General features: G+C 42.2%; 4 protein-coding genes and 1 non-coding gene across 8 annotated transcripts; 3 read left to right on the forward strand and 2 right to left on the reverse strand.

Annotated features, from left to right (window-relative positions):
* Positions 1-21917: 21917 nt before the first annotated feature.
* Positions 21918-26275, reverse strand: creld2 (cysteine-rich with EGF-like domains 2). The gene is made up of 10 exons (XM_061029406.1): positions 25921-26275; positions 25674-25756; positions 25418-25528; positions 25180-25271; positions 24835-25011; positions 24623-24721; positions 24337-24420; positions 23419-23514; positions 22370-22510; positions 21918-22282 (listed from the first exon to the last, which is right to left on the reverse strand). The coding sequence occupies exons 1-10, from the start codon at positions 26062-26064 to the stop codon at positions 22224-22226; spliced, it is 1086 nt and encodes a 361-aa protein (XP_060885389.1). The 5' UTR covers positions 26065-26275; the 3' UTR covers positions 21918-22223.
* Positions 26276-26554: 279 nt separating this feature from the next.
* On the forward strand, positions 26555-30177 carry alg12 (ALG12 alpha-1,6-mannosyltransferase). The gene is made up of 9 exons (XM_061030377.1): positions 26555-26750; positions 27525-27657; positions 27789-27962; positions 28084-28278; positions 28367-28469; positions 28574-28798; positions 28882-29051; positions 29345-29420; positions 29507-30177. The coding sequence occupies exons 1-9, from the start codon at positions 26592-26594 to the stop codon at positions 29757-29759; spliced, it is 1488 nt and encodes a 495-aa protein (XP_060886360.1). The 5' UTR covers positions 26555-26591; the 3' UTR covers positions 29760-30177.
* A 104-nt stretch (positions 30178-30281) lies between these two features.
* On the reverse strand, positions 30282-37396 carry zbed4 (zinc finger, BED-type containing 4). Its single transcript, XM_061030376.1, has 2 exons — positions 37199-37396; positions 30282-35095 (listed from the first exon to the last, which is right to left on the reverse strand). Exon 2 carries the CDS (start codon positions 34902-34904, stop codon positions 31098-31100), a length of 3807 nt encoding a protein of 1268 aa, XP_060886359.1. The 5' UTR covers positions 34905-35095; positions 37199-37396; the 3' UTR covers positions 30282-31097.
* A 1229-nt stretch (positions 37397-38625) lies between these two features.
* Positions 38626-53513, forward strand: brd1a (bromodomain containing 1a). Of its 4 annotated transcripts, none has more exons than XM_061029271.1 (13): positions 38631-39151; positions 39984-41406; positions 41543-41711; positions 41985-42116; positions 43105-43233; positions 44335-44647; positions 44761-45087; positions 46197-46781; positions 47008-47149; positions 47331-47464; positions 49451-49560; positions 50061-50215; positions 51241-53513. In XM_061029271.1, the coding sequence occupies exons 2-13, from the start codon at positions 40001-40003 to the stop codon at positions 51422-51424; spliced, it is 3786 nt and encodes a 1261-aa protein (XP_060885254.1). In that variant the 5' UTR covers positions 38631-39151; positions 39984-40000; the 3' UTR covers positions 51425-53513. The 4 variants fall into 4 exon arrangements, with proteins under 4 accessions (XP_060885256.1, XP_060885254.1, XP_060885253.1 ...); XM_061029270.1 differs by having other exon boundaries at positions 38633-39151; positions 46194-46781; XM_061029272.1 differs by having other exon boundaries at positions 38633-39151; positions 41543-41699; positions 46194-46781.
* On the forward strand, positions 43915-43987 carry trnak-cuu (transfer RNA lysine (anticodon CUU)). The gene has a single exon. It is a non-coding gene; the product is annotated as a tRNA-Lys (tRNA).
* Positions 53514-70943: the final 17430 nt, after the last annotated feature.

Here is a 70943-nt window from a genome sequence, read left to right on the forward strand (position 1 = left end):
AAACACTGGTCAGCAACTTTAATACACTGACCCAAGAAATCTATATATATTTAAAATCTATGTGTACTCTATCTACACTGCCAAGCCAGCCAATCCTGGCCTGCCTGGCTGCTTCCAAAGGACGCTTTCCCAGCAGGCTTTGAGGGTTCAGCGTTGGGCCAGATCATAAATGCAGCTCACAAAAAGCTTGAGGGGAAAGGATATCTACTTTGGTCATATATGCACAGTTCAACATGCATATGCATATGCAGATTATCTTTACAATGGAGCTATTAGAGAATCTTTTATGGTTTAATGTGTTTCTTGGAATATTGTGCACCTATGCGGGAATAGAGCCTTGTGATATAGGCAGTGATACTTAATGGAAAGGACAGGATTTAAAGTGCATAGTAAGGTTAAGGTGAATGAGGGAATTCACTGAATATGGAAAAGGCTTTTTTTCTGGCACAATAGTGTCCTGCTGTGAGCATTTAGTAGCCTTCATTTAGGACAATATATGTGGTGGAGGTGATTTTCACTTTTTTGCCCCTAATGGTTAAACATATAAGTCTCTTTTGCAGCATTTAAGTTCCCTCACTTGTGCCTTTTACTTTGCCCCTTGCATGGAGGGATGCAAAGAAATCACGCAAGACAGAGAAAAAATGTTAAAATAGCATGTCAGTTCTGCTGCATATAAATATGGACGGTGTCTCAGTGATTTTGTCCATTGGTTACTGCAGGGGGCTTTTGAAGCCTACATTGAAAGCGTTCACCATTGGACACCCAGTCTCAACCTATAGCTGTCGCTCAACCTCACATCAGCCAAAGAGCTGGAGCTGAGGCGGGTCTTAAGCCTCCTGACAAACCGCTAAACAACGAGCCCTTCTGTCAGTCAGGTAAGCCAAGAGCCTTATAATGAATCACTCTTATCTTCTGTAAAATCAACAAATGGGTTGTAAAAAAAATCCTGCCCCTCAATATTCAGACCTTTTTTTTTTTTTTTTTTTTTTCTCACAAGGTGTAAACATTTTTATTCTTCCTTTAAAAACGGGCTTTTTTGAATGGGTGTGTATGTGACTCACGGGGCTTCTACAGCCAGCCTCAAGTGGACACTTGAGGAACTGCATGGTATCTGCACTTCCGCATTTGCGTCATTCTTTACCGCTTGGTCAGTTCCCCTGGAAAAAATCACATGAAGAAGTATGTTGCTGCACATCTGGATCTACTGTGCGAGTCTACACACACACGTGAACTGTACTTGTACTCATTAAACGTGTGTTTTCTCTCTGTAGCCTCTTACTATTAACACACACCTGCACATGAAGAGCAACCTGCACTCTGTACTTACATAATGTGCTTCGCCTGCTGAGAGGAACAGGATTCATTGTTTCTGGGAGTGTGCCTTTATATTATTAATCATTCATCATGTGAGTCTGTATCTATTGATATGTGAATACAATTTTTATGAACCCACAATATTGTTATGACGTCATATGACGAGTAAAGATCTATTTATCATGTTTCCATGCAAATCAACATTATGTACCATGAATCAAATCTGAGAGAAAATGAATGATCACCCTCATATGTGACTAAAGAGAAATAACCATAAAAATGTTTAAACTGTTAAGTGTGCATGTCCAAATATGATGCATGAGAGATTAGAAGCATGTCTACCAGACAAAAACAAGATGACGTCCCCATGCGTGTATGTATATGGAAGCATCAATACGTCAGCATGTTTCCCTGCGTGCCTGGCTATAAGCTCCGCCTCTTGTGTTTTACTGAGTCATGGCCAGCGAGCGTTGGCTCATGCTGACTAAAATTAGAGTTTTGGTTATCTGCTCAGTGAACTGCTCAGTAGTGCTTAATTATTCAAGACCTGGAAAAAGGCTGAGGACTGCCATTTCCTCCCCTTTCTCTCTCTCTCTCTCTCCCTCCATCTCTCTCTCTCTCTCTCTCTCTTACTCGCTCGCTCTCGCTGTGTTTTCGTTTCCAGGACATGATGTGGAAGACGGATGAAAGCTCCTGCGTCACTGCTGAGTGCGTGTCACTGTGTCATTCAATGGTTGCTGGATGATAATAATATCTTCAAGGCTTTTCCCCTCATCCCGCTCTGTGTGCACGTCCACGTCCATGTTGTTGGAGAATAACATCCGACGTCACAGGAGCAGGAGGTGAACAGTCACATGCTCACTCACAGGAACATAAACACACACACACACACATAGTTATTCTGTTATTTCCCTCTTTAATTATTTAAATTGACTCTGACGTATGACTCTTGCTCTTCACTAAGCATTAGTTTAATCATATTTCTGATCCTATCTTGAAGTCACTGGTATTAAAACATGCATATGGGGAAGATATCCTTCATCTAGTGGCATTTTGTTATTTTTTTCTAAGTCCAGATTTCTTTAAATATACAAATGAAAAATAATGGTAACAATATTCCAGATTGTAGGCCTATGTATTGTTATACAACAGGCTAATGCCAGACTGTATATAAAAAAATGGACGACATGACAGCTCGCCCTCAAGTAAAGCCAAAATATTTCCCCATTCTGACAGGAATGCAGTATAGTCCATAAAATCTGCCTCCTCCATGTTAGCAGATGGGAAACGAGGAAAGTGGAAGACATAGTAAACTAGCAACTGCATAATAGCCTTTTTTTAAATGAAATTAAAGTATACATATATTTTTGAAGTAATAAAAACGATGGTGCCAAGAAACATCAACTTTCAAACTGAATGACCTGGAACAATACTAGACGTCATCCACCCTTTGTCTTCATCCTCGGCAGCCATCGAAGTCGGAGGTCATTGTCTGACTTGACAATTGTGTGGTGTTGTTTTTATGTTTTTTTTTTCATGTTGGTGTGTGCACCTGGACGTCACATCCACCTTCCCTGTAACACCTTTTGTTCCTTTGCTGTCAGCTCTCGTATGTCAAACACTTTCCTCCATCACGACACCCCATCACGTCCTTGCTGTCCTTATCTCTCTCTTATTTCTTCCTTTCCGCTGATCTCTCTTTCAGCCAGCAGCCAGTCAGATATACAGGTCAGTCCTCTTTCCTGCACGTTTCTGAAGAAAAATGAAAGAATTGTAAGAAAATAATCACAAAGAAAATGCTTAAAATGCTTTGATAAATGAAATTCAACAAATATTTTATGTTTTTATTGTCTTTCTTTATACTCAAGCTTATGTAGTATAATGTGAGTCTGACTCCATTTTCTTATGCAGGGTTAATAATGGTTGGTGTGGCTCAGTGGTAGAGTCGGTCGTCTCTCAATCTGGGGTTGATCCCCAGCTTCTCCCACAGGACAGAGATCTCCATCACCATCGTGGAAACACCCAATAAATATATTTGCCAAGATTGGTCCTACTCCTTTAGATGAGAACCACAGAAACATTCAAACTTGAAAGTATTGAAGTTGCTCCGGGGGCTTCCTGATCGTCCAACATATTTATATACTTTGATGTCTTTTTCCTAACTGGAAACTTCATTTTAGCCTTGGGTGAAAAGTAAAAGATGATCTCTAACCTGCACCATCTTGCAAAAGGTACTAGCTATTGAAACCTCAAAGAGAAGATAAAGCAGTCCGAGCGGCCTAATTGGACATATCAAAGGACCCTGTATGGAGCTGCCACACATACAGTTGGCTGACAACTCGAATGAAAAGCACAATTCAGTGGTAGAGTTCACTCGGGTCGTTTGCTGGCATTGTCCATACAGCACGTTTTGCCCCCCAGTCACACACACAGAAATGCATGAACCCCTCTGAACCCCCCTGCCATATAAACAGGCAGGCATGTTTGGAATGCCCACGTGCATTAACAGACATGTTTTGTGCCACCGGTGGCATTTGTTTGGTTAATCGGTTTGGAGCTGGCAGCAGGGTCTTTTGTTATTGGCTGGAGCGCAGGGCGGGGCCTGCTGGCTGAAAGAACCTATGAGCATCAGCAACATACTGCTTCTTTCAGCAGGAATACAGGATGCATTCCTGTAACATGGCACCATTGTTATCTCACATAATACCACAGAGAAAAAGGAGGAAAAAGTCAAGTGACATCAAATGTTTCGACTTAGCAACTAAATCATATGAGACACATATGAGAAGTTGTCTTTATGTACTTTACTTGAAAGCAGGTGAAGAATGTAGTCTTTGTAGTTTTATTTAAATCCAACAAGAGCAAGTAGTTGGAAACAGGGGCAAGGACCCGTTTTGTATAGTCTCTTGAGGTTGATACTGTGTGTCAATGATGTGATACTGAAAGAGGAAAGAGGAGAAAGTCCTCATCAACTGCAATCACAGCATCTCTCCACAAGACCTGTGTTTGAAATTCATTCATAAAAGGTATTCAAATTCATTCATTTTTCCCATCTAAACTAAGTTTTTCGAGAGTTAGACAGATCATGAGCATGATATAATAAAATGCAATATGCATCAAGTTAACAACTTCCACTGCTCAAGTACTGGTGGGCTGATGAACAATGGTGTGGTAATGAATGAATGGGATTAGTAAATAATGATGGGCACTTTAGCAGCCTCTACAATCAGTGTGTGAATGAGTGAATGTGACATGTAGATTAAAAGCAGCTACAGGTCCTTTTACCAAAACGGTCAAATGTATCACTTCCTGTGCATATTTTCAAATGGAAAATGGATTCAAAGGCTGTCTTGGGTTATTTAGTCTGACACCGACCTGACAGCTTTAGCAGGCATTAAAAATGATTCCTAGAAATAATCACTCTTCTCACTGATGGTCTTGTTTCCTTTTGTAGGTCATATAAATCATTAAGATGAATTTCAGTCTGTTTCATAAACCAGACTGTTTAAATTATGCAGTTCCAAAAGAAAAGGGAGTGGCAGCAGCCTTTTCATTCATGCCGCTCAGTCAGTCACTGGCTTGTTCACAGCTACCGCTATGTTGGTGCCAGCTGACCTCTGAGGTCCATTTGTCTTCATGTAGGTAAACATTACGGCCTATAATACTTATTCCTTCTTCTCTGCCGATACTTTAATGATCATTCTGTTAGCTGTTGCAGCTCCTTTAAACACAAGCCTAAACCTTTGACTAGATGTATAACAATACACAATACAATGCTTTTCTATATGTTCATTAAGACATGGAGAAATAAAGTAACCTTGTAACAACTGCTCAATGTCCACTCTGATGACTTGCCATCCAGCAGACATAGTACTACAGAAGTGTGCTTGGGAAATTTGTTGTAAAGCTGCGTCTATATGTAGTGATTTTGTTTCCAAGGTTAAATTTACTTGGTGGATCTTGTCCTACAGATGCCCCAGTAACTAATCTCGATCTTTTGATTTGCATTTCCTCAGCTGGGATTAACGTGAACTTAATAGAAATCAATGAGGGATAATGACCGGTCAAGGGACAGCGAGACCCGCAGTTTAATCTTTAACATGTTTTTTTTTTTTTCCATCAGCTGACAGACTTCCTCATATATAAGTGGCTTCTGGGTATTTCACCGACTATAGACCACCTGAGTTTGACACTTTGATGTCACATGAGAGTCATTGAGGTCAGATGCCACTCATGTGAGAATCATCAGCGTTGCCAGAGCAATGCAATGTCTTTGAGGCCCAACAGGAAGTCAAGCTGCCTTTTGACTTTGGTAAATAATCTCTGTGACCTTACAGAAGAGGGATAATGGTTTTGATTGGGATTTTACTTAAACAATGGTGGAAGACGTATTGAATTACTCCACGACAAGTTGAATCAATCAGTCTATATTTGTATTGAAGTCTTCCATTTTACAGTAAAAGGAAAGTACAAGCAGTCAGATACAGTGTTGGGGTATGAGTTTAAAAAAAACCCTGATAATCAGGATGTAACAGTTCAGGGAGTTTAGGTGAACAATAGAAAAAAACAACAACACTCCAGGAGGTTCTCTTTTTGTTACCATTAAAATACATGCAAATATGGCAACTTTACAACACAAAAGAGACTCTCTCAATTGGGGGTTCCCAGTATACTTTCTGAGACTCAACAGCTTTAAGTACTTCTTCTTTCCCTTCTGTTTTCTTCTTGGCTTCAGGATGAAGACTCAATTGTATTATTTTATAAGAAACTCCAATGGTGTTGTATTGCAAACCTCTTTTTTTGTACCTCAACTTCTGTCATAATCGAGTTAGTTTCTTACAGAGTTTCCCTCTGCCATGTACAGAAGATCAAGAAAAGTGACACAAAATGAGACACTCAAGTTCCCCAAGTTTAACGTCCTTTTAGTTACATTCCATCGCTGTACTTGAAGTTTCAGTTGTAAGGCTACAAAAGGACGAGCCAGTACTCTCCCTTTGGCAGCGACCTGAATTAACCCCACAGTATCTTTTAAGCAGGCTGCTTTTAATTGAATCCAGAGAGACCAAATGTAACCCCCATGATCAGCATTTAGGGTTCTGATTCTTAACATCTAGCTCTGCGCTGCAGGGAATTATAGGCTTTATAAAGGAGCGATTGTTCTGATCACAGTTTGCATTAGGGTTGATTGTAAAACACTACGAGGAGGGGTAGGGGGTAGGGGTTTGGTGTGGGGTAAGGGAGGTGGGGAGGTGAAGAAGTAGGGGGGAAGGGGGGGGGGGGGGTTATGACAGCACAAACCTTTTTTCTTTTGAGCAATAGAGCCAACACAACAAGGCTATTGTGTTGCTGCTTGTGCGATGACGCCAGGTGGGAAAGTTTGGAGGGAGAAACAGACACAGGGAGGGGAACATCCACTCAAAACAACACCCCATCAACAACAACAACACATCTTTGTTAACTTAACAGGTGAGAGAGGGAGGGGTGTGCTACACGTAAAAAGACGGGGAAAAAAGAGAAGTTAAGGAAAAAGAAAAACACATTTAAAAGCTCTCCCTCTCAGTTTTTTCCCCCCCAGTTTAAGTTTATTCCCATGCCTCCCAGGTCTTGGTAGTTCTGGGTGAGGGGAGAGTCCCGTCCCCACCCCTCTTACAGCCCCTGTAGACCCCTCTGCAACCAAACAGAGTGGCCCTGTGTCTGACAGAGGAGCAAGGTGACGCCAGTAAGCCACACTGAGTCTGTTGTTACAACTGCATGTTGAAACTGGGGGCAGGGTGTAAGAAGTGGGGTTAACGGGTGAAACATAGTGGCATTGAGTAAGTAAATGTATGGGGGGGGGGGGCTGTGGAACAATAAAGAGAAAGGATGGAGAAAATATTGAAGACATGGTTAGAGGGGAGGACACAAGTGAGGGGAGGCAGGGATAGGAGGATTAAGAGTGTGTGCATGTTTGTGTGTGTGTGTGTGTGACTTTCTGTACGTGGCAGAAGTTACATCTGTTCTCAGTTACCCCCCTTCTCCTCCCCAGCTTGTAAATGGTAGCATTCTGCCAGCCATGTGGGGCCGTGAGGGGCAGGAGTTCTGGCTGCTTGGCGGGAGATGAGGCTAGATGCACTCGATTAACAGTCAAATCTTGTTCTCTGCAAGCATAGTTGTGTAACCGCCTCCTTGACAGGGTAAAGGCTTAAAGTCATTAGTAGTCATTGCATTGACAGTGGAGAGATTTTCTAAACAGGTTTTTTTTTTTTATATAAAGAGCTTCCTGGTTTCTGTAAAGTCAGTTTAGTTACACTTCTGTGCATGGCATAGAAAGGTAGCCTCACAGTTCTGCTAGTTCTAGCTCTATGACTGTTCATTATAACAAGTACTCTATTCAACATTGAACTCTAGTTATCATGATCAAAGTCAGTTCTCACAGGAGTGGTAAAATGCTCATGATTAAGAATCTGGCCAAATGTTGGTAGTTTAGGCCATTCATTTTATCGATCTTAATAATATTGTGTTCTCAGGGTGGCCAAATCTGGAACCAAAGAAGTTTTCAGGAGCTCATATTTGAATACGCCTACGATGCTACTCTGCTGTGCATCGCGACAGACAACTACAACCGACCAGCCGGGCAAGAGACAGACGGGAACTGAATTTCAGTTGGATGACAGCGAAGGAGAAATGGAGAGTCCATAGTGAGACTGTGCCCTCTAGTGGATGCACTTTTTAAACACGAAGGACGCATATGAAAATAGGGGTCAAGGGGCGCTGGTGGCTCAGTGGTTGGTGCGCTCGCCCCATGTATGGAGGCTGTGGTCCTCCTAGCGGGCGGCCCCCGGGTTTCGAATCCAGCCTGTGGCTTCTTTCCAGCATGTCGTTCCCCACTCTCTCTCCATGATTTCCAACTCTAGCCACTGTCCTATCTCTCCATTAAAGGCACAAAAAGCCTAAAAATAAATATAAAAAAAAAAGAGAAAGAAAATAGGGTCATATTGTGTAAAACCTCGGTGTCTATTTCCACATACATTAAGGAAGCATTAATGAGCATTATGTGGTGGGAGGAGTTTGCCCCACCTTCATGCCTTTGTGACATTTACATTAATGGTGCTGTGACAGAGGTTGAAAAGTCCTGCCTTGAACAGACAGTGTGAAGGGAGCTATAGAGAAGGTCTCCTACAATGAATCAACGTTTCAGTCTTTCTACCTCCATGACATGTTTGCCACTGTTTTTCTCTGCAATGAGGAAACCTTGCACGCATGCATTGATCCAGTAAATTGAACTAAACATTTAAAGCCATTAGAAATATGGTTATCTTACTATCAGCCCTGGCGCTGACTACCAAAAGATGCACTGATGTGAAAATCTCGCCGTTCAAGTGAAAGTTTGTAGTTTGAAACATGCCTCTGTTACGTAATGTTGCTCTGGTTGTAGCCCATCTGGGAGTACTCTACTGGCATGTTCGAACGTGTGAGAGAGTGTCAGCGTGTAGGCGAGAGCAAGATGGAAAGAGTCAAGCGAGTGGGTGTGTGTATGTGTGTGTGAGCGAGCAACGTGGGCGTGTGTGCATCCGCCATATCTGCTTTTAAATACTATTGATGAATCACATTCATTGTAGGATTTAATTCAGACATCTCTGCTTTTTTCAGAGAGTGACTGATTGACTTTCTGCCAATATTACCAGAGCTCCTGTATGCATGAGTGTTAGTGTGTCTATGTGTTTGTGTGTGTGTGTGTGTGTGTGTGTGTGTCTGTGTGTGTGTGTGTGCGTCTGTGTGTGGGGGCAGCGGCAGGCTGGTGAGTGGGCTGCTCACTGCCTTTCCATTCTCTCGGCAATCAGAGACACTTCCACACCGTTTTGCTACCAGAGCCATTCACAGCCATCGCTAAAGAGTCCCAGGAACAGGATGTAGGCCAAGCCAGAGCTGCTATTGCCTGGCCGAGGGAAAGCGACTCGGTTCCAGCATTATGTAAGCCTGCCAGATCAAGCTGTGCAGTCATTTGGTCACACGCTTAATTTATATTCTCAAGCAATGGAATGGAACGCCGGAAGCCAACTTCTTTTCTCTTGTCTTTTCTTCTTCAACTTCAGCAGGTTAGGAAAGGGGGAATAAACGCCTGCAAAAAAAGCCTTCCGGTGTCTGTTATGCCACCATGATTTAACCTCTTACGCGTCAACTTTGAAGCAGCAGAAAAAGCTGTCACAATGCCCGAAAGTTTTTCAGAATGGGGGAAAGGAAGAAAGGCTGAAACCAGAGAGAACTGGTTGAATGGAAGAATATATTGATTTTCACTGAACACCCTCAAACCTTATAGGAAATGACTGTAGATCCGTCACTTATGGGCTGCAGGCTATTCCACACACAAAAGAAGACTGATCTTATACCTAAGATCATCACCTCGGGGTATGTTCTACCAGAGGAGATCATAACGGGGGAGACAAGATGTTGTTTAGGTAACTGCAGTGAGCAGCAATGTCTTTTACTGGAGGGTCGTAAACTCAAAGATTCAGGTCCTGAGGCGATCATGCAGGCACCAGCTCAGCACAGTGAAACACAGAAGACAGGGCCGCCTGCAGGAAAACGCTCTGCTGGATGATTGCTGTCTACAGCTGTGTCCAGCCTTCGAATTGCCTGTCCATCCAGATGTTTCTGCCTATTATCTCAGCGCATGTGTGGGCCACGGTGGGGCGACCGATTGGTTGCCTCTTACAACAAGATCGCCACCTAATGGCCAGTGGAGCGCCGACAAGGAAAAGAGATATTAGTCAAATTACATCTGACAGCGATACCTTGAGTGTTGCACTGATAATGTCAGCACAGTAATATACTAGATACATTAACTTAAACTAGATTCATGTTTAGATTGAAAAAGTTGCCTTTAATGTTAAGTTAATTTATTTCTCATTAAATGTTTATTAGGATGTAATATTGAACCCTTTCAAGATAAAGAACGGCCTGTTCCAAAAGTCAGAACTTATATGTGGAAAAAGGTGTTTAAGTATGCTTTTCAGAGGATGTTAAATGACTTGGAGGCGGACACATCTGGCAGGCGATGTTCTCCTTGATGTGTATGTGGGTGAACATTCACTATTTAAATTGTGCTGCTGCCTGTCTTGAACGAGACAGCCACCATTTGTAACTTTGTGTCTCACACATTCAGAAATCTTAACAAAGTTTAAAAACTAAGGGATTAAAAACAGAAGAAAAAATGTGTAAACCATTTTGTCCTTCAGAATTTCATCCATTCAACAACTTCTACTTATGCCATGATTCCTGTTTAGTTTAATATTTTGTTAATTTCAGTGTGAGGAATTAATTTCCTGTTTTTCTTTTTTACCGTGTGTATTGTCTGTTCTTATTCCTGGTTGGAGTTTCTAGTGTGTTCTGTTTTATTTTGTTAATTCTATCCTTGTGTTTCTCTGTTTCCTGTTGATAATCCTGAGTTTAGTTTTCTGTGTTTCCAGTTCTAGTTTGTAGTTTTTTCCCCCCTCTGCCTCACCTGTGTCTTGTTGGTCTCACCTGTGTTTGATTATATAGTCTCTGTGTTTCTTCCCTTCATTGTCAGATCTTCCCCCGTGGTCCTGTGTATTCTGCTGTTCTCTTTGTGGCGCCCCGATGTTTGTGGATTTTGTTAAATAAATGATTTGCGGTTTCTGCACGTGGGTCTTCCAAAGTTTTTCTCATATACGCGACCAAATAGGCTGCATCCCTATTATGTTTCTTCCAAGTTGGTATACCTTTATAGTGTATAACTTGGAGCCACGTAAAGAATCATTTTCAACATTGTCTTAAGTTTCAGTGTTGTGTTTCTTTGTTATTTAATCGCTTAAACTCTGAGGATACGATATAGAAATCTGTGCATTTCTAGAATCGGTCAAGGTGGTGTTAAACCTGAAATAGTACAACACACACACACACAGCTTGAATATGTGGTCACAGTTCAGAGCTTTTTGTCAAAGTGAAAAGTTATAACGGGATGTAGGAAGTAAAGAGGCTTTTTTTTTTTTTTTTTCCGCAGAGCAGGCTTCAGTGAGGAATGAGCAGCATGTCAGCGGGCCCAGCAGCTCGACATGGCAGATATATGTCCAAAAGTGCTGAGCTGACAGAGGGGTGACAGGCAAGGCTTAGCTGACCCAGCAGTGCTGCTCCCCCCCCCCCATCTCTCTCTCTCTCTCTCTTTCTCTCTCTCTCCCCCTCACTCTGTCTGACTGCACACTCATCAGCACCAGACTTCAGCACAAAATGCACTCTCTTCCCCCCCAAGAAACCTCGCCGTCAAATCCACATTTGCAATTAAAAAAAAAAGCAGGTGTGATTGGCGTTCATTTCCACCAAACCTTCAAGCTGAAGTACGCGCCATTTCAAAACCTTCTGTCAGGAGGAAAAAGGGTTTTGTTTTTAACCCTCAGGTCGTTGAAGTGAACGTGAATCACCCCTCCTGCTCTGACCTAAAGTAGCCGTGTCAGTTGCATAACCGCAATCAGAGGGGTGGTCAGCACGGCTAAGCTGCTGAGCCCTCCTGTGATTGCCGCTCTCTCTTTTCTAGGGTTCCCGTCCAGAAAAAACAAAGCCATATGAACTGATAACAGGCAGGAAATGAGTTCCATAGAGAGAATGACACTGAAGCCCCGGCCTGTTTCATATCCAGGCCGATTATAATATGGGGGGAAAATGGAATTGATGCCTGTTGTTGATGTTGTTGCAGGCCGCTCTCGGCTTTCATGTGGCCGCGAGGCTTTGAAGGTTCATAAGGGACTCATGTCCTCTCTTATTACGTTGCAATGAAACACATCCACTAAACTACCCAATAAAACGGGGATCAGACCGAGTCACGTTGAGGAAGCCGAACCAAGATGTGGGATTGTTTTGATGACCCAGCAGCAAAGAGGTTGTGTTTTGACTGTGCAGCTGACAAATTTGAGATGGAACGAATGACCACACTGCCATATAAGGTCGGATTATGTTGCACAATGAGCACATTTGAAGAAATGAAAACAAGTGTGACCGGTAGGAGTTGAAGAGTGAGGCTATATATTCACATATGTACTTGTTTGCGGCCCACTCACCGGCTACGAGACAGTTCTTTTTCACTTCAGCCTCCAGAGCAGCCTGCGAGTCTGACACAGTCTACAACGAGGACACGGGGCTGAAGTCTTACAAACACCCGGCTCCTTTCAGTCCTTCAAAGACTTTGGATGTGTCCGAAATCACACACTATTCTGCACCGACGTCCACAATTTGAGAGATCATTGACATGTCACTGTATTGTATCTCTCAATGCATTGTGAAAACTAGCGATGGTCACTTTTCAAGCCGTATATACCGTCATGCATTGCAGTTCAAGCTTTTTCTGAGTGGAAAGCTGCGTTTGACTGATCTCAGACAGACGAGAGGATCGACCAGTTTGAACACAGAACCCAAAAACATAAATAAGTTCATATTTGGGGGGCATTTGTGCTTAAATCGAGAAGCTGATTAGTATTTTATAATAATGCACTAGATCTAGATAAGGGCATTAGCATAATTGCTTGACAGTAGCAGTACACACAGAATCAAACATGCAACCTTCCCTCCTCTAAACACTTACCCCCCCCTTGCTGCAGTAACTGTGTTATATGTGTGAGCCTGTGTGACCTCCTCTTTGCCCCTCACACCAGCACCTTGTTCCATCTCCTCAAGTCTATTTACACCCTCCAGTGTCAACACCACCTGAGCGCCATGGCAACACACACACACCGCCACATTGAGAAGCGAACATGGGCCTCTTCCTTCACCGGGGTTTAACAGCTGGTTTTTCAAAAAAAAAAAAAGTCTCAGGAAAATATTCTGAGGTTGTGTCCAACAGTAAGAGAGAAATATGCCTTTGATGTGGGGAGCTAGTTCACGTTTTATGTTACCGCAGGTGTTAACAATTCAAAATACTGCCTGTTCACGCCAACAATACTGTTTAACAACCTCAGTGTGAAGTAGGTCAAACTATCACCTACACCATAGGACTGATAAAACTTGTATTTACAATGGAACTCTGTAATGTAGTCCATAAACACATGTAGGTTTTTGGGTCATAGCATCTTTAGACGAATCTTCTGGGACTTTTATCTGAACATCAAACTTTATGCTCCTGCAAAAAAAAAAAAACAGATTCAATTTCAGCGTCGACATCTGGCTGGTTAGCGAGGATGTGACAGGGTGGAGATGGTCATGCATCTGAAAGACCACAAAGCTCTTGCTCCATGCTGCGAACGTGCAGCTGGAAATTCAGTGCAAATGGATTCAAATGTGGCATGCTCACACAGAAATTTGGATTACTTAAAGGCAACCGAAAATAGCTGAAAGGGACCAGCAAAGACGGCAGCTGCTGCGGCAGTTCATCAGCTGCATGTGATATGTTACGTTTTGATTTTTCAGTTCATTGAAATGTGCAGAAAGTGGGGATCTATTACAAAGAACTTGCTCTGGGAGATTTGCACCTAGCTCTCATGTGTTACAATTTTTGAAGTCCATGTGAATGTTCCTATAATGTAATGCATAGAAAGTGAGAAACAGCAAAGCTTGCTGCTATAGGATGCTATGGTGCAGTAAAGCTTTTGGTCTTAATGCTTTGAAAATTAGCAAAATTCCAAAAGTGAGTCCAATGGGAATGTCATTACTTTTGCAGGTACTTGGTCTTTGGGACATGGAGGAAGATATAGATGTATGTACCAAATGTCATGGCCATCCAACCAATAGTTATGAAACCAATCTACCAAACCATGAAGGATAGATAGATAGATAGATAGATAGATACTTTATTGATCCCGAGGGAAATTCAATGTTATACAGAATAAGGGACGACTATGTCCTGCGGGTGGCACTCCAGAAAAACGTTGGTATCACTTGGGTCAGCATGCTACATTTTCATGGGGCCATGAACATCTGTACCATGTTACATCAAGGCATTTTACTTAAATCCTGAATTTCCACATAATGATCACTATAGAGTCATTAGAATGCCATAAATGCCTGAGTGCACACTGCAGACTTCGGAACTGCTGAACGTTTGGTGTCGATCCATCAAGTAAAATTGAAAGCAGGATAAGGGGAAATTGTGACCTTGCCGGTTGCGATTACAGAAAAAGCTGGTATCACTGAGGTCTGTATGCTCTGTCCTATGGGGACCATGAACATCTGTACCAAATTATATGGCAATCCATTCCACAAATGTTGAGCTCTTTCATTGAAAAACCGTGAATCCCAACACAATGGTGATACAAATGGTAGAGTCAGGTTATGGTACAACATCTGGGAAGCATGAATGCCTGTACTTTGTATCGTATCAGTCCATCAATAACATGTTGAAAATGTGTTATTGATGAGTAAAACTTTGAAGTGGTAAATGGACTTGAGCTTGTATTCTTGTCTTCTGGCCACTCAAAGCACTTTTACATCGCATCTCACACTTTCCATTAACAGCCATTCACACACTGATGGTCGAGGCTGCTGTGTAAAGTGACCAACAGAAGTAACTAATCCCATTCATGCACATGAATGAATGAACTCATATGCGGGTGGCCAAGAAGCGGGAGAAACTTGGGGTTAAGTGTCTTGCCCAAGGACACATCGGACATGTTGCTGCAGGAGCTGGGGATCGAACCCCCGACCTTCCGGTTGAGAGAAGACCGAACGCTACCGCGTGCTGGTGGCCTGTTGGAAAAAGGTGGATCACAGAAACGATATTTTCAGTTGTAAGAGGAAGCTAAAACTATATTCAAAAACCACTAATTTGTTGTGTCATTTAAAAAAACAATAATAAAGCTATCATCGCACACAGGAGATTCATTCCGGTGCTGTTTCTCTTTTGACTTCACCCAACTGAGTATCTAAAGAGCTTAAAAAGACTGCTGCATCTCTTCAAGGCAGAGATCAAAGTCGCCCCTCTCTGTCTCCTCTCATTCCTGATGGGTGTGAGAGACCAAAGGCCAGACGATGCAGTCGCACTGTAGAGCTGCACACATACGCAAACACACACACATGCCAGATCTCATCATACTGTCATGCGGGCATGCACACACAGATTCTTTCACATGCAGACAGACAGACACACACACACACACACACACACACAGACACAGACATGAGCGCTGGCTTCAAGATCAAACAAAGGTGGGTAACATCAATCTGTCCTACCTGTCTGAGAAATCTCTGTGCAGCAGAAAGCATGCCGGCAAGCACTACACCACTCCCAGTCTCCAAACCCAACCTCCTCTTCTTCCTGTTCCCCTGAGAAATACAACCTGCAAAATAATTTTCTCTGTGCATTGTTCCATGGGATCAGAGCAAACGTGGACTTGCCTGAAAATAGAAAAGTCCTATATACACCAATTCTGAGTGTATATGGCAGATTTCAAGAAAGCGTGCTCCCGATATCAGCCTTTCATTTGGGAACTCATGAGGAAAAGAAATGTGAAATACTAAGGCAGATATTGTCTATTCAGCTTTTCATTTCCAGCACAATAAACCAACAGGGCCACATCACATGCTAAATTATTAAAAATGTTTGGATTGGTTTCATGCTCTCATCGAACAGAATAGTCCCGGGTAGAATATCAATTTTACACATGAGAGGAAAACACCGCTGTTATTGAATGTTTTCCTAACGATGTAATTTCTGCACTGCTTCAGGCGCAGCCACACCTCGACCACAGCGTTGTGCAGAAATACATCAGGGTGTAAATAATTCAGATTCATGAAGTCATTCTGTGTTTTTTTTCATTGTGTATCCCAGTTCACTTCTATCACACAACAATTCTAATTCTATTCTATTTTACAGACAGACATGGTCATGAATCAAAAAAAAAATTCTCAGTAAATGCAGACTGTGCAATCTGCCTAAAGTGAACTAACTGTTATCTACTTTAATATTGATGATGTTGATTATGTTCATTTAAATATGCGGTTTATTGGCACTTGACATTCATTCCTGCTGTCTAGATCCTTACTTGTGTTATTCTTTCTCTCAGATTCTGGAATATTTGCACAAAAGTGTCTGCTAAATGAAATTGTAACATTGTAACAAATGTAACCAGACTACCACTTTTAAAAATGACAACATAAAGTAGAGCTAGAGTTGATATGGTATTTTTTTAAGGCTGCGCTTAAATGGGCATATAATTCAGCAATTCCTTAAACGCTAGCAAAAACAGCTAAGCTGATATGAAAATAGATTTACACATTGATTTTGTGGAGCATTTTTTCACCTTTGTATGACACTATGGGCTGGCCTAAATTGGAGACAAGCAAAGTAAACTTAAAAAGACTACAGCCTCATATCTGAAGGATTTGAGCATTTAAAATTATAAGAGTTAGATAATTCCCTTGATGGAGACCAAAACAGGCCTAAAAGGAAAAAAAATAAACCTTCATTTGATGGGTGGCCTTAAGGTATAGAGGTGTATGTGTATGTGAATTTTTACTCTTCAGGTTGATTTAGTCCTCCCTATTAGTTTCCTCTTTTCATCCTCAGGCAGGAGGCTGCTCCTCTGTCCTCTGTCTCCTGCTTTAACTTCCTGCCAAAGTCTGAGTTTCATGAAGCATCTTTGAGTATGAGTGCTGAAGTCACAACATTCACTAATGGTCCATTCATCTTCTTCACAGTGCCCTGAAAGGATATACCCCCTGAATAGCATCTTTAGCAGCTAAGCCTTATTCAAACATGCACAAAACTCCTGAAAAATACATTTTCCCCTCTTGACTTTATCCTGAATTTTCCCTGCAGCCCCTTCGTAAATTGTCTGCATGAATTTGGGTGAGCCTCTGTGAGAACGCAGCAGGAAATACTGCGAGCGAGTGGGAGGGGCTGATGATGTTTATATCCTGCAACCAGCACTCGACCAGTACTATCACTGTTTTAAGTAATGGAACTGCTTCTTTATGTTTTCCGTTCCGATCTTCTCTGCTGTTTACTGTGAATATTTTAAAGGCTTTATATGCAATTTTTCACACTTAAATATAATAGAAATCTAGTATATCCTCTGAAAATAACTCTGTGAGTAATAACTGTCTACAATGGGTGTAACACCCGAGTCCCACTGCCTGTGATGTTTTCAGAGTTTTTTTTCTGTTTGTTGACGGATGACTCCTCCCCTTGCGAATAAAAGTTGTTTAATTGAGGGACTAGAGAAAAGAAGAATAACATACTGTACTCACTGCTTAACTGTGTTTATTTAACACGCTTATTTCGGGTAAATTTACATGCAGTGTGAAGATACGAGCATAATAAAGATCGCTAGCATTAGCATGCTAACACAACAATGCACCACGAGCTGTTTTGGTTTCATGCTGGTGCTCAAGGGCGACATCTGCTGGATCAAAAAAATCGCATATAAAGCCTTTAAACTACAGAAGCAATGATATACTTGGATCTAGAGGGACAACTTTTCATCATAGTGTCTGTCTCTCTGTTGTTTCAGCTGCAAATTTCAGGTGCAATTTTCTAGAAATTTTCCAGAGTGCATGCATGTGTAAAAACAGCTTTATTTTTAAGTTCTACCGTTTCCAAATTTTCTTGGTTAATGGTTGGTGGTTAAGCTTCCAGCTGGGTGAAAGCAAGGCAGAAAACCGCATCAACAAGGGCAGCAAGTTTAAGGAGTGCCTGACATTAGAGGCGGTGCAGGCCACTGACAGCTGAACAAAAGCACATGGTGCCACATCTGGCTTCTAGTTTAGCATGCAGTTTCCCTCATCTTACCTCACCACTATGATTATCTCTATCCCACTGCCTTTACAATGGAACAAAGAAGATTGTTGTTTAAGGATCGCTTTGTGAAAGGCAGCCCTGAGATTTCACTGCTGATGAATGAGGATGAGGAGGAGACTCAGACTCACAATATGATGCCATTGAGGAGGACAGGGTGACCTGTTTGCTTAAATAAAGAGCATTTCTGAAAGGAGGAGATTACAGTGCTATCAGCTCAGTGTCAGTGCATTTTCTTACTCTGCAGGTTTCCGCGGTAACCCTGTCAGTGTCCTCGTAGTCACCCCATTACAGCTGGACCATGTGCTCCACAGGTTTACTGGCAGAAGAAAACCACCACAAAGTCAAGAGAAAAGAGCGAGCTGCCCCTTAAACCACAGAGGATTCGTGCACACTCTGCTTCAGTGCAAACACACAAATGGGCAATTTATGTGCATGTGCAGACACACTGAAACAATCTGTTTCTTGGTGCAAGTTTTATGGAATTCAAACAAGGATTCACTCAACCACACGAAAGGGAAGGTCTGCATAAGGGAATAAACAATACTCGAATTTCAAGAGCCGGCAAGATCAGCGGTTTGAAAACCCATCGCAGGAAGGTCACAAGTTCAGAGTGCTTAAAACTCAAGCAAAATCCTGAGAACTGACTTTCCCACTTATTGAATTTCCCTTACGTAGAGTTTGTCTTTTCATTTTGGAATTATGAAATCCTCTTGCTTTCTTAAAATGGTACTAAAGTACTGAATGTGTGAGTCCAGATGTAAAATAAATCAGTCAGAGGATTTATCAGAAATTCACTGGCGTGGTCACAAAGTTTATCAAAAGATGTAACAATGATGAGATATAGTCTGTGATTAAGAGCTCATGCCCTTTTTTTCATTTTTAATGTAAATGTAAGGTATTTTTTAACTCTGGTCTTATTTTCATAATTGTAGGCCGATGAGTTTTAACTGCTGGTCATGCTAGCTCTTACCTAAAGATGTGTTAAATGCTAACCACCATCAAACAATTAACTGTCCAAATTTAAAATTCTACATACTAGTTAATGATTTAAATCGAATACCATCAAGCACTAACACTCGAAGCAGTCGTCGAAATTAGCTAAGGTAGATAATGTGATGCTAACTTGCACATTGTGGCTATGTTGTAGGGATTCAGGAAGCACATGACAAAACTAATGTAGACTAGCAACAATCAGTGTATGCCTCAAAAATGCTATCCTAATATGTCATTTTTAATACTGTCTGTGAATTCTACTAAAAGAAAACCTGCAAAGAGCAAATTTCGCTAAGCTATTGTAGCTAACTTGCTGAGCTGAAGTTTCTTGTTTCCTCAATCTTTGCATTGACAAGTGCTTAATGAACACGAAACAATTACATTTGTTGGAATATAAAATCTTAGTGGAATTTAAGTTCTCATCCCTAAATTAAATGGAAATGATAGAAAGTCAAAAATACTGAGAGTAAAAGCTAACTTGTGTAAAAGGTGATATCTTTAAATGCAACAGTACACGACTAGCCATTACAGCTCCACTCTGTGGTTTACTCTGATTAGAAGGGTGGAGTAGGTCGTATCATCTTACTCAAGCTTGAATCATCAAATCTCAACGGTAGCTCTGTGTGTGGAAAATAAAGAGCCCTTGAGTGTAGGAAAAACCAGGTGAATCTAAAGTGATTACTCATGGTAGCCAGTCACTCAGCATCAGCTTGTTGCAACATGATTGCTAATTTTTCCGGTTGAGCAGTTTATCTCACAGAGGTGGTGAAAGTGGAGAGGTTATCCCATCTCCAAGCTATGAAGCATCATATCAAATAATTCTCTTCTGTGTCAACGCTCTAATAAAGACTAAATTTACCTCGATAGGTGTTGTTTCAGCATCGATAGGTGCTGCACACTGACTCATGTAGCCAGTATGCTGACTCATGCTAATGCCTTCTTTTGCATGCCTTGCATAACCCTTCTCACAAAAACAAACAACTTCTCCCTTGAGCTTATGATGAAACATGAATTGTCCAGTTGACCAGGGAGTATTTTGAGGTTTATTATGTTGCTTTGGCACTGTTGTTTTGTCTCTTGTCTTATTACATATTTGCTTTAGCCTCATTGAGATAAAAAAAAAAGACATTTTAAAGGGATAGTATCAGATTTAGGGAATATGTTTGTTTGCTAACTTTTTGAATTGGAGACAGGAAGACTGTTACTTGCTTTAAAAAGTAATGAGAGCTTAGCATAAAGACTGGGAAAGGCTAGCCAAACTCTGTTCAGAGGTAACAAAAATCATACAACCTGAATCTTTAAAGGTCACATTTTTATATTCTTCCTTTGTCGCTAATATAAAAAACATGTTGTACCCATATTATTTAGAGAGCTTGTCTAGGTTTTTGTGTACAGCTTAGTTAACCAGCATATAACGATTGCTTGTTTTAACCAAGCGTTTCAACCTGGTGTTGAAAAATGAAGCCGATGTGGAAACTCAAATACCCGCAGTTGGACGATGGTCCACTTGATGTTGTGAAGAGCCCTGGAAGTCACATACACACCACATTCAAAAGAGCCTGTTTCAACAGTAGAGACTACTATACTAACTATGTTGACAGCCTGGTCCTAAAAATGATATATTTCTGATTAGTTATTGTCTTCATGGGCACACACTGTACAGGGGGCGCTTTTTTTAAATAACATATCCATTTTGATTCTATGAATGAATTGTGTTATCCATAGTTAGGCATGTAGCTGACTTGATTGACAGGTGGGACGATGTAACAGTTTGTCTGAGGGCTTAAAATCCTCCTTAGCTCCAGCTTTTAGTCTGTCGTTAGGTTAACTGCAAGTTAGGCTGAGACAGGATTTCCAGCATGGCGGCTATCACCGATGAGCCTCCACAGCCCCCTGCAGTAACAGATGTGCTTTTGTACGCCTCCTAAGACCAAATTGAATAAAATATGATTTAATAATATCATCATGTGTGAAGACTAGTACTTAGTCCTCTGTTTTAGACGAGTATAGATAACACTGCACATTTGGGATTGATCCAAATCAAAGAATGGACTCCAGCTTTAAGTAGCTTTAAATGCATTTACACATAGTTCCTTATCAATTCAAAGGAATGTTTCCCATCCTCCCTGATGAAAAGCCTTCAATGGAACAGACTTAACATCCAAGAGTGAAATGTGGTGTTGGTGGTGGGGAGGGGCTGCTGGGGGAGCCTGTGGAATGATTGCATCTCTGCTGCCTCACTTCCAGCTCAGACAGGTCTCAACTGGCTGCCTTTCTTGGCAAGCTGGTCAAATCAAAACAGCTGACATCATACCACAGGAAGCTGGGAAGCCTTATTGCAAGGTGAGACCTGGGTTAGGAAAATATGCTTTGATCCAAGTGGGGCCTGAGGAAGGTCTTTCCAAAAAGAGGTATCCTAACATCTAAGTGGTGACGGTATGGCCGACTTTCAAAAGAAGATGTCAGTGATAAAATGCTTTTTTTTTTGCAGTCAAGGTCCAATAGGAAAATTAACTGGGTTAATGCTGTTGGAAAATACTGTCAGTGTAAGGATACACAATATTGTTTTAAATAAACAGTATTGATGTGCAAAGTAAAAGACACTTAAATCTGGACAGGCATTAAATAAAGCTGTGAGATATAAACACATATATAAGGTATCTAAATACACAGAAATTCATTTTCTAGCCCTTTGCAATCAACTTAGGTGAAGCACTCCTCTTCATACAGATGTGAGCTATCCATATTCAGTATGATTAGACTGCCACCATGTGGTCATTTAGGATCACTGCAACATGACACAAGCATCATCCACATTCAACCTGCTCATTAAATCCATAGTACAACATCCTGAACTCTAAAATTAAAAAGTGACACATTTAGGTGACATGGGTTTGTTAAATTTGACATAATTCACCTTTATTCAAACACTTGCAATGTTAAAACCATTCAACAAATAAAGACAAGTGGTTGTTTGAGCACACCAAGGAGAAACAACAATGACCAGCTTACTCAGAGCATGAATTGTTTCTTTTTGTCCTTAAGTCCATGATCGGCAGCTGAAAATTCAATGTCTTAACTGCATCTGTTGGTTTGAAGTGCAGCTTGTACAGTAAGTGCATGTGGTTGAGGATTTTTTTTAAAACCGCCTTCAGATGCACAGAAATTTCGACACACCTTGGTCCCGGTTAATACTACATCAAAGCTCTTTATGTGGACTTGTGTTTGTCTCAGCAGCATCCGAGTCCTCCTCTTTATCTGATGACAATAAGCATAAAACAAAGTTTTCAAAGTTTGTACTTTAAAAGTTGTGCAACTAGTCCTTCAATCAACACTTATCCTCACCTGGTTGTGGCGTTTGGACACACTCGCCATCTAGCTCCTCAAATCCTACCGAACAGATGCACGCATAGCTGCCTTTATTGTTGAGACACTCCTGGTGCTCCGCAGAGCATACCGACTCTGGCTGTGAGCACTCATCAATATCTGAAGAAACAAACAATGCAGCAGTGACAAAAGTCAAACAATGTTTTTGTTTTCTGTGTCCACTAAGTCAGAAGGCTTTATCATAATTAGTGAGTTAGAACACTTTCTTAGTCTCAACTAAATCCAATGACTTACATTGCTGACCTCCTGACCCCCTGACCCTCTACCAACCTGAGATCCACCGGTAGGTCGTTACTCACTACTCCTCGGACAAACCTTAAAACTAAAAGGGGTCGCCTTGTATCACACCAAACAGATTAAACAAAATGTATAATTCCCTCTCACATTTGTGTTGGCATGGCTGTGAGGAGGCAGGAACTCTGATCTATTGTGGCATTGCCCTTCTGTGATGACTTTTTGGAGTGAGGTCATCTCAAGGCTGTCTTTTAATCTGAAAGTGAAAATGCCACTCTGCCAACTAGTTTGCCTTCTTTGTATTGGGCTAAGAAACACACAGTCAATGCTGACATAAAGAATCATCACATTGGAGTTTTTGTCAGTGAAACGTATTATTAGGATGAATTGGAAAATACATACATTTTGCTGCTTTAGCACAAAGAGGTTAAAGAGATTTACTGTCAATGGAATGGGCAGCCTCAGCCCTCTTCGAGTCTGACTGTGGAGATGAAGGACCCTAGAACTTTCTGAGACTGTACTCGGAAAATGTATTTCATGTGTTGTCTGTGTCTGTAAGTCTAACATCTCTTATTTCTTGGAACACAAAACTTCTTTGTTGTCATGAGAATATTACGATTGTAAAAATACAGTCGTCAGGTACTGTATTTCATTGTTGTTTAAAAATGACAGCCTATGTTTACGTCTCCTTAATATTGTAGTCATTGCTTTGTGGGTAGACCAATGGGAAGACAAAGTGAATGCTTCAAATGGGGATTTAAATACAGATATACCTGTGCAGGTGCCCTCTGTGTCTTGGTACCCGGTGGCACAATCTTTGCACTCATCAGGACCGGCTCCAGTGCAGCCTGAGCACTCTTTGTCACAGGCTGTGAAGGAGAAATGCACATTTTTTTTTTATTTATACAATTATCATTTTAATTGAACACTTCCTTCTAATCCAAAAACGATACAACACACAGGCTGTCCAATCACACAGAGGTCTGATGGTTTAGCTGCGGAACAGCGCTAACATGCTTCCTAGATTTACGCACAAAGACGGCACAGTGTATTTTGTATTAAAGCTGCAACCTGCGGTCTCATAAAGTCATCTTTAGTGAATGGCAAAAAACATCACATTTGAAGCAGAACTTCTTCATATAATGAAAAAGGATAGCTTGATGATTTCTGCCTGACTTGTTTTGTTGCCGTTAACCGCTCTGCTTAATGTCATTCTACATTTTTACGTGTTAACATGCAGTTCTAGGAGTACCTTATTTTAAATGATTAGAAACAAAAATAAAATCACACAGCAGTCTAGATGTCTATGTTTTGAGTTATAGTGATGTTGGCAAAAAATAGTCCGTTTCATTTGAAAGAAACCCCCGACCCAACATGAGATCGACACCCCTGTTGTAGGTAATTTAGAAATGATGTCACGTAATTCTCCGCAGAGCATCAAAGCAGACTTCAATCCACACTAGAATGTGTTGACAATGTACAACACGTTTAATATGCCTGATATGTTATTCACTGAATATAATTATCAGTGATTGAGACAGTTCTCCTTTTTAAAAAAAAGCTATCCGAGCAAAAGTCCTGCATGAATATGTCAGGCTTTAGTCATTTCACAATACTTCTATCAGCTAACAAACCAAACGGTTGTCAAAATAAGAGCATGAAGTTGACACCTAAAGCCTATGACCTCTTACCCTTGCAGGAGTAGGAGCCTTCCGTGTTAAGGCAGTATTGATCTTCTTTACAAGGAGGAAGGTCTGCCGAGCACTCGTTTACATCTGTAACACAATGACTGTTAGGCATCTTAACAGAAACATGTCTTGCATATCCCATTAGTTTAAAATCCACCTGCAGGTAAGTATTTCCCCTGTAAATGTCATATCTTAAATAATGGAAGTGTCTTTCTTTAACATGAGGATTCATTTGGAGGTTTAAGCCGTATTTCTTTGACAGTGATGCTCTACAACATGGCTCTCATACCAACACAAGCTTCCTGGTCATCCTCCTCCCAGCCTTCTTTGCACTCATCGCAGTCCTGGTGGGTCGCTCCCGTGCAGGTTTTGCAGGAGGAGTGGCATTCTGGTAGGAGGAAACGCATTCGGATTCACGACTGGCCTAACGTTCGCAACCTTTTCGACTTGTTTGTTTCTAAATGCAAACTGGTGCATCCGTTGGTGCGTGCAGACGTGTACCTGTGCACAGGGAGAATGTGTCATTCCTCACTTCATTGAAGTAGCCGTCGATGCAGTCGAGGCAGAAATCCCCTTTGTAACCGTGGTCACAGCTGCACTGTCCGTTCCCCCCGCGAGTCCCGTCGCCATCGCACTTTCCGTTTCCATGACAGGGTGTGTCAGAGCCTCCCACACAGGCTTTACGTTTAAAAAAAAAAAAAAAAAAAATGACATCATAAGCACATCACATGTTGAGTCTTTGACCCCACAAGATTTTTTTGTTTTTTGCGACAGTTTGAACAGTGCGCCGAGAAATGCAACCAACGCACGTAAGAGTCAAAGGTTTTATGGAAAGCTTTTCCTCACCGTTGCAGTCCGGTCCAAACGTTCCTTTCGGACAGCACGCTTTGATGGTCTCAATGCAGAACCACTTATGCAAATCGGGATGCTTCGTTTTCCTGCATTGCAACAGGAAACCAAAAAGAAGAAGACGTCAGGTTTGCCTCGCTTTACAGAGCGGGAACCGTCGTTTCACTAAACTAAAACCCCAGCGGGTAAAACCTCTGTCACTCAGGCCGCAACAATTACACAAGCCGACACCCACCTTTTGAACCACCAGGTCTCGAAATGGTCCTCATGCTCCTCTAGCATGTGGTTGCATTCAAAGCTGCTGCTGTCACAAAGCCCCTCCAGGATCTCCATCAGGCGGATCTCACTGTCATGGAAGCATTAGAGGAACGCAGATCATTGACTGCGATGTATGAAAAGAGACTGTAGCTCTGGTGGAAAGCAAACATTAGCCCTGATAACTAAGGCAGAGTGACCTGTGGTTTGGAAAGAACAGGATGCAATGACCTTACCTGGTCTCATATTTAGACAGTTTTCTCTCCTCCCATGCTGTGTTGCCTCCACCAAAGTTCTGCTTTGCTGTCCTGTCAAAACCCTTAAAATATGAAGAGTTTAATTGATTAGGTGAGAAACAGTGATGGGTTGGAGATAGGTCAGAAATCACCAGCATTAGATGGGTGGAATAATCCAGAAAAAAACATCAACAGCATGGAAAACAAACACACAGATAGAGATAGGTTAGCTCTCCGGCTCTCTTACCTTCTCGAAGTTATCAGTTATCTGCTTGCATGTTGAACAGGCACTTTTTAAATCCCTCTTGGCCCCAGTGACTTGAAAAAGTAAAAGAAGAGTGATGCAGGACAAAAGCCGCACAAGCCGCAGCTTTGGACCGGTGGACAGCATCTCAGCCGATCAATTCATACACAGTTTCATATCAGGGTGTCCTGCAGCCCCTCACAAGCAGGCTTTCAGCTCACATTAAAGTGTTGCAAGGGTTCTAAAACTACTATGTCGGTATTTATTCGCTTAAAATCGATTGAGCGTTATGTATGCAAAGCGCAACAGAGTATTATTTACATGCCGGGTGTTAAAAAAAAATGAAGCTGTTTTAGATTTCCGCGTCAGCCTTTTGGTCGTATTGTGGCTTGCGCTGATATGCTTGGACTACCTGCCAATCAATTGTTCAACCAATCGCAAGCCGCCACGCTCGGGACAAAAGCGCTCCTTTCCCACGTGTAAAAATTCAAGATACAAGTAGAATTATCCAATGTAATTTTGTTTTACGTTTAAGGTGCAGCTTTTGTTATATTATGTTTACAATACCTTAACTCCATTCTAGATAAATAATATGAATACTTGTAGCGATATGGGACGTGCTGTGTAGTTCACTTCCTCAATCTACCGGAAGTGGTAATCATCTTTCGGCTGTCATGGCTGAGAAAAGGAATGTTTGGGGGCTACCACTGTTGTTTTTATTGATAGCTGTGTCTCTCTTGCACTTATTTATCTGTCCGTTCACTAAAGTCGAGGAGAGCTTTAATTTACAAGCGGTGCACGACATTTTGTACCACAGACTTGACTTTGACAAGGTAAGAAGATGTTATAAATGCAGGAACAGTTATGTGCTAACAGGCTAACCATGCACAGCACCAGTGAATAATTATCATTATTTTCAAATGCAACTTTTGTGAAAACTTTGAGAGAACCGTACAAACTTCATTACAGTAGCAGAAGGATTTTTTTTTTTTAAAGGAACAGTCCTTTGGCTTTGGGGAAGTTTAGATTTTTTTGTAAATTTGTTCACTTTATTATGCTATTAAATAAAATTTTAAAATATAAAATGTAAATAGGAATGAATTCACATGTGTTTTCATGTCTGGCCTCAACACGGCCCATCTGTTTTAGGATTATTCAGAGACATTTAAAGCAAACATTTCCTCGTGCCATCACACTGACACAAATTGAAAGAAATACAAAGATAAAGTTAACAATTTAACAAAAACACTAGTATAACACAATAAATACCTCAGAAAAAGAGTGAGACAGTGATGAAAGGGAACCTGTTTCAAGAGACGTGTTCATTATTCTTACTGAGATATTGCATGTAATCTCACAGCTATAAAATGTATAGACTTGTAAGTTGTAGAATAATACATAACTTTATCATTAAGTCAAATATTCCCTCTATAATGAGTTTTCACTGTCAACAAATGTACCCAACTATAAAACTATATCTGCTCAGGATCCATAAAGAAGCTGTTTTGAAGCTTTAATGACATATCATGAAAAGATTGTGGCTTCCCAGCTGTCTGTAGTTGCTGGGTTGTGCTATTGTTGAAACCACAGTCTGCTCTGTCTTTCAGTATGACCATCATGAGTTCCCCGGGGTCGTGCCACGGACTTTCCTTGGTCCCGTCTTCCTTTCCCTAATCAGCTCCCCTGTCGTGTTTTTGTCCTCCCTGCTGGATGCACCGAAATTCTACACTCAGCTCACAGGTCAACCACTATTATCGAACACTTAGTGGGAACTATCAAAACCACTGTAATGTTGTTTATTATTATTTTTTTTTTAGTATGTAACACTTGAAACTAATCTGACAAGCGCTCTCTTGATGTTCTCTGTGCAGTCCGAGCTTCGCTGGGCTTGTGTGTCATTGGTGCACTGTGGCACATGCAGAGGGAGGTGAGGAGGCAGTTTGGCTCCACAGTTGCGGGGCTCTTCTGTCTGATGTGTGCGTCCCAGTTTCACCTAATGTTCTACAGCACCAGGACACTGCCTAATGTGTTTGCACTGCCAATAGGTAAGGTGCACTTGTAATAATCCAGAGACTCTGGATTAAGGATTTTGCTTTTCTGTTTCTTTAATCTGGGAGTAGTTCTATGAATTACATGATGACATTATATTTTTTTCCCCCCCATCAGTTCTTGTAGCATTCACATCTTGGATTGCTCAAAAGCATGGCCGCTTCATCAGCCTCTCTGCTCTAGCCATCATAGTGTTCCGGTCGGAGCTCTGCATCTTCTTGGGTCTCATGTTACTGATATCACTGTTGAGTAAGAGGCTTGGACTGATGCAGCTACTTTACTATGCTGTCCCTGCTGGAATCATGTCACTAGGTGAGTAGTAGTGATGTACAGTATATAAATATTCTATACTCAATAAATGACACTGATCTGGGTTTTAATGTTCTCTTGTCTTCTATAGCCTTAACAGTGGCCAATGACTCCTTCTTTTGGAGGAAGCTTTTGTGGCCTGAAGGTCAGGTTCTGTGGTACAACACTGTTCTTAACAAAAGTTCCAACTGGGGAATATCCTTTTTGTCAACTCAAGTACACTCCCACGTGTTTTTGTTTTAGCCGTCACATTTATGTACTTACTAAAATGATCCTTGACTTTCATCCCTCCCCAGTAAACCTCTCCCTTTTTGTGGTACTTTTACTCTGCTGTGCCCCGAGCTCTGGGCTGCACTCTGCTCTTCGTCCCCCTCGGCCTCCTTGACAGGCGGATGAGGCTGCTTCTGCTTCCCACCGTGGGCTTCATCCTCATCTACTCCCTGCTGCCCCATAAGGAGATGCGCTTCATTATATACACTTTCCCTGTGCTCAGTTTGGTGGCTGCTAGAGGCTCATCTTTCATGTAAGTTGAATCATATTACCTCAGTTCTTGCATTCAAAAGTACAGTTTTGAATTAATTACTTTTTTTTTACCTTTTATTTCAGCTTATGCAACTACCAGAAATCCTGGATGTATAAACTGGGCTCTGTGTTTGTGGTTGGACAGCTGATGACCAATGCAGCGTACACAAGTATTTGTCTTTATGTTTCCCACCACAACTACCCAGGGGGCCGGGGAATGCAGGAACTACACAGGCTTCTCCCAGACAAAGCGGGTCAGAACCACTACCTATCAAATCATTTTAACTCATACAAATGCTATTGTACATGCACACCACATTTTGGGTTCTTCAATTGCCATCAGTTATTTATTTTCCATATTGTGCATGTATCTCTACTTATATCATATACAGTTACTGTTAAGTTATTCGCCCATGTATTAAGAGCATATTTGTATGACTTACCATTTTAATAGACTGTCTACCAATGTAATTAGTGGGAATGCAGATTAATAAATAAAATGTAATACCAACAGTTCTCACGTTATTCAATGCCTTTACCTTCTCAGATGTCTTTGTTCATATCGACACCTATGCAGCTGAAACTGGAGTATCTCGATTTTTGGAGCTGAACACAAACTGGAGGCAAGTTTTTTTGTATTTTACATCGTTTACAGCTAAAACCAAAAAATATCACTTTTGTAATGGTGATTTTTTTTTTCCTCCAACAGGTATGATAAACGTGAGGACCTCAGCCTTACAAATCCTGAGGTAAAATTGTACTCTCACCTACTGATGGAGGCTAATGTAACAAAGATAAAGCTACTCCAGGACACTCATCATCCTCTGGCCTTCATAGAAGGTTACAGCAGCATTGCCTTCAACTTGTTCCACCTCCCTCCGGTCACAGTGCGGTTAGAGAGAAAAATTGTGCTGATGGAGAGAAGAGCTGTGCTGATGGAGAGAAGAGCTGTAAGCGGTTAGCAAAAAGCGTGAATGTATAGGAATGGTTTGTTGATGAACAAATGTTTTGGGTTTTATGAACGACTACAAAACACCAGACCAAAGGTAAAATGGATTGTCAAGGTTTTTTTTTCCTGATATGAAAAGTAACCTGCCTGTTATTCATGACATTCCACTAGGGTTTGTGTCGTCAAGTGATACACAAGTAAATTCATATAATGCATGACCTTTCTTCATGATGGTTAAAATGGGTAATATTTAACATTTTCTCAAACAAGCTTTGAATTACTTTTGCATAAGAACAGGAACAACAATTAATCTTGCATTCAAGGAGAAACTATTTGACAGGAAATGTATATTCTGTACATCTGATAGTAGTTTGTATATTTTTTGTAGATACACCTTTTCAGATAAATAAAACAGAGTGTTTGAAATGTAACTGTTGCATTGGGATTTAGTTTGAAGCCTTAAATGATTTAACCTGTTACACTCAATATAACATTACCTACACTTAATAACCAATAAAAAAAAAAACATAAGAAATATTGCATAAGGAAAACCTTTATTTACAAATGACCACAAAAATTTGCATGGTTCCAGTCTCAATGCTAAAACATTTATCAAATTAGGTTCCGAAGTCATTTCATATAAAAATGTACAGTACATTGTTTTTCTCAATAATAAACCCATAATTTAATCCCCTGGACATAAACTTAAATTGTGCTTAAGAGACAAATTGTATATTCCAAACAAACTGCTTATTCTGAAAATACAGCAATATCATACATCTTATTAAAAACAATTCAGCAAGTAAAAAAGAAAAGTTCTATTTCTAAATGACAGTACCATGAGCCACAAATTCACAATGAAAATTAAATAACATTAACTTAAAACATCTTTCAGTCACAGCATTTATTTTTGGGCCATGTTTCCATTCAGAAAACAACTCTGCATCTATCTTTAATACATAATTATCAAAAAAAAAAGAATCCTGAAGTGATTTGCGCAATTTAACAAAATATTTACAGTATTTTGACCTGAAGTAGTTTTGGATAAGGCACGAGGAGAGAGTCGACACAAAGAAAAACGAAAACATCAAATTTACAAGCAAACACATAATCACCAACCCCTACAGCTAGGAAAAAAACCTCCCTCCCTCCCTGATACACTTTTGACTGAGACCCCTCCAAACAGCTCCAAAGTGTTTAACAGTAGTACACATCACATAAAACCTCAAATCTGGCCTCGATAATAATCAGTGTATAAATCCATATTTTACATTTTGCTCAACAACCCCATTTCACAGCTACGCAACTTGGTCCTTGATAAAGGGTTTTTGAAGTTTTGCTTAACAATAAATCAGTACTGAAAATAAATCAAAGGGAGGTTAACCTTAAGGAAGAGCAAACCCTCCATGTTCTCCAATAAAGGCCTGGGCTGATTTAGGGCATAGTTGACACTAGCTGTGCTGAACAGCGTCTCTGCTGGGACAATGCTGGGCGGGCAGCCCACATAGCGGGCGGCTACTTTGGCAAGATCAGGCCACAGGAACTTTTTAAGGTTCCAGTAGTCGAGGGGGTCACAGCTTTGATCAAGTATGTCTTCCTCAAGGTATTCCAGCACTACCAGCTCTGAGGACTTTGGCTTTTCCTCGTGTTTTATCTTTTGTCGGATATCAGCCATAAGGGACCAAAGGTTGTCCTTGTTTGAGTTGGGGGTGTTGGATGAAACTGGGGCCTCGTTGCAGCCATTGGGCAGTGGAGGCTTAACTGCCACTGAGGTAGAAGATGATGAGTCCAGCTCCCGGATTAGATCCTGCTTCCACTGCTCAGCTTCCTCCTCTGTGAACAATGAAGTCTTGTATCGTGGGTCCAGCATGGTGGCCCAGGTGTATCGTGGGTCATACAGAGTGGCAGACATTCTGCTCACCATGGCTTCCTTTAAAGACTTGAGCATGTTGTCAATGCCCACAGTTTCATCAAACAGCAGGTCTATCTTTCTGTTCAGGATGTGAATGAGTGGTATCACTTGTCCCAGAGTGGCAGTGCGGTTGCTCATCTCCCTGTAGGCGACTTCGAAAGGTTTCAGTGCATTGCAGACCGACAGCATAACCTCCCACTGATCGCAGCTGATCATTTCCCTGAAATTGCACTCTATTGACAATTCATCGATGGCTTTCTTCTGCTCCACCAGCCGCTCCAGCATGAAAAAAGAGGTCCTCCATTTAGAAGGAACATCCTGAATCAGTTGGTTCTCTGGAAGCTGGTGGACCCTCTGGAGCTCAGCCAGTTTCTCCTTGGCATTTGCCGAGCGGTGCACACGTTCACAGATCTTTCGTGCAATACTCAGAAGGTTCTGAACCATTCTCTGGCTCTTTATGGCTTCGGTAACTATGAGGTCTATAGTGTGTCCAAAACACTGCATGGTGACATGGCCATGGTCCTCTAAGGTGTTTCTGATGGTGTTGTTATCAGTTACAGTGAACCCCTTTTTCAGCCCTGATGAGGCGATCCAAGTATCCCATAGATACTCAAGCTGCTTTGGGATGTCATGCATATCTTGATCACAGTCTATTTGTGAGACACTGAGGAGAGCGGAGCAGTGAAAGTCCTGACCCTGTGGTCTGACACTGGACTCGTATGTTGCCCAGTGGGCAGTAAGGGTCAGGTATTCTCTTGTTTGGCTGCTAACCCAAATACTAGTAGTGAAGTGTACGACGCCACCTTCGGCCTCTTTCAGGTGGGTCAGCACAACGTCCTTCACCCTTTCGTACATATCTGGTATGGCAGTGCTGGTAAAGTAAGAAGAAGGTGGTAGAGAATACTGAGGCTGGAGGTGCTCTAGTAGTCTGTTCAGTCCAGCATTCTCTACCATAGCTGATGGCTGAAGATCCAGTGCGAGCATTTCTGCAATAAGTTTGGTGATTTTTTTGGCAACCGGGTGGTGTTCATCAAACCTCTCATGGTTCTGTTCCGTCTCATAAACATTAGTGTCCATGAGCTCTTGTTTAACGTGAATTTCAGCAGACGGCACATCACCTGAGATAGTTTTGTTACTTTCAAGAACATGTCCATGAAACCTCTGCATGTGCCTGAAGAGGCAGCTTGTGCCGAGGTTCGTAGTCTTTTTGCCTCTGCTAATTGTGCGGCTACAGTGCAAACAAACCACCTTTGTGGGGTCAGCAGGGGAAATGGAAAAATGGTTCCACAGTTTTGATGTCTTTTTGCTGAAAACAGGCATGGTTTGTGACTTTTTCTCACTGGCAGGGCTCTCAGTTTCTTTGGTTGAAACTGCATCTGTTGCTGTGAGATTGGTGTAAGGATGAGGGGAGGATTTCTTCTCATCTGTGCTTTTTTGGTTTTTGAGGACGTCTGGGTGGCGTCTCATAAGATGCCTCATGAGACAGCTTGTACCAAAGTCGCCCCGTTTACCCCGACTGATGACACATGGACAGTAACGGCACAGTGCTTTTAACTGGTCAACTGGTGACACTATGAAATGATGCCACACTTCAGATTTCACCCGTTTCATGATCTTCTTGTTTTGCTGGAAAACTGAATGATCCTGATTGAGGCTTTGACCTTCAGGGAGGTCACATGGTAAAGAAGTTAAGGGTGTATCCTCACCTTGAGTACTGAAGGAGAGACTGACAGACGACTCCTGTCCTGAGAGATGCATAGCCTCATCACATTCTTCTTTTATATTCATGCTTTCCTCTATGTTTTGGGGTAATTCATCTGATAAGGTTTCTGGTGAGGCTGGCAGAAGAGGTGATTCTTTTTTTAAATCCAGTGGATCTTGTAGTTGTGTGCGGGACAATAGTGAGGGTGGGTTTGTATACGGTGGGGGGATGTGATTGCCCTGTCCATTTTCCTCAATGACAACCTCTTTGTGGGCCCTCCACATATGACGAATAAGACAGCTAGTCCCTAGATCCTTTCCATTTTTACCCCTACTGAATTCATTCATGCAATGGATGCAAACTGCTTTGGAATTATCAGCAGGTGACAGGTAGAAGTGTTTCCAGACAGCTGATCTCCGACGGGAACTTGAGCTTTTAGGGGTCCCAGGAAGACGCTCTGGCCCTCCTTCTGCCATGTCTTCAAGGATGCTTTCATTGGAATGTGAGGCTGAGAATGAGCTGAAAAGACTGTCAGTGTTGGTATATGGTTCTAGTTTTGGTTCGACTTTTGGTAACACTACTTTGGAAGAAAGATCTGAATTTTCAGCTGAGGAAGTGGACGGTGAAGTGTTCTTTGAGGCAGAAGAGACGACGCTATTAGTCAAGTCTCCATTTTTTGGTGAGTTTGGGGTGGGAGGTATCAAACATGAGGAAAGAGAGCTATTCAGATTTGAGGATGCATCTCCATCTTGTAAAAGCACAGTGGGGTGAGCCCTTCGTACATGCCTCATTAAACAACTTGTACTGAGGTCTTTCTCATTTTTTCCCCTACTGAATTCTTTCATGCAGTATAAACAGATTGCTTTGGTACTGTCCCTTGGTGATATACAGAAATGATTCCATGCAGGAGATTTTTTCCTCGGGTTGGTATTACTCCTCATAGATGACAAAAGGCTCTGGGTGACAGCATCCATGGCAACATCATAAAGGGTGCTTGTGTATCCACTTAGTAAATTACTGTAATCATCACCATCTTTAGTTACAAAGGGACCAACTGAGCTACCAAATGCTAGCCTTTCATCATCCTGGGTTTCATCATCCTGGGTTTCATCATCCTGGGTTTCCTCCTTCAATCCATTTGTTTCCCCGATCTCCTCTTTGATATGTTGACTTTCTTCATTGCCATTTTCATACTTTTCACTCTCTGTATTTCCCTCAGTATCAGTGTTTAGGCAATTATTTGAAAGAGCTGGAGAAGCTGGATCAGTTTCACTTGCTTGGTCTGACTCCAGCTGTTTTTCATCCTGAGAAGATAAATTGAAAGAAGGGGGAGAGTCTGTATCCAGTGTTAACGAGGAGCAAGCGGTTGACTTTTCGTCTGCAGCCTCGTGAGGGTTAATGGTGTAGGATTTGAACACGTAACCATCCTGGCCCTCAATTTTCAGGCAGGTCCCTTTTGCCTCTCTTCTTTTATTTTCAGTGAAGCCATTAGGCTCACTATCCATATCCTCAATGATGTGAGAGACCTCTTCCTCCCCATCCATGGCAGCAGCCCAAGGGTTTCTTTAGAGTTGTCAGGTCTGTGTCATCAACTGTAATCAATTTTTTCAGGAGTAGTCATCGATACTGCAGCTCAAGCAGGGGTTGTAGAAAGTGTGTGGTTGTCAGGGACACAGTAAGCCTGCTTGCCCCTCTCCATTTAGGCCTTAAGGATTTCCACCTCTCCACACATAATCTACAGAGAGGGAGAGAGAACAACAATTTAAGCACTGTGTATTTCTAAAAATCTTTTTTTTTGTACACAACATTTGATGATCTTTTAATTCTATACAAAATATTGAACTGGATCTTCATACAAGGTATGGCAGAAACAGTTGATGCATTGCTGTTGTCAAAACTCTTGCTTTAAAACACTATTTCGCAAGACTCATACAACATATTGCCAATATTCATCATTATTTTTCCTTTGAATGCATCTTTGTGGTAGTAAACTTCCAAACGCTGAATTAACCAGCTGTCAACCCACACCAACGCAGCATTAATTTTGGTATTCACGAGGCTACGCTGTCTCATGTGCATGTTTAGGCCTGGCATACAGGTCTTCAGGAGGACACCTCTTCCATGAAGGGAACAGGGATACTTGTGTTTCATGTTTTCATTAAGCCCACACACTTCAGCAGATGGCAGCACTCATTGGCACATCCTGAGGTACTTAAAATTGTAGAAAATGACTCATAATTACAGAGACCCCTAATCTATGATTCCTGCCACAATATTTGGATATAGTCTATGAATGTATTATCAGCACGACAATATTTAAATAGTCATTAGTCATTTATGTAGTGTAAAATGGGCAAGGAAAATATTTTACCTGTGTTAAAGTTCAACCTAGCCGAAATACATGGAGAGTAATACAAAACCCTAAAGAAATAAAAATCTACACTTTAAGTTTGAACCACTTTGATGAGATGTTTTAAATCCTAATCGAGCTGATAAATATAATCACAGTGGCCAAAATGCTCAAAATGACTCTATATAAAAAGGAAAACCAAACAACTTCAGCCTCAATGTAACCACTGAGTGGAATAATCATCCCTCTAACAAGCCAAGTTATTCACGGAAGTCGTTTTTTATTACAGGGATGTTGCATACAACTGCATTTATTTAATAGGGTTTACATAATAAGCTGTCACTGTCGAATATTGTGTGTTTTATTAATAGATCTCTCTTTACTCTCATTCTGATCCCAGGTATACTACTAGCATTGGAATCAAGGAAAAGGTGTGTAAAACACGACTACATATTCACTTTGCACTCAATTTAAAGTCCAAGTACCATCTCTTCAAAAGGAGCTATTGTTTTTTTTTTTCCTGTACCAGTGCATTAAAAAAGCAAAAATCGTGTAGATAAAGCAAAACATCCATAGGGAAATAGTTGATATTTTACCAAACAACTGTTGAAAATAGTAATTTCAACAGTCAGGAGTTTTGTTATAATATTAGAGATCATTAAAACACACAAGACCAAACAATGCAACCAGAGATATAGATCAGCTGTGAGGACTCTGAGAGACTCTAAATACAGTCAGCTTGTACCTATTTGTGTTAATTCTTCTTATTCAAACTTCAGTAAATGATGCCTCCATACCAAATTGTACGCTTAGTCTAATTCCTAGTTTCACTGGAGAGGTACTATAAAACAATGAATAGCCATTTCCTTAGTGAACAGTGACAGACAGTTTTTCCGGGTTTGGCTAAAGTGCTAGTCAGGAAGCAAGAGGACAGCACAAAATTGCCCAAGCGGACTGACTAGCTTTTATCTTCACACAGCATACCAACTTGTAAATGTTGATTTACAAACACTCGTAGATGTCCTACAAGAGAAAACAACGAACAACCGTAACAATATATATTTAATGGTATAATAATAACATACTACTGGCAGTGACGCGACACCATCAGTAAATACCACGGTGGCTATCCTTGTGCTAACTGGGTTAGCAGCAAGGCTATAAACACAAAAAACGTCATTCAGGTAAAGCACTTGTCACATGGCTTTTTAAGCACAGATATTCCAGACAATTAAAGTTCTACAACTACAGCCCCCACGTTGTAATTGAACGGGAGGGGCTTTTGGTAAATTTCGGACCACACCACGACTGCTAGCTGGTTAGCTGCCAGCTAGACCACACACAGGACATACAAGCTAACCTGGCGAGGCAGAACCCAGCCGTGGCAACACACGAACCACACGGGATCCAAATCAGACCAGCACTCACCACGACGTCCTGCTCACATTAAATCATTTTCAGACGTATACAAACGCTCAAGATACTCACTGTGAAGTACGACCGTGTAATCACCGGGTTTCGGCTCCTAAATAGTTAAAAAATGACACATTTGATTGATCCAGAGGGGGTTCACTTTGTTGCTTTTGTCTCCTGGTTAGCTAGCAGTTCACGTTCGGCCGAAGTAGCTCCACACAGCGTCGGACGGAAGGAACATGTTTTCATGATGTCACCGGTCGCAGGGTCTTCTGTAGGGCAATGGGTAGTAGGGTCGTCTATGGGTAATACTTGTAATAACCTATTTACACAGCCCATGGTAATGACACTGCATTTAAAAACACATCAACCCTTCTTTACTATTTGACGAGTTTTTTTCACTCATTAAAAGTTTCTATTCATGCTGATTGGGGACGATTTATTTCTAGAGTCAATATATTCGAAATAATTTTAAAACCAAAAGTGACTTCAGATATGGAATTCTTTATCTATGTGGGTGACTTTAAACTATAATTATAATAATTACAATAATAATAATAATGGTTCACGTAGATATTTATTGTTATTGGACAGTTATCACCCTGCACTCAAATGATGTTGTTTGAACTAACAAAACAGAAAGCGACAGTACATTTAGACGGATAAAAACAAACAGCAGCCTTTAACAACAAATAATTATTACTGCACAATTAAATATTGTTATCGACCGTGTGATACGTTCATGGTCTAGGATAATTGGAGTCAAATTTGGTTTTACCATCCTTGCACGTTATCACGTTATCACGTTATTGGTTCTTTAAAAGACTGAGTTTAAAACTTTAAAAGTCCCCTTTACTAAGCACCTTCTCTCCCCCCCTTTCTCTCTTTCTCTCTAGTCGCTTTTTGTATCCTTTCTTAGGTATTTCATATAGTTTTGTAGTTTTTCTGTTCGTAGTATGATGTGTGTCTATTGATGTCTTAGTATTTTGCTGTCTTTATTTGTTTATTTATTTTATTATTTATTGTTTTTTTTGTGCCTCATTTGTATATCACCAGTTTATCACTTCATTGCACCTAATAATAATAATAATAATAAAAATAATAATAATAATAATAAATAAATAAAATAAATAAAATAAATAAAATAAATAAAATAAATAAAATAAAATAAATACAAAATAAAAGACTGAGTTTCTCCTAATTATTTATTGTTTTTTTGTGCCTCATTTGTATATCACCAGTGTATCACTTTATTGCACCTAATAATAATAATTAAAAAATAAATAAAATAAAATAAATAAAAAATAAAAGACTGAGTTTCTCCTAACGTCAAGAAAACAGCCAGGAGCTAACTGGTCACCAGGATGAACTTTATCGATGATTTTAATGTTTTGCTTGTGTACTGTTGGTCATCTGTGACTGGAGGAGAAATGCTTGATCTCTAACCCAGAGACCACGAAAGATTGACATACCGTAAATGACTTCAAGGAAGCTGATGCAGACATAGGTTTCAGTTTATCTCAGAAACTGCTGGTGCCCGGATATGCGCTTTGTTTGCGTGTAGCATGAGAGTAATGACAAAGGGCAATGCATTGATTGTGTGACAGATGGGCTTTTGTGTGAAATGTACGTCTCACCACCGACATGACCTCCAGCGTCACACGTAGAGGAGTGCAGTGCGTACGGGTGGGAGTTGTCTGGAGAAACGCATTGTTGTGTTGGGGGATGAGCAGTCGGTAGTGCTGCTGCTGTTACTGTGCTATTTGCCTCCTGGTCGACTTCGGCTAGCGAGTGACTCTAACCTATGAATGGTCCACAAAGCAGATGACTGTGTGTTCTCTGTAGATTTGAAAACCGAAACTTCCCAGGCACCAAAAACAGGCCTCTTTCTCTCTTTCTCTCCACTACCGCCCGTCGGATGAGAACAGTGTGTACGGATATAGAGCCACTTAGCAGGCCATATCGCCATTGCTTTGTAAGGCTGCCTTGCTACCGTCTTCTTCAACTAGCTAAACTGTTCCAACCGAGGTATGTGCTCTGGTTTCATTTTGCTTTTCTTTGCTTTATTACCGGACGACGAGGGCGCATACAGTGCAAGCGCAAAGCGTGAAGTCATTCTTGCACATTGGGGAGGAATTAACAAATATTTTGAAGAGCTTTTGTCTGGTTTGACGCCATTTGCTCCGTGATGGGGGCGATTAGCTCCTAATGCTAGTTAGCGAGCTGTGCTGGCTGGCTGGCTAATGTTATTGTTAGCAACTTGGCCACTTTGACTGGGAGTTGTAAGTTTAAAAAAAAAAAAAAAAAAAAAGAAAGCAATTGCAGCTCTGAACCAAATGGGCAAGTGCGAACTCCTGCGCAGTCATGTTGTTATTGCCCTAAGTGGCCGCCTCCCACCGCGTTTAAATGCCCCAGCTCATTAGCAAAACTGTAACGTACAGCAGCTGGCTACCACTGTACAGTTCATAACAGAGATACTCAAACATGACTGTCATTCAGTTTGGAGCACTTTTATAAATGAGAGTTACCCCCATATTTAACCCTTTCACTGTATTGGTGTATTGGAATTGAAAAAGCAATACTTTATTTATCCAAATAGAATCATTGTCATAGCAACTAGTGATAGATTGATGTTATTGCTACCACTTTATAGAACACTATTTTGAAAACTATTTCATGCTGTTAATTGAAACTTAACTTTTAAACATTTACACTGTATTGCCATTTAGATATTTTGCCTATTTAAAAGTTGGAGTTACCTTAAAAAGCAGAGTGTTAGTGTGTTATCTCTTTGTCCCTTGATTAAATGTGAATGCCTTCTCTGAACATGATTAAAGTTACTCAACCCGTGTCTCCACAGCAACACGGAGCGGCAGTATGAAGAAGAAAGCTCGGCAGCACCGGGCTGCGGTGCCACAGAGGCCGCCATCTCCCATCAAGCCTTCCCCCAACAAGCAGATCTTGACTTACGCTCAGGCGCAGCGTATGGTGGAGTTCGACATCGACGGTCGTCTTCACCGGGTCAGCATTTACGATAAGCTGGACGTGATCTCTGACGATGACCCCACGGTGCAGGAGATGATGGAGTGCACCAGCAATAAGGAGAACGCAGAGAAACCGCAGCAGCAAGTCCTCCTGCGGTCGGTCAGACTAAAAAACAACCAGGAGAAGAGAAATGCCGCACTGGGGATCACTGGTCCTGGAGAGGGTGTAGGACAAAATACTGGCGTTAATGCCGGTCCAAAGCTTCCAGAGCCTAAATTTCGTACAGTGGAATATAATCGCCCGGCAGTTCCTAAGCGTCCAGCTGTGTTTTATAAATACATAGAAAAGACAGAGGAAGAGCTGGACGAGGAAACGGAGTATGACATGGATGAGGAAGACTATGCCTGGCTGGATTTGGTCAATGAGAAACGAAAAAGCGAAGGAGTCAGTCAGGTCTCTTATAATGTTTTTGAGTTTCTTATCGACCGCTTTGAGAAAGAGTTGTACCTGGAGAGTCTGGATCAATGCAGTGAAAGTCATGTTCCTGTTGACGAGGACGCAGTCTGCTGCATCTGCATGGATGGAGAGTGTCACAACAGCAACGCTATCCTGTTTTGTGATATGTGCAATTTGGCTGTGCACCAGGAATGTTATGGTGTACCTTACATTCCTGAGGGCCAGTGGCTCTGCAGACACTGTCTCCAGTCACCCAACCAGCCTGCCGACTGCATACTTTGTCCCAATCAGGGTGGAGCGGTAAAAAAGACAGATGATGACCGTTGGGGCCATGTAGTGTGTGCCCTCTGGGTACCTGAGGTTGGCTTTTCAAACACCACCTTCATCGAGCCCATCGACGGCGTCAGCCACATTCCTCCAGCTCGCTGGAAGCTCACCTGCTACCTCTGCAAGGAGAAAGGCGTTGGGGCTTGCATCCAGTGTCACAAAGCAAACTGTTATACGGCCTTCCACGTCAGCTGTGCCCAAAAGGCCGGCCTCTTCATGAAGATGGAGCCGATCAAAGAAGTGACTGACTCAGGAGATCCTACGTTCTCTGTGAAAAAGACAGCCTACTGTGGAGCTCACACGCCTAACGGGTGTATAAGGAGACCACTTACAATCTATGATGATGCCAAACCCAAAAATGGACTATGTAAAAAAGGTGGAGGTGTTGGTAAAGGGCAGTCAAAAGGAAAGAAGAAGAGTAAGAGTAAGAGTAAGAAGCCTGAGCCTGAGCCTGAGCCTGAGCCTGAAAGTGAAGATGCAGGCCATGTTAGTGTGCCTACATTTCCTGCTCACAGGTAGGAGTTGTATTAATTAAGAGTGGTAGTGGCTGTTTCCTTAATCTGTTTTCCTTACGCTATATTCAGCTTGCTGTTGATTTCTCTCCTGACTGTATCTGTCTGACCCGTTCTTTTCCCCCCCTGGCTCTTTCAGGTTACAAACCATTCTGAACCAGGTGTCAGTTCAGAAGAAGAAAGCCTTTGTGGAGCTGGTCCTGAATTACTGGACGCTTAAGAGGCAGTCCAGGAATGGGCTTCCCCTCATCAGGCGCCTCCAGACAAGCCTGCAGTCTCAGAAGAATGCGCAAGCGGTTTGTTTGTCTGTCAGTCCAACGCAGGAGACATTTAGTCTTCATTTTACCTCTTACCAAAATACCAGTAGATATTAGAAATGTTGTGGTATTGTTTTGTCACACAGCCAGATATTTTTTTTCAAGCGATTTATATTCAGTGCTTTACCTACTATGATCTTAAACAATGAAATCTTGCTTGAACAAAAAGTTTGACAATGCTAAGTATACATGCCAGTGTATTATGAAGCTAGCTGATTTCACATGTGGTTGTTTTGTAATATTGTACTTCCATGTCTTTTCCAGAGGCAGAATGAGGAGGAGAGCAGGGCACTGAAGGACCAGTTGAAGGAATGGCATCGTCTCAGACACGACCTGGAGAGAGCCCGTCTGCTGCTGGAGCTGATCCGCAAGAGGGAGAAGCTAAAGAGGGAGGAGGTAGGAGGGGAATATTTTCAGTCAGTCAGTTGATTCATAGACTTTTGTTTTTTAATCTGCATTACTGAACAGTCACAGTGTATGAACATCCTGAATGGCTCTAAACCTTTTCAAAATGACTTTAAAACTGACACTTCAGTAAACATATGTTTACTTGGTGAAAACAGAGGTACATCTGTTAAATCAAATGCCGGTTCACACTTAAAGTAGCTCATTGGCTGCTAACAGATTGCGATTCTGCAACAGCACCATAATGAAGTTTCATCATCATTACGCCTTTCTGCTTACACATTGCATCTGCAACAATGTGCCATTGGTGTCGCAGTGTGTAATTTCCCATTGCATCTGGTGGAAGTGCGAGAGGCACGGCATGTGAGCACACAGCGGGAGCTCCACATTCACACACACTCAGACTTGACACACACACACACATACACACACACACACACAAAGTGCTGATCTGCCCTGCCGGCTCCAACATTACACTTCAAAACGCTGAACCCCAAATTGCTCCCGCTGCTTCTTCAGCGGCGTGTGAATGTGGACGAAGGGGATTAGATGAAACTGATGCACACTTTTCATAGCAGCCTCTGCCATCAGTGTGTGAATGGGGTCGGTGTGTCCTGCGGTGTAAAAGCTTTTTCAGGAGTCAGTAGAGTAGAAAAGCGTGATACAAGCTCAAGTCCATTTACAATTTACAGTGAAGTAGCTACAAACTTTAAAAAGCAAGTTGGTAGGAAATGTTTTAATGTGTGACTGACGGCCACACTTCTATTAAACTCTTATCATTGTGCACCTCTAAAGGGAAAACATGAGACTCACAAAGACTTATGACTTGTTGACATCGTTAGCAAATAATCAAAGCTTAATGTTCAACAGCAAAATCCAAACATGACTGAAACAATTCCATGTCAGATTCGCTTGAAGTATAATGCTTGGTTATGCTTGGTATGAGGTTCTCATCCTTCCCCCCTGGTTCGTACTGTAGATCAAACAGCAGGAAACCCTCCTGGAGATGCAGCTGACTCCTTTCAGTATTTTGCTCCGGGCCCTCTTGGACCAGCTCCAGTCGAAAGACCAGGCCAAGATCTTCACCCTGCCGGTCGATGTCAGCGAGGTAAACTCCAGTACACACACACACTGAAGAAGTACTATTGTTATTATCGCTGCACTTTTGATGCCGCACTAACATCCTGGCCTTTGCCCTGTAAACAACCCTTTAAACAAATAAAAGGTCTTTAGATTGAAGTCCATAAATCCTGTCAAGCCCTCAAACTGGACTTGCTGGTTTTGTTTTTGGACACAGCTCTTTGCAGTTGAGCTGTTGTCAGGATGCAAGGCCACTAACGGCACTGCTGTGCGTCTGTTTTACACATTTTTTTCTGCCCAATTGTGAGAAAATTCCCTCATAATGTTGAAATGATTGAATAATAATTAAAAGTGCTGTTTTTGCAAAGGCAAATTGTGTTTTGGAATCCGGGCGAGACACATGACAAGTCATTTATATTAGTTTCCCTTGATTAGAACAACTCAACAAGGGGGACTAATGACAGCCATTGCTTTCCCTTGTATCCCCACATATCTGTTAAAAGCCTCAGCACAAAGACTACAGCCAGCAGACAGCTGCTTGCTCCGTGTCACAGTATCTGATCAGAGTGACTCAGGTTATAAATCACCCGCTCCTCCCCAGTGTACACCCTGTTGAGTAATGGGACTTCCTGGTAAAAGAATGTGTAACTTAAGGCTTAAGGTTCACCGGCTGATGTCTCAGAAAGGCTGAGGTTGCTCCTTCATTCAAGCCCGGCTAGCTCAGTCGGTAGAGCATGAGACTCTTAATCTCAGGGTCGTGGGTTCGAGCCCCACGTTGGGCGTACCTTATGTCCCATTAGTATCATGAAGTTCAAAGGTGTTCATGAGTGAGCTGTCTGGGTCTGAGGTGTTTTCTCACAACGCACTGTTTGAGTGTTTCACAACCCACTTACACTCCACTCTCAGAGGTTTTGGATGGCACTCATTGCGGTGTATCCTTCACATGACTGGCAGGGAAGGTCTTTACTGTCTTTACTATACAGTCAGATTCTCCAGGTCATGCTCGTATGAATTACTGTAAACACTGTATTCAAATTATATTCATTAACAAGAATGTTTGGTAAGCAGTAATCACATGAACTTCATATTTAAAATTAAGGTTCAATTTCTTTTGAAACAATTCCATTAGGTGCCCGACTACCTCGACCACATCAAGCACCCAATGGACTTCTCCAGCATGCGGCAGCGCATCGACGCACAGGGCTACAACAACTTGGAGCAGTTTGAGAGCGACTTCAACCTCATCGTTGATAATTGTATGAAGTATAACTCAAAAGACACATACTTTTACCGGGCTGCTGTCCGCCTCCGAGACCAGGGCGGGTCTCTGCTTCGAAAAGCCAGAAAAGATGTGGAGAAAATCGGCTTTGATTCGGAGAGCGGCATGCATCTGTCGGAAGCGCCTGAAATGAAGGCGACGCCATCGTTTTCTTGGGAGGACGGTAAGGGCAGTCTGTGACATGTTAGCGTCATTAGAGTCCCAACATTATGTTTAGCAAAACGTGTTAAGTCAAATATGTGGTTCATTCTCCTTCTGATTGTTCAAACTCCCCAGTGGACCGCCTATTAGTGCCAGCCAATCGGGAGCATCTTTCTCCGGACAAGCAGCTGCAGCATCTCCTGGAGAAGTTTGATCTGACCTGTGCCATGAAGTCCAGCCCGTCCCGCAGCAAGCGCCTCAAGCTTCTCAAGAAGACCATCAACGACGTGCGCAACGAAATGAGCCTGAAGAGAGTCCATCCATCCCACCATCACCATCGCTCTTCCTCCTCGACTCCCTCCACATCGGCGTCATCGTCATCAGCTTTACCCCACCCACCAGAGCCGAGGAAACCTAAAGAAGAGAGACTGGAGGCCAATGGACATTTTCTAGATGATGAGGGTATGTATGGATGGGGGTTTGGCTTTGTCTGAAATATAGGAAAAAAAGTCCAACTTTTTCATAAAACACGTTTATAAATGTTTTATTTTCTATTGGAAGAAAGGAAAAACAACAAATGGAAACACACTAAAAAAATGTTTTGAGCACTTAAGAAAGCTGAAATGTGTTCAAAAGGCTCGCCGACACACAAACAACTTTTGTGATCTCCTAACTTTGAATCACAAAAGCACGCTGCGACATCTTTGTGATTATACAGATGTGACTTCTTTTTTTTTTTTTTTTTTTTTGCTCTAGAGGCGGGGAAATGTAGTTATTGGTAAATCTACTTGTCTCTCTGGGCCTGATCCCTGAATAGATAGTGTTCTAATGAGCTCACAGGGGGAACAAAGAAAGAAAGGAACAAGTCATTTGCTCTCATTTTTTATTCATACAAGTGTCTCAGTGTTATGCTGAACAGCACCTTGTTTTACTTTTATGATAAACCCAAATGCCATATGAGAATGTGCAGTGTCAGCTTTTGCTACAGGCACAAGGACAAAGTGTGAGGGTTGCAGAGCATTAGCGTGGGTAATGGTGTTACACGGCCGCTCGTATTTATTGTCATTGCCATGACTTGACCTTTCTTTTTTTGTTTATTTTGGTGCTTTTTATTAATCTTTTTTTTCTTAGAGGATGCCAATGACTTCATTATGTCCAGCTTGGCCAATCGTTCCCCACAGACACATGGATTATAAACCATGATACGACTAATTATACTTCTATTCACTATAGCACCACAGGAACACAGGACTTGCACTGGAAGGGAGAGAGAAAAAACATTAAATATGAATAAAAAACAAACATAAAATGGACTGTAGCCAAGAGATGGATGGATGGATGGATAGATGTACTTTATTGATCCCAAACTGGAAAATTGTGGTGTCACAGTAGCAGGTAATCAAAGCAAATAAAACAACAGAAGAATCCATACAAAGTAAATAAGCTCTGACAATATAAAAACTGAAAGAAATGCATTCAAATAAAGAAAAATGATTAGTGTTTTTTGTACTATCAAGCTAACAGTTGTAAACAAGTTCTTTGTGCTTTTTCTTTGTTCTCCTCTACAGCAGACAAGTCTCTTCCTCCTAAACTGGAACTGTCAGACTCCATCCCTCCCCTCATCCACTCAGACGCACACCCCGAGCCCCCCACCCTCAAACCCATCGATGCCGCTCCAGACTGTGAGGACAAGACTCACAGCAAGTGCGTCAAATTCGACCGAGAACTACCAGACCTTCTTTCCTCCGCTCACTGCCTCAACGGTTTCTCCCACGATAGCCTCCAGGACTCCCTTCTGGACGGAGACGTGAGCGTGGTGGCCACGTCGACCCTCGCCGAGCCCACGGGCACGGTTAACCGCCGGACCGCTGTGCTGTTCTGCAAATCAAAGACCACAAGTCCGCACAAGCCTGCCAGGCCCGGGGACGAAGGCGCCGAGGGAGCCGCCGGGAAAGAGGGCGAAGATGAAGAGGGGGAGGAAGATGAAGAAGCACAGCTGGGCTCCAAATCCTTCCTGTCAGTGGTCATACCGCGGCTTGAGACGCTTCTTCACAGCAAGAAGAGAAAGCACAGCGGCGGCGGAGACAGCGAGGAAGAGGGAGGAGAGGGAGAGCGTGAAGAGGAGGGAGAATCCCCTGTGAAACGGCTCGACACTGGTGAGGAGTGTAGAAGAAAAAAAAAAAGCAGAAGAGCTATGATTAAATGAACACACTGGTATTTCGATCAGCTGCTAAAAGTGTCAGGGCAGACACTGCAAATAGAACCCACTCATGCTAGTCAAATGTCAAAGAAGCAGAATCGTGGATTCAGACTCAGAGTTTTAATGAAAACATTCTGAATGTAATGAGATGTCAATCGTTTGCCTCCTGTGTTTCCTCTCAGGTTTGTCGAGGGGTTTCCTGGAGATGGAAGAGGAGGGGGAACTAGAACACTCCAGCAGAGCGAGTCGACCCGTGGAGCCAAGAAGACGCTGCGCCTCCGAGTCTTCCATCTCATCATGTAGCAGTCTGCAAGGCAGCACCAGGTGATCCAGATTGAGTGTTTTATCTTCTTAAATTTAATTTAATAGCAGGGTTAAGATGGTATTACGGCTGTTCTTCTATTCTATACTTCTTTTATTCTATTCGCTGCTCTCTCAAGCCATCGTCAGCACCAGACAAAGTGTTTCTAAAGTTAACTCTGATGTTTTTGGGGTTTGCTTCCAGCACTATTCTCAGTCTTCCAAAATGTGGGAAGGGAAAACCCGCCTTGGTCCGGAGAAACACTGTGGATGATAAGAGCGAGTTAATCGCCTGTATCGAAAACGGGAACTTTGCGAAAGCTGCAAGAATTGCTGCCGGTAAGTTGGCTGCATTATGTGTCATTATGTTATCCTTCATGCTTATGTGAGGTGCAATACAACCTGTTTGATTCACCATGTCCCCAAAAAGTAGAGGATATTTTCCTCGTTTATTGGTCGTAGGAGATCCTTTAGAAAATGTTACACTCAACACAACTGTTGTGTCTTTTTGTCAACAGAAACTGACTCAAAGTTTCAGACCACATCGTTTAATATATACTGATACAGTGAACATGTGTAGCAAGGAGTCTTCAAAACAATGATATATAGGGGACCAGATTTTTTATCATAGGAGACGTCAAATAGAAATTAAACCGAGCATGTGGATCAGGGTGGGGCTGGAGCTGATCCCAGCTGTCCTCAGGCGAGAGGCGGGGCACAGTGGTCGCCAGTCAATCACAGGCCTGACATGTGGCGACATACAGTCACACACACACTCAAGCGTACGGACAATTAACCCAATGAGCATGTCTTCGGACTGAACACTCTGTGTTGTCCAGTAATCAGTGTGGCCAGTGTGTAAAACAGTACAGTAAGTACGTGTGTGCATCCAAGATGTGAGCAGGTTCTTTAATATTATAACATCTATGAAAGGTGTAAACTAGGGCTGTCAAAGATTCAACTTTTTAAAGGTGATTAATTCCAAAATTTCAATTGTTAATCGCGATTAATCGCGTCTTTAAAATGTCATTATTTTCAGGCTTTTATTTAGAAATGTTGTCCTGTCTTAAGCTCAGTGTACTATACTTGCAGTTTGAATCAACCCTGCTTTCATTTTTGAAATTATGTAATGACCTCCTGGTAAATCGAAGGTTACAACATTAACTGACCAGAAAAAGAAACTCATTATGGCTAAAAAGAAACGAAAGAAAAACAGTCAAGGGGAAGTCAAATGTTTTATGTCATGAGGTAGATATTACTTTTGAAACTAATAGAAGATCATCTTTATTGGCTAGGACAGCTGAGGACAGACAGGAAACATTTGATGGAGAGAGAGAGGGGGGCATGCCATGCAGCAAAAGGGCTGAGGTCGGATTTTAACCCATGGCAGCTACGATGAGGACCATATTCTCTTTTCATAGGGAGCGCAACATATCAGCTAGGCTATCCAGCGCCTCAAAGCTGTCAGAGTTTTTTAAAGTGAAATGAGACAGTTAAAGATGCAGCACACTGACTACTGGGGTGGCTCTGGCTCAGTTGGTAGAGTTGTTGTCTCTCGACCGGAAGGTTGGGGGTTTGATCCCCAGCTCCAGCATGTGTCTGACGTGTTCTTGGGCAAGACACTTAACCCCAAGTTGCTGGCATATGAAATTGATTATTTACTTGGGATGGCCATCAGTGTGTGAATGGGTAGGTGTGACATGCGGTTTAAAAGTGCTTTTTTGAGTAGTCAGAAGACAAGTCGTATACAAGCTCAAGTCTGTTTACTGTGGAGGCGTGTCCACAGTGCACCTAAAGGGACAAAATCTCATGTGACCTTTATTAATTGTGATTAACTAGTTAAAGCTGACAGCCCTAGTGTTAACTAGAGGGTGTGCCTTATTCCCTCTTCAAAAGAAATGTTACTCTTGAAAGTCAAACTTGATCAAACTTGGAGACACCTGGTACTCATACACACATAAACATCAGGGTTGGAAATGAACAGCAGCCACGAGCCAGGACAACTTGTGACTTTTTTGGCAGTGACCGGTGAGCCTTTCTACTCTGCCTTGCCATCATGGCATGTAAACCAGTCAGCATCTGGAGACTCTTCCCTCATCTCAAATTCACATTTGGCCAATAAACAAAAAGCCCACAGAGTGGCTGGTAAATTTGAATATCTGTCACTTGTGGCTCTCTGGAGGCTCTCTGGAGAAGCAAAGTGAATTTTCCCGCCCTGATCTTCTGTGTGCTCCTGCACTCACAGCTTGGCCTCTGGAGATGTGTTTGTGTCTTGTGTTGAAGCCCTCTCATAACTTGTTTGGTGTTGTTCCCCCGCTTCCATAGAGGTTGGCAACAGCAATATTTGGATGCCCGCTAGTGCTGCAACAGTTGCATTGGAACCACTAAAGCTAGTTTGGGCCAAATGTAGTGGATACCCTTCCTACCCTGCCTTGGTGAGTGTTTGTTGGAGAGAATGCATGACAATCATTGATTAAGTCTCTTTTTTTTTTTCTCTGAACTTCTCCTGTCATCTCTTTACTTTGGGACACATTGGAACCTTATTATGACATTCTGAAGTGTTTTACTGCAGCTGTTCAGTGGACATTTGGGAGGGGAAAGATAGATTACCCATTTTCAAGATCCCTCATTTGTCCTCTAGGTGGCAACCTTTCACTGTTCACCAGTTTAATTTGACCTTAGCATGAAAGGACAAATGAGGAAAAGAACCTTATTTCCACAAGCTGGTAGCGTGTGTGTGCGTGTGTGAGTGTGTGCGCGTGTGTGAGTGTGTGCGTGTGTGTGTGTGTGTGTGTGTGTGTGTGTGTGTGTGTATAAATTATAGACATCTGTACGATATGCTTGAGTTATTATGCGGGGTGAATGTATGTTTCCAGTGTGTTTACATTCATGAGCATGTGTTTAACTCCCTCTGGCATCCCCCCGCTGTGTGTAGATCATCGACCCCCACATGCCGCGCATGGGCTGCCAGCACAACGGGGTGTCCATCCCCATGCCCCCCATGGACGTGCTCCGCATCGGAGAGCAGATGCAGTACAAAGCCGAAGAGAAACTCTACCTCGTCCTCTTCTTCGACAACAAGCGCAGCTGGTGAGTGCTCTGCAGTGATCTGTGGGAGATTTTTTTAAGATGCTGCTGCAAGTCCCCACACAGGGTAGAAGTGTCAACCTGTCCATCAGCTGGTCATCATTCTCTTGTGTCAGGGTTACAAGGAAAGTGCTCATGCCTCAAGAGGCATCTGAAAAAGATTCAGCAGGACTCCAATCCCTGGGAGAATGTTTTTCATTTTTTAATAGGGAGGATTTTACTGCAGCCTTTATGTCTTATTGTGGTGATGGACCACACTCACCTGTTCACTGTTTTTTTTTTGGCTTAGACGGAGAGAGGGGGGGAGCCTGGGAGCGGAGCTTTCTGTTGACCGCCACACTACACTGAAAGGCGCCCTTTTTTTGACGGCCTGCACAGGCAGATATAGAGTCAGAGTTGGTTTTCATCTGAGGTGGGGTGGAGTAGCAGAGATCCCGTGCCAGCCTCGACATCATCTTTTGTTATTGTTTTGATTGAGAGCCCCCTGGTGGTTGGATCTACCAACTTTGCATTGAAGATACTTTAGAAAAAGAGCAGGTCTAAATCGTACTCTGTTATATTATTTACAAAGACCCAACATTAATCCACAATGAGCACAGCACTAAACAACTTTCAGCAAAGTCACAAGGGCAAAGAAAACCTTTGTTATAAGAGGGAGAAACCTCGAACAGAACCAGACACATGTTGAACAGCTGTCTGTTGCAGATGTGTTCGACTGGGAATGTGGGATAGAGGAAGAAGGATAGAGACAAACAGAGCAACAACAATGAATTAAACCCAGCTTATAACTGCATCTCAGTAATAATAGTAAAAAGGTATGTGTGGTTTTAACAGTAACAACAAAGTATGAAGATGGACTTCAAGTGCTCTGCTTAAGGGTTGTTTTGTGGTGAAAACATTGAGAGCCAAATCTGTTTTAGTAGTGACACATCCCTGGGAAGCAAGACTTTTAGAATGATTAATTAACACACCATCCTTGCTTGTGTTCAAGTTTGTTTTTTTGTAACACATTGCCTCTTCCCCTTCAGGCAGTGGCTTCCTAGATCCAAGATGGTTCCTCTTGGAATGGACAAGACCATAGACAAAATCAAAATGATGGAAGGACGCACATCCAGCATCCGCAAGGCCGTCCAGATTGCCTTCAGCCGGGCCATGAACCACCTGAGCATCGTGCAGGACGAGCCAGTCAGCGACCTCAGCGACGTGGACTGATGCTGACACTCTACCCTCACCCAAACACACACACACACACACACACACTCGTACCTCTCCTCTACCAAATACCTTCCTCTCCCCTCCTGTCTTTCCGTCTCTGCAGGAGACTCTAATGTTTACTGGGCACCTGCTGTAACAGGTGGTGCCTCTTGCTCATCCGTTCCTACCTACACACACTCCTACCCTGTGCCGATAGGAAAAAGGCTGCTGCTGAAACGAATGTGTCCAACTCTTCTCCGCTTTTTCCCCGGGCTTGTAACTGTGCTAAGAGACGACTCCTTTTATCCACACTCCGCTCCCTCGCGACACCAATCATGACTTTCATTTAATTTCATCATTTCAAGGCAAGAAATGTGAGCTACTCATTTCTTTACTTTGGTCATTTTTTACCAAATGTGTTTGTTTTTCCATTGCGTTATTTTGGCAGGTAGCCAAACATCATTTCTGTGTTACGACACATACAGTAGCTGGTGAAGTGACTGAAATGGACACAATTGTACTCTTTGAGCCTACAAGAAGGCTTTTTTAGTTATATGAAAATTAGGGCTGTCAGCATTAATGCGTTAATCATGATGCGATTAAACTCTGAAACATTAATTGCATGCTATTTTGTCCCTTGAGGCGCACCGTAGATAAGCCTCCACAGTGTCTCCCTATAGTCGCAGTGATGGATAAGAACGACACCACAGCGCCTTTGAATGTCTCATTTCACTTAAAAAACAAAACAAAAAAAAACTCTCAGACAGCTCAGCTGACAAATCAAAAGTCATAACCAACATATGAAATCAAACATTATACTTTTTTTTTCTCGCTAACAGAAGTTCTTTATTTTTCTTTCAAAATAAAAGCAGGTTTGCATCCAAACAGGATGTAAATTACCCTTGACTGAAGACAGTAGAAAAATTCAAAATAAAAGCATAGCAAAAACTGTTTTGAACGGCAAAATAATTATTTCAAACATGCGATTAAAAAAAATTCAATTAATCGAGATTAACTATGAAAATGACGTGATTAATCACGATAAAAAAAGTTTCATCGTTTGACTGCCCTATATTCAATGCATTTGTAGCCAAAGCCTGCGTTTCTGTCAGTGTCACATTAACTTACTGGTCCTCTCCATTTACAAAAAAAACAACCTTATTTTGTATTTAAACTGTAAATAAATCTGTACAGTTGCCTGACACTAACTTATTTTGTACTTTTTACATAAATGGGTCTTGTACAGTTTTTTTTCAAGTATTTATACTCGACACACATTCTTGGCACTAAAGTGCTATGCTGACAGTGCTGTATGATCAAGAAGGATACAAATGTGTAAAAAGCCTTAGTATTCAGGAGATTAGGGCTACAATGTCATGTTTCTGAACCGGGGGGGAAATAATCCCTGTTTGGATTTTTAAGTTATTGAAGTTCATAATCGTACGCTTCCATTTGGCATTAATCCTTTTTGTATTAAAAACCTGTTTTTGATATCTTTTTGTTCATTTATATATTTATATGGTTTGAATACACGGTAATACAGTATATAAATAAATATATATATATATATATATGTTTCTGAAGCTCATACAAGGCAGACTGATGTTTGTGAACACAGAACGTTTATTGTTCTTATGAAAACCAAAAATGTTGCTACCCAGACGTTTGCGCTGATTACTGATTTCCTGTGATGTGCAAAAAATGTTGCCAAAAAAAAACTACAAAAAAAGGAGTGTATTTTTAAGTGAAACATTTGACTGTTACCTGGTTTTGATGTAGTCTTAGGGAGGTGTGCCTGTGTTAACTTATTGTACATTCAAGGAAAGACTTGCAAACTTGATTGTGGTAAAGTGGCACATTTTGTGGACGATACTTTGCCTTCTTTTTAAGTAACCCTTTTTCTAACTCTTTTGTAGTTTTAGACTTCAAGACATTTCATTTTATACGATACCTATTTTCTTCTGGGTAGCATTGGGTAGTTTTTGGTATATTTCTTTTTGTACTTCAATGTAGTCGTTTTTCTTTTCTTTCTTTTCTATCAGGTCATACAAAATTTGCTGGGACTGTTTTTGTAGTAAATAAAAAAATAAAGATGCAAATTTGATAACCTTGGGTGTTTATTTTTGGAGCTCTTTTTTTGTTTGTTTAAAGAAACGTTGTATCAGATAACAACATACCCGCTGCAAATCCAACCATCAATTATCTGTACCACTTTTCCCTTTCACGGGGCGGGGGGCTGGAGCCAATCCGAGCTGTTGTTGGGTGAGAGGCGGTGTACACACTGGACTGTTCTCAAGTCAATTACAGGGCTGACATATAGAGACGGACAACCAGCCACACTCACATTCACACCTATGGTCAAATTTAGAGTCAGCAATTGGCCAAACAAGCATGTGTTTGGACAGTGGGAAGAAGCAGGAGTACCCAGAGAGAACCCACGCATGCACAGGGAGAACATGCAAGCTCCACAGGGAGGCTCCTGTCAGACTGGGATTCAAACCAGGAACCCTCTTGACGAAGGTTACTAACCACTGCACCACTGTGCAGCCCCTCGCTGCAAATATAACAACCACAAAAAAGAAGCAAAAAAGAAATGCATCAAATTTACCAAATATTTATTTAAACATTTCTAACCTTATCTGTGGCACAAGAAGGACTCAAACCCCCATAATGCCCTGTAAAAGGTCTGTACCCCCCGCCCTTAAGGCTGGTGGAGGCAGACACTAATTCATCCTAAAACTTGCCATATGGCACTGTATGCTGCTCATCCACTCAACAGATGATCGTCCTCTTAAATTGTAAATTGTGTCCTGTAGGCTGCCAGCTGCACAATGTAAGCAGCAGAGAGGCTGAGGTTATGATCTGGGACAGCACACTGCACGGGGCCTCATTTATGATCAGGGCAGCAATGTGCGCGTCCTGGCAACGGGATCCCTTTTTCCTCATCGCAACTTTACTTGACCGATAGTTATTTTTCTGCCACTTTTAAGGCATCTAATTACTTCCAAACTACTTCTGCAAATAAATAAATAAATAATGGAAATGAAATTGTGTAGCTCATGGAGCAGATGTTGGTTATTATCTTTTAAAGTGTATTCAAGCATATCCAGCTATTTTTTTTTATGTTTTAGCAGCTCATGATTTTAAATGTTCCTCTATTGTTACCACTGAACGAATAACCTCCCAACTACTCTGACATGTGCCGCCAAAGAATCTGCACAACCATTAAAATATCAACAATTCTTAATTGCTTCTAAAAATAAAACGGGGATGTCCAGTATAATGGGAAGCAGTGGTTTCCACAGTTATACCCTACAACAAAGCTCCAAGCCTCATGCATCTTAAAAGTACATTGAACAATGATGATTTGTATCTCTTAATAGCTAAAGCTCACCTGATTTGTGGAGCAATGTTTTACTAAAAGCTTCATATTGTACTTTTAGTTTCCCCTGCCCAAGATTCTCCATGGGTAAGAAAATGTGAACTTTTTCCTGGGTTTTCTTCCAAACCTTTAAACTCACAGGTTGGCACTGTTTTTCCAGCAGGAGCTCAATGTCAGGTCATAAGGTTAAGGACTGGGTTAGAGAGTGCTGTCAAGCGTTCACCTACTTCTGTATTAGCTGCAGGCAGACTTGTCCTCGCTTTGATTCAAACACTTTTTGTTCTTATGTATATCACCATGCTCAGCTACTCCTGCTTGCTACTTTAGAAACACCTTTCAAAAGCCTTCGTTTTTAGCTCATTTGGTAAACCGTGCACTTTCTCAATTTTAGCATCTGAAGTTGGAGCCTCCAGGGGATATCAACACTGAGTTGCTCTCTCATGCTCATGAGCTGTAATCTTGACTGAGAGCAATCACCTGTGGTTTTTTTTCCTCACTCATATTTTCTTGAGGAAATGCATTATCAGGTTATTTGTGATACTTCTTTTATGTGTAATTTTCTGAATTTCTAAATTTGGTATTGGCAGAAGAAAAAATCCATACCTATTTTAAGGCATGCTTTTAGAGTGAGGAAGGGTATACAGCCTCAGGAGCTGTATTAACCAGATAAAAACAGTCCCCCCCCTTCTCCAATGCCACCTTTTTTTAAAAAACGTTTATGCCTTTCAGAGATATTGCTGTCTGCAGTGGGCTGAAATCAGGAACACCATACCTGTGGATTTTCATTTTTTATACTACGAATAAAACCATTTAAATTAAAAAAAATAATCTCCACTTAATGAAATGTGGCCTACTAGAGTGTAAAAAGCTAAAGTATTCCTCCTCATAAAGGAAAGTAGGGGCCGTGACTCAGCACCAGTTAAATCCACACGGGTAAATCTGAGGTCTCTTGAGATGAAAAGAGGGTTGGCACAGAAGATTAAACTAAGTTTTGCTGCACAATTTTGCACAATTGTGTTTCACGTTTTCTAGATCTTGTTTGTTTTTTGTGATGTAATGCTTTATTTGATTTATTTTGGTCAGGAAGAGTTATTTTAAACATTACAGAGAGGCAATTTCTCTGGTGCAAAGCACATGTTTACATCTATTTTAAAGGGTACCAATATGCAGCAGTGGATACAATGAAGTGAAAAGTGTCATATTTTGTTTTTAAATCCAGTAGTCGTAAAAAGTAAAAGAGTGTGCATCTAGCGTCCCTCTTACCTGAGAGAACCCAGTTTGCTGCAAGCGTCAATAAGCGGTCATTCTCAGTCTGTCCATAGGGGGGCGCTGTGTATCCACACAAACACTCCCTACCTTCTGCCAAAGACGTCGGAGCACCTGAGTTGTCCACCTGCTCGCTATATCAGCTCCGCTCGCTCACTCCTCCACTCAGGTAGGCATCAGTATTCAGCATATAAACCGTTTTCATCACTGTGTTCAAATGGCGAATGCACCGATTAGAGAGAATGTCAATTAATGCTAAATCAGTCAGAAGACATGGCTGCTGGTTTGGCGCCTTTCTCTCTCTCTCTCTCTCTCTTTCTCTCTCTCTCTCCTCGCGCTCGGCTTAAAGTCTGCTCATGCCAATCATCGCTGCCCCCCCCCCCCCCCCCCCCCCGCCCCCACCACCCAACACCTCCTTTCTTTTATTTTTTTTCCAGAGAGTGGGCAGACAATTCTCTTTTAGTGTTTTATTTGTTTATATGCTAAAACTCCGATGAAAAGTTATCTGACAGAGACTGGAAGGGTAGAAAATGTAAAGAGCGCTGTGTGGGCAGGAGTTTGGACCTGCTCCTTCACACTCGGGGAGTTTTGCTTGCCGCGGTTCATTCACAAGTGCATCATGAGAGGCCAAATAGAGGCACGTCTTAGATGCAAATTTGGATGAAAACTGTTGAAATATGCATTTTTACTTAAGCCAATCCCGCTTTTGTTATTTCAAGTTACTGCCATTCAAAGAGGTAAAGCAGCATCACGGGGATTAAATGAGCTGGTAATGGCACTGTTATATCGAAAGCCACCTTCAAGCCACGTTGAAAGACATCTCCCATCTTCATAAACAATTGGGGCTAATGTAGTCGCACGAAAACACACCGCAGAGGAGTCTGACTCCATCCCGCTCTCCTTCTCTCTGTCTGTCTGTCTTCTCCAGATACTAATTGTGTGGGGAGGTAAACACAGCAGTCAAGTGGAGAGGACGGCGAGTCAAGCGTGAATATCAATCTTCTCAAATCAGTGTCATCAGATGACTTTGACTGAGTTGAGGCGGGCTCATTAGAGAGGTGGAGCAGGGTGCCGCCGGCTGCAATAACATCCAGGTGTGGAGGGCTCTGAAGTTATGGAAGCCTGCTGGTGAGCTCTCGTATTGAATGTGTGTGTGTGTGTGTGTGTGTGTGTGTCAGGGCCCGTGGATTTATAATACACCCCTCCCTTATACACCACCCGCCTGCACATAGGTGTCACCGAGGTTCAGGGAGGAAAATGTCACGTTCCCACACAGATACTCATCGGCATTATATTCCCCAGCAGGCACATGGAGTCGTAAAGTGTGTGTGCTCCATATTCATGCATGTGATTATCATGAGCTTGAGCCACCAGCGGTTCTATGGCTCCCATGTCAGGGGGTATACTATGGTGTCGAACCTGGCGAGTCATTTTTGATCACTTTTGGCGATACCAAGAAGAAGAAAAAATCTCCTTTCATTCGATTTCCTTTACATTTTTTTTAAAAGGTTCATTTGGGCCTTTTTATACCTTCATTTTGAGATAGGACAGTGGACAGATTCAGAAATCTGGGAGAGAGAGAGAGAGAGAGAACTCTCCCTCTGATTTATTTTCAACATCAGTTCGTTTTAGCTCTGTATAGTAGAGATATGTCGTTTAAATCTGACATATCCAATCAAAAGGGGCGATGTTTTTCCTGGCTGGTTATATTCTATATAACATATTGCCTCCACATTTAGCCTGACGAGCTTTGTATTTTTTGGAGACTTTGGGACTCTTCTGAAATGAAGAAAACTTTGAGTTCTGTGGGTTGACACAAACTTTTCAGTTTGTATCGACATGTATATGAGCAGGGGTGAAGAGGTTAAAACAAATGGAACTTTAATTCAATACCAGCAATAGTTCCCTACACGCAGAAGAAACTCTTAAAAATGCCGCAGAGACTCGTCCTATTTGTGACTAAAAGTTTTTTTTTAAGGTGTGTGAGGTGACTCGTAAAGGAGCCACACTCTGAACCCCTGCCCTGATCCCTCTGCATTAAACATCACGCAAACTATCTACTTTTCATTTTTGAACACGCACACAAACATTATCCTCCACCCCCCCCCCCCCATCTCTCTCTCTTTGTCTCTCTCTCTCTCTCTCTGCAGGTCCCTGATAGGCCCAATCTCCAGTGGCTATGTTCAAAACACTGGGCCAGAATAGCACAGGCCCTAGGTAGATACATATTTATGGGGTGCGTTTACTTCTTACCACAGAGGAGAAGTAGAAAATAGTGTGTTTCCAAGGTGAGCAAAACAAACAACTTCAAAGGAATTTAAATGCAGTTCATGTAAATGTTCTCCCACAGTCACATGCTTCTGCAGAGATTATCGTTCAACTTGTTAATGAGGGATTCATGCCTGATGCCAGATGACCTGATTATTGTGTGTGTTTGCAGCAATAGGAGCCCAGAGGCGGCGATGGGGAACGCGATGAGACGAAGTGAGCATATGCGCACAAATATATGCTATGTATTCACAGTCAGGGCGATTAAGTCAGGCCTAGTGGGCAGCAATCAAGTCAGCAGCTCATTGATCAGAGCAGACTGTGATCAGAAAGAGCCCTGCTAATGGATGAGATGAAAGAGCTGCTCAGCAAGCAGGAAGCCAAACTAAAAAAAAAAAGAATGAAAAAAAATAAAAATCATCAGTGGTCCCTTGGGGTGTCATTTATTTACAGCTAATCCGTAACAAACTAAACAGCTTTTCATCAGGTCTGCAGCTTAACACATCTAGATCTAATAGCTACTGTAAATCTGTGAATAATATACGTCTGGATTCTCGTCCTGGAAGCCGACGCGTAGACAACCCATCGTCACATGTGCCTCCATCAGCTGCAGCCAGGCGACCATCTAATTATCCGTTAATGTCATTATTCAGCTGGCTCCGGAAACGTGGTGGTGTGAGTGTGTGTGTATCAGGGGTTGGTTGGTTGGTTGGTTGCTAGGGGGGGGGGGGGGGGGGGGGGGGGGGGGGGGGGACCAGCGGGGCTCAGAGCGAGGCCCTTTGATGTGAAAGATAATTACTTGCGTAGTTAAGGTAATTAGCAAAAGTCCAGAATAAAAAGTAAATAAGCTAACTGTCGCTTCCACTGTAGCCTGAATGAACTCAAGCTGAGTGCCAAACAGCGTGCGGTTTTCCTCGTTGCCGAGGGTTCAATTCAAAATTTGGATGTGCATTCTGGCACAGGTTCACCGTACAGCTATATGAACGCATTTGCTGTTTGGATGCACGTGGAGAAATACATCCCCCTTATATGTGGCAATCTACTTAAAACAAGGATCCACCAGTCCCATGTGCAATCCTCTCCAGAGGGAGCCGTGGTAATCTTCTGCCTCCAGTGATGTCACTCGAGTCAGCAATTTAGAAAAGTGAAAAATTGAGTCGGAAATTTAGAAAACATTAGAAAGGAAGTCAGTTGGAAAGAAGCCGATGTTAGCGCCCCCAGCTGATCGATTTCGGTGCGTCTGATCAGTTTGATGGAGGCACAACTTGTGGGAAAAAAAACAAGAGATGATGTCTCAACTACTTCAATTATTACGTTATGTAATTGTCAAGTCATTGGGTGGGCTTTTTTTTATTCAATGTTAAACTTGTTACTATCAACGACAGGGCTGTCATATATTTTCAAAATACTTCAGTCATACAAGCTGCCAAAGCACAATGCCAGCCTTATTTTGAAAGGCTGAATAATTGATGTATTATTTAATGTTTTAGTATTTGCAGAGTGTTATTCGGTTTTCTGACTATTTTATTTCCCTACATGACAATCCAAATGCTATAACACCTTTGCATACTTTACGTCTTTTTTTGTTGTTGTTGTTGTTAATCTAAAAGAAGTTAAACAAACATGCTGAGTATAAATATACTCGGGTTGAGATAGAGGCCTGTGGATCATGTCCTACTGTTGCATTTGTGCGTCTTTGAATATGTGTGCGGGGTTTAAATATGGGGACCCCCTCGGGCTGTTGTGAGCTTTTTTGTGCGCGCCTGCACAGATGTGTGTCTTAAGTGGCTTCATCCCAGCTCTCGTGGAAAAAAAAAAGAAGAAGAAGAAAAAGAGACTCCCCCGCCGTTCTCATCACCATTCTGCTGCATTCCAAGGACACAGTTGTGATTGACGGGGCTTAATGTGTATCTTGCTAGAATTGGATTTTATCCTGGGGGCTCTGCCACGGGGGCCCCTATGTTAGATTTACACCCCCCCAACCCCCCCCCCCATCCCCCACCCCGCCGTCTTACTCCTATCTCCCCCTCCCTTTTCTCTGTTGAACAAACAGAAACAGAATTACCTCTCGTGGAGCAGCTCCTGCCGCTCGCTGCATTGTGAGGAGATCATGAGCGGATCTGTGTCACTTGGTGATTGTGCTGTCTGTGTTTCTCCCAGGGATGGTCGGGTGTAGTGGTAGGATTTATGAACGTGAACAGACAGCAGGGAAAAAGAGCAGGTGCGACTCTGTGAGTGGCTTCGGATGCGTGCATATGTGTTTTCTGTTCAGGTGTGTGTTGTGGCATACGTGTCCACATTTGTGTGCCGTTTTTTTTTTTTCTTTCTTTTTTTTCTTTTGTTTAATGCCTGAGGATGAGAGAGGGGTGATTGTAGACGCACCTGCTGCCACAGAGCTGTAATTTCCCCTCGCAGAATTTAGCTGAATAATCGCACTTCCCCCGCTGGCGCCGCTCGCGCTTCAAAGCACTGATGAGATGAAACAAAACAATGATTTGTGGCGGGCTTGTCAGAAGCGCCACACCCTCGCTCTGTCTGGGGCTGAGGTGGCGTTGCAACTCCTGTGTTGCATAACAGGCGAAAACTTTTCCCACCCCGTATACATCAAGGCCTAATCACGTCGGCAAATGGCAGCGCGGTGCCTGAAATAAAACCTGGGCTTGTGTGTGAGGCAGTCTCCACAGTCACATTAGCTGTCAGTGTCTACATAAAGAGAGCGCATTTTACACCCGGCTACCATCAATCCCTAACACAGCCGGAATAAAGATACCCCAAGCTTGTCGCCACGGCGATATCATTCAGAAGTTTGAATACTGTAGCATCGGTTCACCGTGCTCCACGCTGTGAAGCTGTGAGACTCATTCTCCCCGGCTTTTAGATAGCTGCCTCTTGTCTCCCGCAGATCTGTGGCTGTAACATCCTTATCGCCGGGGAAAAGCCTGCCATCCATGTTTATCCATTTGGCTGAAGACTGACATTACCGCTATAGCGTCCCTCCTTATCTCTTGTCTGTTTTGGAGGCTTAGGAGGAGAATGCAGACCAAGACAGATTCCTTTTTTCAGCTGGGAGGGAAACAATGGCTTTCTATCTTGGTTGCATGTGGAGGCACTGCTGAAGTGGATTCTTTATCCATTCATACAAGTGTGGATATACACACAGCCATTTTTTTTATTCCTGCTCTGCAGGATTCTGGTAATCAAGTCGAGGGCCTCGTACTCTATTTACTTGAGCAAATCTTTTAATCCCTTAGGGAGTTCAATCTTAAAAATCGCATAATTCATTAAATCCTGACAAATTACAAGATCTACCTTATTCTAATGCTATTTAACCTTATAAAGGAAAGTACTTGCTAATGTTACCGCTTAGTACATTAATGCTTTCCGCAGCCTAAAGCTAAGACCTGAAACCAGCCTTAAAAGTATATTTAAGCTTTTTTTTTTTTTTTTTTTTTTCCCATTTCTGGCCATTAGCATGCCAGGCTCAATTAGACACACTCCATCACTTCCCCCTCCTCCCACGGGGCTTATCTACTTGCAACACAAGTCATGCATGGATGCAGACAATTTGCACTGTCAGATAGAAATGCAGAAATTAATTAATAAATCACTTTCTTCAAAAAAACCCCGAAAAAAACAGATAAGGACCACAGCTGAAGCCTGATTTTTGGACCTGAAATCAAATCTCTGTGGATAGGGGTCGGTTAGCCAGAGCTCTCAGTGAACACTACAGCAATTACATTTAAATGAATCTTAGTTAGAACCACTTTAATAAGCCAAGGGTCAAATAGATATTCAGCATCATTTCCTACAAACAGCTATTTCTATTAACTATAGATGAAAAGACTGTGCTTCTCCAGAGCTTGTCTCCTCAGGCAGTGTTTCCCCGCAGGCGACGTTTAGCTTCAACAAATCTTTTGATAAAAGTAAACAGTCTAAAATGGAATAAAACTTCGTAGACATGCAACAGTTAGTTAACTAATTGGCTTAATTGACAACATTTTAAAAATAATGTATTAAATGTTTGAGGTTAACGTCCCACTCATTTAAATCATCAGCTGTTTTTACCGTCTTTGACGAATGGAAAAGCTGCTCACGTTTGACTTAGTGAGCGATTTTCAAACATCACCTTGGACTAGTGACACTGTGGTGGAACTTCATCACCTTTTTCTGGAATTTTAGGGTAACACATCTAATGCATCAGTCGGAAATGAACAGCCAGGAGACACCTTGTTGGAAGGCGTGTGCAGAGTGGTTAGAAGTTCAGTTTAAAAACACAACTCAGACATCACACTTTAACGTACACAATGTTGCTCCAGAACAGGGCAGCCTCGAGGTCCAAAAAAAGCCTCTAAAATATTGCCCAAGTTGTCTGAAAATACCGCACAAAAGAGTCAGAAAAGCTCCTGAAATGAATGAATACAGTCAGTTTGGGGTACAAACACGAAGCAAGATTCTGTATCTAAACATTGTAGATATGGTTGATTGTTCTGAAATACACATTGGTCTGTCTAGTTAGTTAAAGGAGCAATATGTAACTCTGACACCTAGTGTTTAAAATGGGTACTGCAGCGCAAAAGAGAGCAGTCTCCCTTTGCCCCTTCTTCCCTCGAGTTGATGCGAACGTCGGTACCCTTGAAACCTTTCTGTGTTCTGACCTCCTTTTTTTCAAAAGCATCTCCATTATTTATCCCAGTTTTGCGTTTCTGGTCGTTGAGCTCTTATCTGAACCAGATCGCTTGCCCGCTTCCATCGCCGCAACAACTGTTGGTTGGCAAACCAAGGGGTGTCCGAAACAACCACGTAAGGGTGCCTCAAAACCGCCTACCTCCTCTGGTCAAAACAAAAACATTTAAAACCGCAATCTGAACTTCGAAGTATGACATACTGGCTGCTGCCTTGTTGTCAACATAGCTTGTTTCCGTTGATTTCTCACAGAGCGGATCTTTAACTGAGAGGTAGTGATGTACTCTCTCTCTCTCTCTCTCTCTCTCTCCTGCTCTCCTTCTGTTTTTACTGGATCTGGCTTAGTTCTCCTGTCAAATAAAACCCACTAAGTTATCCTGCTGGATGGCGACAATAAAGTCACTGCTGTTTCGTTCCCTGCAGATCACTGAATTAAGTAAAAGTGATTATTTTCTCTCTCCCTCTCTCTCTCTCTCTCTTCAGCTCTTTTAATGTGCCTCCTTCCTGCAGCCAATCCCTTAGCAAAGCCCCTGTTTCCCCTGTAGGAGCCTGTTACTGCCACTAGATATTTCCCTGTTGCACCTGACTACTTAAGTGTTTGTGTTCTAGTGTCTCTCCCCCCCCCCCCCCCCCCCCCCTCTCTCCCACCTGCCCACACTCATGCTGTTAAATGATTAATGCTGAATATAAGGACCCACCAAGTTTCTCGCTCTGTCTCTTCCCCTTCCCCGCTCCCCTGTCTCTCTCCCTCATTCTCCCACCACTTCCTCAGAGGCTATTGATTGTAGAACAAAGGGGAGGGACTCAGGCTGACCCCCAGATTACAAGTGTGTGGAGTATAATTACCTGCAGTTCTCTCCCTCCCTCCCTCCCCTCTCTCTATACTCACATCTCTTCACAGACTCCCTCTCCCTTCAAACAAAGGAAGAGGGAGCCGATAAGGCCGGATCCTCGGTGAAATTAAACATGTCAGTTTTTTAATGGAGTTTATTTGCTTTAGTGTGTTTACCTATTAATGTCGGCTATGCTTTCATCTGCATACTTGTGTGTGTGTGTGTGTGTGTGTGTGTGTGTGTTTGCCTGGAGGCTTAACCTCCTCTATTTGATGCTGAAGTACCTGAAAGTGAGGCTCTTGTCACTATAAAACAGGTAACATGAAGCATTAGCCAGCGGAGGAATCCATACTTGGGCACAAGACAAGCCTCACTGACAATTTCCATCATTGCATCCTTTTAAAAAGTAGAGCAAGGCCATTGAGAAAGTCCGCTAATGAAAAATCTTTAGTGGAAATATTGATTCCTTAAGAGGGGGGAAAAAAAAGGTAGTGGTTTTGCATGTTATAGCTCATTAAGTCGAAATACTTGCATAAAATGAATTAAGGCTGATTAAACTCCTGCAAGCACTTTGCACAGAAAAAGAAATGGAGGCACTGTCGGCTTCGAGGTCTCTTTGCTCGTGGATTTATGGTGTTTTGTGCATTTGTGTGAAGTCGATTGGCTGGGCTTTAAGGTGGCACAGAGGGGGGTCCTGCTGGATTCTGTATTAATATCCCGCAGTGCAGCGATGAAGAAAAGTGTTCCTACTCGAGCTGCTAAAAAAAAAGTCATGATCACAGGCTGTGATTTCCTTCCGTTTTTTTTTATTTTTTATTTTTTATACCAGACTGTACAAACTGACACAGAACAGCCATGTGTTTGAATTTGTAATGCTCAGAAAAAGAAAGCAAGCGAGCAGAAAACACAACTTCCATAGAAAACATTCTCACAGTTTTTCTGCGCATGCTGCCAATTGTTCTACGCACCAGACCAGCTGTAGGCTCAAATTCATCAAAAGTCAGTCAAACGTTACACTTTCAAATGTGATGCATGCTTGGCTGATGAAAAAAAAAAAAAAAATGTCCTGATCACCAAACTCTGTTGAGGGGTATTCGTCTTATGCGTCGTCCACTTCTTTCAAATCATCATACTGCGGAAAACATGGATTCAACTCTGCATTTGCAATGGTCCTTCTTGTGCTGCATTCATGTGCTCCTCGGACGGTCCCAGTTTCCTGATTGGGAAGTCGTTCTTCCATCTTCAGTGTGTTCATGTGATCTGAAATCAGAAGAAAACAGCGTGGTGGATGCTACAGAGAATATTTGTGACAAGTTATAGTTGAGCAAAAAGCTGACGCGTTAACTCATCCAAAGTTTCTTAACATTGACAAAACACATTTTGCCCCCCCATGTGATGACGAATATAACCTTCATTTAACCAGCCGAGTGTCCTGGCCAAGTCAGGCAGCAGCCCAATTGACAGAGTTCCACACAAACAACGATCAGCCACACATACAAGCATGAAAAAAAAAAAAACACCATAAGACAATGTATGACACAAATAACAAATCTTAAAAGCAATGTCCGTCCACATCATCCGCAAACACGTCAGGGAGAACATCTACAGCCAGATGTGTCCGCCTCCAAGTCATTAGAGTCATAATGCTTAAGGAGAGGGCTGTCTGAGAGTAGCAATAAGCAAGACAATATTCTCAATATTGCTTCCTTACACTGAAACTGACTCATTTAGTTGAGATTGGGCTTTTTTTTTAGGTGGCTATATACTGCTGTTCACCAAATATCATCGGATAGCTTTAGAGTTCTAGATCTGTGGATGTACCTCATACAACCTCACTTGAAGACAAATCTGTACTATCCCTTTAAATGTTATTGAAAGGCATCTTATGTAGGTGCCAGCTCACTTCTGTGTTTCTTTGATTCTGAAACATAGCTCACACCCACCCACAGAGCCTTTCAGTGGAGCATTTTCTGTGCTTGCAAATGACTCCTTTACAAAAGCCCCTCTGTGACAGAGAGTGGCTTCTGGTGGCTGATGGCTGCTCTGATCTGATGTGCTTATTATATGCTGGGAGGTAAGAGAGCGGAGCAGCTGTGGAAACATCAGCAAAAAAAAAAAAAAGAAGAATGATAAAAAAAGGCAAGACTTTAGGCCTTTTTAGACAAAAAAATCAATAACACAGAGACTCTCTGCCATCTCCATCATATGATTCTCACTTTTTTGGCCTCAATTTAGTGCCTCAATTTTTAACAGAGTTGCTGCAAACATTTGGCAGACAACATTGACAGCCCATCCAACAAACATGTCTGCTGTGCTGTCCACTCTTGAAGATCCACTGTATGTCACTTTGTGAAATGTGAAAAGTAAAGTGTGAAACTCATCACAGCCGGAGACAGTTTTATTGTTCAGTTTGGAAATTTGTAACTGCCTCCTGCAGAAAGACGTAAAAAAAAAAAAAAAAAAAAAAAAAATCCATTAAGCTGGCCCTCCGAAGCGATCATAACAACAGAAACGTCCCCCCCCCCCCCCCCTCCCTTATCTTGGCTGCTCACGACCAACAGCATGGGATTTAGCACTGTAGTTAGCACAATATAATACCACACATGTCACCGCTGATGAAATATATTTAGAAATACTATGAAGGCTTTGTGATATAAAGACTACATTCCTGTTATTGAGCTGCATCATCCAATTTCAACAAATGATGTCTCACTTCAGCGCAACAAAAAAAAAAAAAGAAGTTTTTTGCTCTCTCCTCTGCTTTCTTTTTAAGCTTCAGGAGGGGAAGAAAAGCTTTCACATGGATCTTACTAGTCCTTCTTTTTTCATGGCAAGATCAGAAGGCCTTAATATTTCTACTCTCTGTTTATACCGTATTGATTTCTGCTTTGCAATCCACAGAAGCTGCTTGTTTTAGAATCTTTGAGGTCTCAAGAATGTATCCGGAAATTATTACTCTTGCATTCATGAAGACAAGATGATCACTCAACTGGAAAGTAACTGCGCAAGTACGTACACCACAGCTTGACACTGATAATGCTTGTTGTAATCCATACAGCGCCCTCTGCTCTTGAAAGAGAACTGCTAGTGTAATACAATGAAACTCAAATTAAATGCAATTTGGCTGGGGAATAAATCTAGTAATATCGGCGCATATATGCAGTAAAATTAGCCGATATTGATAGTCACTGGATATGCTAATATCGGCCGATATTATCGGCTGGCCGATTAATCAGTCGGGCTCTTTAAATTCAAATGTTGTTGCATTAGGGTTTTGATTTAGTCCAAGTCTTAGTTGCCACACTTAGCCTTCTTATGGCTCCCAAGTAGAGTGGGCCAGTCCAGTCCAGTCTCGTCTAGTCGGTGCTGGGCCAGGGAAAACATCCTGTGGGTCCATCCATCTGCGGTCTGACAGGGCCTGGCTCTCTCCCAGCCCTTTAGCACCGCCATTACAGCACCAGCCTCCAATGTGGTGCCACATGCGTGCCTCCTCAAGATATCCAGCGGGAGTAAACTGCGGGCAATATGCGTGCGTGTGTGTACGGCGCGGGCCCAAGTGTAATAGGTTGATAAATCACCCACAAGCTGCAAATTAATGAACAGCATATGGGAGCGAGTGCAAATGCGCCGTCAAACTGAAACAATTGCACCGAATTACTTTCTCTCGCGAAACAAAAATCAATTAAAGGCTGATATAAATCTCATGTTGCTGCAAAAGGATAAAAAAAAAAAACAGAATGCAGTGAGAGTGCATAGTCGTTGCTTTTCAACTGGTTATTTGCATTACAAGGAGAGAGGAGATTAAAAGGTCGTCTGAAGGTCAGTTTAGACGGAGAAGGGCTGAAATTTCTTCCTGACTTGTTTTGCCTGAAAAACAAGTTAAAGCAACAAGCGGGAGTTGATGGAAATTGGATGAAGAAAAAAAAAAAAAAAAATTCTCCAGGGCTGCTTCTCAAGAGTATGAATTCCATATTCATTATGTTTGGCCGTCGTCAGCCACTTTGGACCCCCCCACCCTCCCCCGCACACTTTCTTTAAAGAAAGGAAAAGGATGCATCAGGGTAATGGTATTTTCACATTTTTCAATAGAGGGGACCTTCGGGGTGACAGCGGTGCTCTGCGGTGAGATGGGAAGAGACAGGCGCGGGGAGGAGGGATGGCGAGGAATAAAGTGAAAAGAGTTAGTTAGATGGTCAAGGCGCCACCTGCGATCCGCCGTAAAACTAAACCCCTCTCATTCCCCGTCCTCTCCTCTCCTCCTCATCCCTTTGTTTTTTAAGGTTCTCGGAGGATATTGCTGCCGTATTCTTTCAGTGGTAAAATGTCCCCAGGCACAAAGCTATTTCAGATGCTTTACCGGTGGGCCCAAAGTGATAGAAAAGGCGTAATTTGTTTTGACTTTGCCTCTCTCACAAACCAATCTCCCAGTGTTATTTAAGTCCCTGCTCTTCTCTCGCTCTCAGCAGCATGTGACGACAAACAACAAATCTTAGGTTGCTATGGATCTCCTCTATTTATAGGCTGTTTGTGTGTCTTTGTGTGTGTGTGTGTGTGTGTGTTTGTTGTCTTATGCACCTGCGTGTGTGTGTGCGTTTAATTGCCGAAGCTTCCCCCCCCCCACCCTCTCCTCCTCTCTTGTTTTCTTTCCATTATGTAGTTGAAACACTGTCATAGCCAAAGTATCGCAATGCGGATTTAGCTGCAGCCCATTGTTGCAAGACTTAAAAAAAAAAATAAGAAAAGAAGAAGCTTTGTAACTTTGAATTCGACTTAAAAAAAAAATGTATTCATGCCGTTATTCCCAGCGCTCTCATATCTGGGCTGGTATGATCCGAGGACGCAGCGAAGACGCAAGAGAGGCTCAGAATAGCGACAGGAAGCCTAAAAAACACCTGATGGTCCCGAAATAGAGAGCTTCATTATGCCAGAGCAAAGGGGGGAGGGAGGGGGAAGGGGGGAGGGGGGGAATCCAGCCCCCCTGCCTGTTGATAATCAATTCCCTCTGGTGACTTCTGAACCGCACTTCTTCAGCCATGATGCAGGGGGGAAAAAAGAGGATCTCTTCAAAAAAAAGAAGCTTTTGTAAACTTCTGCAAGCATGCTGCGTTCACCGTTTTGCTTTGCAACAGAAACACACACACACACACACACACACACACACACACACACACACACACACGAGGAAATGATAACACACTTCAGTTTTGTTTTCCTCTCTTTTACCTGCGCTCGACTTTTGCTGGTGCGTTTGCTCGACAGAGAGATGTCATATTGTCACAAAGTCGTTCTGTGTCCTTGATGAAAAGGGAAGGAAAAAAAAAAAAACATGGTGTGAAAGAAAAGACGAGGCATTTGGATTTGATGCCTTCCTCCCACACAAAGAAGCGTCTCCCTGGCACTCTCTGCGTCTTTTTCAGCCACCGCAGACAGCTTGTGTCCTTCTTTTTCTCTGCATCGTGTAAAACTGATTAACAACCTTTTTTTTTTTTTTTTGTCTTGCATGTTGCATTGTTCTATCAGGTGAGTACGAATACCCATTCATCAACACCATGTGATATATGTTGTGTTCTTTCAAATCAAACCAGCACTCTGCACGTTTAAAGGTCCAATATGTACGATATCTTACTGACTGGAATCATAAAATGACCTGTCTATATGATCAGACATTAAGTTAGCATGCTTTGTTGAAGCGCTGGCTTCTCTGTCGGTCGTCTCTCAACCGGTAGGTTGGGGGTTCGATCCCCAGCTCCTGAAGCCATCAGTCCGATGTGTCTTTGGGCATGTCATGCACCAAGAAGTCAAGGCAAGAGAAACACAGGTTAAAAGTAAAAAAAAAAAATCAGGAAGGAATCACCAAGGAATCCCCATCCCCCCCCCATGTTGTCAGAGCACTTGGTATGGTCCTGTTCCAGAAAGTCAAGCTCCGCCCTCAGCCTCGCCCTTTGTCCAAACCGGGAAGCAGAGCACATCAGCCAGGTAACAGAAAAGAGACATGAATGAATTTAACTTCACTCAGGCAATGACCAAATCAATTCACTGCGTGTACTTAAAGCAAACGTTCTAATAAACAAACGCTAAACCAAACAAATTGCTGTTTTATTCTTGTTCAATGGCTGCAAATAAAAACATTTGAGAGTTGAGAGTTGTGCGGCCTACAACCTGCTATTGTGTGTCTGTGTCCATCACAGGGCAAGACATTTAACCCAAGTTGCTCCCGCTGCTTTGTCGGCGGAGTATGAATGTGTGTGATTAGTTACTTCTGATGGAGTGTGTGTGAATGGGTAGGTGTGACCTGTGGTTTGAGTAGTCAGAAGACTAGAAAAGCTGTACACAAGCTCAAATCCATTTTCCTGAGTGTCCTCCTTCTATAGGTTTTGATTCCGGACTGGAATGGTCTGTTTTTGTTTTTAAACAGAGAAGATAGTCTGTTTCAAGGCATTTCTTACAAAAAGCCGTTTTGGACGCCCCTCACTTTGCCAGGCCAGTGAACTGGTTTCAGATAGAACTGATTGTACCTGCCTCTGCATTTTTCTAAGCTCCACTACCAGAAATGAGGTGAAACTAGGATACATATTGGAGATGATTTTGAGAAATGGAGAGAGGTTAGAGTACAGAAAGGTTTTAAGACTGATGGAGAGCTGCTGAAACACATGAGCGTCCTTGTCTGTGACATGGAGGAGGAGGAGGAGGAGGAGGAGGAGGAGGAGGGTCAGGTGGAGACAACTCTGTCCAATGTCTGAAGTACCAATTTTAAACTCCAGTACGTATCAGTGTTACATATTGCTCCTTTAACGGCGTTTTTTTAATGCATGATTATGACTAAAAGAAGGAGAAAAGCTGGTAAAAAGGGATGATGCTAGCCTGGTCTTTGGTGATATGTAGACAGCTTTTTAGATTAAAAAAAAAAATGGATTCATTGTGTTCCTCTGTTGATTAAGCTAACGCAAACAAATATGTGGATTAATTTGATCCACTCCAGTATTTATTCATACTTTTCCAAGGTGTTGAGCTCCTCATCGTTCTGTCTATGTAACCTCTTGCAACAATACTGTTCTTCCAGGGAAACCTATACCCCTCTCTAGTAATCACTGATGTGAAACACACA

This window comes from Labrus mixtus, chromosome 22, assembly GCF_963584025.1.
Source record: "Labrus mixtus chromosome 22, fLabMix1.1, whole genome shotgun sequence".
NCBI lineage: Eukaryota > Metazoa > Chordata > Actinopteri > Labriformes > Labridae > Labrus > Labrus mixtus.

Coding starts and splice junctions, on each gene's coding strand:
- creld2 (XM_061029406.1), bottom strand. CDS start 26,064: ATGCTGTCCACCGGTCCAAAGCTGCGGCTTGTGCGGCTTTTGTCCTGC. Junction 25,757..25,920: donor TAACTGATAACTTCGAGAAG/GTAAGAGAGCCG, acceptor TCATATTTTAAG/GGTTTTGACAGGACAGCAAA. Junction 24,421..24,622: donor TGACCAGGAAGCTTGTGTTG/GTATGAGAGCCA, acceptor ATTGTGTTACAG/ATGTAAACGAGTGCTCGGCA.
- alg12 (XM_061030377.1), top strand. CDS start 26,592: ATGGCTGAGAAAAGGAATGTTTGGGGGCTACCACTGTTGTTTTTATTG. Junction 28,279..28,366: donor TGCTGGAATCATGTCACTAG/GTGAGTAGTAGT, acceptor TGTCTTCTATAG/CCTTAACAGTGGCCAATGAC. Junction 29,052..29,344: donor GCTTCTCCCAGACAAAGCGG/GTCAGAACCACT, acceptor TTACCTTCTCAG/ATGTCTTTGTTCATATCGAC.
- zbed4 (XM_061030376.1), bottom strand. CDS start 34,904: ATGGATGGGGAGGAAGAGGTCTCTCACATCATTGAGGATATGGATAGT.
- brd1a (XM_061029270.1), top strand. CDS start 40,001: ATGAAGAAGAAAGCTCGGCAGCACCGGGCTGCGGTGCCACAGAGGCCG. Junction 47,150..47,330: donor AGTCTGCAAGGCAGCACCAG/GTGATCCAGATT, acceptor GTTTGCTTCCAG/CACTATTCTCAGTCTTCCAA. Junction 50,216..51,240: donor TTCGACAACAAGCGCAGCTG/GTGAGTGCTCTG, acceptor CTTCCCCTTCAG/GCAGTGGCTTCCTAGATCCA.